The sequence below is a fragment of the Empidonax traillii genome, unplaced genomic scaffold, assembly GCF_003031625.1.
Source record: "Empidonax traillii isolate 1590-97213 ecotype Southwest subspecies unplaced genomic scaffold, ASM303162v1 scaffold433:size1479616, whole genome shotgun sequence".
Classification (NCBI taxonomy): Eukaryota; Metazoa; Chordata; class Aves; order Passeriformes; family Tyrannidae; genus Empidonax; species Empidonax traillii.
The window spans coordinates 34,496-106,584 of record NW_020955626.1 but is presented as its reverse complement, the minus strand read 5'-3'; the positions used below and the strand labels follow the sequence as shown (position 1 = coordinate 106,584).

Genomic DNA, 72,089 nt, shown 5'->3' with positions numbered 1-72,089 from the left:
ATCTCATCATCAGAGGTATTATTCTCCACTTTCTACCTCTTTTACCTCATAAGGATTGATTAAATCAGCATGATGGTAGTTGAGCAGTGTTTAGGACTCAGTGTGACCACATCTGATTTGTTCATAAAGAATTTTCCTTTCTCTGGATGCCAGAGGGGTGCAACTTGATGTTCACTTATTAGTGCCTTTTCTATTTAGAAAATCAGTTACTGAAATTGTTCCAGGTTAGTTTGTTTAATCAAAAGCACCAGATAAAATTAACACAATATTGACAGAAAGAGAACTTTAAACTCTGCAGCTGTGCCAGTATTAGGTGCTCACAGGTAATTCTTGCCGTCTCGTTGCAACTTGTGGCAAACTTGGGATAATAATACCTTAATAATAATAATACCTTAAATTTATATAGCAGTTGTTCTCCAGAGCTATCCAAAGGCCTTTTAGTGACTATATATAGTCATTACTTCACCTACCACCAAACTGTGGCTACCTTAGGGATAGAACAAAACACTCGCTTTCAGCTCTCTGAATCTTTTTAAGTGGGATTGGAAAGGCTAAAGAAATTCTCCATCGTTTCAGGTGAGCAGTTAAGTGCACAGGAGGCTGATCTCCAGGACACCATGCCCTGGTCCTGGTCAGTGTTTCCATACTTGGCTAGATGTCCCAAGTGCCAGGGATTATTGTGTTTTCTATGTACATAAAATACCAGTTGTCTCACTCTTAGTGATGTCTCAACCTGCAGCAAAAGCGTGAAGAGAGGATAGTACCCAGAGGACTAAATTATGCCTCAAACCCCTTAGAGTTAATGTCTTTTCCATCTTGTCAGTCCACAAAGCCATGCCTTCCCGATATTTGCAATTCCATATTTTCCGTGTGTTCAGTTATTTTCATGATAATTTGCACCAGAATTTGAGCCTTTCACCATGTGCTTGTCACTAACTGCCTTGCTGATAAAAGTGGGAAGATTTCATCTTGTTCCTAAGTCCCCGCTTGCAAAAATACCTCTTTTTCTGCATGCAAACAGCAGAATTTGTTGAGTGAGAAGCCTTATTTCTACATGTGCTCTCTCTCTCTCTCTTTCTCTCCCGCCCGCCACAGTCCCTACATGGCTACTCGGTTTCTTGGCTACAGCAGCCACCAGCAAGTTAACAACATGTCCCCCTACATGTTTGGCGAGGCTCCACGACGTATCTGCTGGCCCATTCTCTTGCTTGAGAAATGCTAAATAGCATTGCTGGCATTTACAAGCCTCCTTGCTGCGATGCCATCGGCCCAGACACTCCTTCCCCTCCCTTCCCTTCGGGTTCCCAAGTGGTGGCAGCAGCCAAGGAGGGTCGTGCCCCCCCTGTTCATGTGGTAATTCCAGCCTCTGGATTGAATGACCCTGCTTGCTGGAGGCCTGCTTCTGGATACAGTGATTTGCAGAGTAAGAAGGGTGGCCCGTGGTAGAGAGACCCCATGGCAAAAGTTTGGGATGCACCATGATTTACAGCACTTGCAGCTGGTGATCTGCCACAAGGAACCGCTTCAGCCATATGGTCTCTCTCCAGAAATAAACTCATTACACCAGCTAAATGCTGTTTCTGGTCATAGGGGAAACATTTATCCTCTCTGGAGAGATGCAACACACCCTGGGACACGGTAAGAAACCTGGGATCAGACCACCCAGCCGTTCCTACTGGGTGCCACGGTGTCACCCCAAGTTGGTCCTTGTAAAATCCCCAGTTCCTATTGTCTCATCACAAGGTCTTGCTGCCTAAGCCTTAATCCCATTTAGATGTGAGGCAACCAATGGAGCTGGAGCAAGGCTGTAATTTAGCCTTATATGGTGAGACTCAACCAGAGAACAGCATACTTAAGGCATCTTTCCCCACAATTGAGGCACATGCAATTAGATGACGGCAGCAACATTACAGCATTGGGAAAATGCTTGATCGTAGCTCTCCTACCTGTTGGAGCAAAGTCCCCATTAGATGTTTACAAATGGTTCATCAAAACAGGGCCCTAAGCATGTACATGGTACCCTTGGGAGACACTGCTGGCACCAGTTCAGGCGATGGCTGCATCTGTAATGTGCTGTGTTCACACTTCATGTGCTGTAGAGTGCAGGAGGTGGTACCAGACACTGCTGGCATTCGGTCCCATGGAGGTGCCATGAACATGTTGGGGCACCTGACGTTAGCAGTGAACTGTGAGTGTCACTGCAGGGCCAGCACTGCCTCTGAACAGAGAGAGAGCTGTATGATTAACTCTTAAAGGAAGGCTGCATTGTGCTCGAAGGTAATTTTACTCTGGCATTGATTTGAGGTGCAATTTGAAATTCATGACAATCTATGTAAATGTGCTTGTGACACTGAAGAGACACACAGTGCGGATTATGCGTGACATCTTAAGAGCACGCAGAATTTTTCATAAATACTTATACAGTGTCTGCCTTTTAGACATCCTGGACGTTCTCTGCTCTCAGGTTACATCCATCACATTTAAAATAAACCCCATGATTATATCAATACAAAAGAATTTAGTTTGGCTCCTAATTCTATCTGCAGATTTAATAGTCTTCTCCGTGCAAACGTAACAGAGAGTAAGATATTTAAGGGTCACAGGTACTGATCATCCATCTTTTAAAGTGGGAAATAGAGGAGGAAATGGAAATAGTGAGGAGGGGAAAGGAAACAAGAAAGGAGGAGAAAGCAGCACTCCCTCCTCAGCCTTAATATTCCCTCTGCATTGATGAGGTTGCCTGACCACAAACAGGACAGTGGTGATATTCTGCTGATCCTTGGCACAGCACAGCCTCCCAAATGTCAATAAAACATCCATGAAGGGGTAGGGACAGACACTGATGTCCTAAAGCAGACAGCATGCTGGCACTGTAGATAACCTTAAAGGGGTTAAATCTAAAACGAGTTACAGAAAGAGGTTCTTTCATGAGTGAGATAAACATGACTAACGCACTTTTACTAGAGACAGTTAAAAATAAAACCCTAAAGAAGAAGAAAAACCCGCATTCATTTTACACGACAGACACTATTATTTCTAGATATTTCAGATTCATTTGCAAGTTAGGAAAATTGCGGCTGGGGGAAAAAAAAATGTTAGCAATCCCATTTACAAGCAGAAATTCTACTGTGTTGAGTCATAAACTGCCCCCTTGCCTCAGCTATATTCCGCTCCGGAGTTAAATCTATCCCTGCGCTCTTTCCTCACCTCATTTAGCAGTGGGGATATCTTTTGGATTAATTAGAGCAATCCTCTCATTCAATAACAGCCAATTGTTTTCTGGTCAACCATTCTGCTTAATTGTTTTCTTTGATCCGTACAACCGCTGCTAATTTTTTTTTTATTTTTTATTTTTTACGCGTAATCACCGCACGGGTCCCCGGAGCGCTGCGCGGGGCGCGGAGCCCGTTCCCAGCCGCTCTGCACCGATCGGCGATGCCGGCAGAGGGCAGCCAAGCAGGAATAATCCCAGCCGAGCAGGGATGCTGGCTCCAGGTACTTCTCAGATCAAACAATTGGCCTCAAAACCTTTTTTTTTTTTTTTATTTCCTATCTTCCCCCCCTTCCCCCCTTCTCTTTTTTTCCCTCCCTCCCTCCTTCCCGACACGCGCATCCTCGGCAGGGCAGCTCGCTGCTTCCTTAACCAGCTCTCTACACCAGAAGAAGAAGAAGCACTGAACTGCCCGGATAATTAATGAGATATTTAAAAGAAAAATTTACTAGAGGGGAAAAAAACCTCCCACTAACACCCACCCTGAAAAAGAGACCTCTGGAGCAGTAACTGGTGTTTGCACAAGCTTCCAGTTCTACTGTGTGATGCCTTTCTAACGAGCGGCAGGAATGAAGTCTTGGGTTTTATCTTCAAATTATAACAGCAAACAAAGGGGGAATGTGTTTTTGCAGCGGAAGAACTGGTAGCTAAATCCCCTCAGGAGGGCTAAGAGCTAGGACTCAATCTTGAAAACACTCGTGCACAGAAAGATTGAGGCTTCTTTAGCCATCCTTCATGAAGTTACATATGGATATGGTTCTATAGATATTTATAAACAAACATACTTATAAACACATATATATACACATACAAAATTTGTTAATACTACTTAGTAAATAGAAATTTCTGATTCCTTAAAATTTGCGTGTGCATGTGTATAGTGGTAGAGATCCTTTTCAGGAATTTTTTTCCCTTTTTAAGGAAAAAACATATTTGAAACAGGATTTCAGCCATTCAGAAATTAACGTGATATACACAACAGCAAAAAAATACTAAAACATCACCTATATTAGGGGAAAACATTCAGAAAACTCGTAGGAAGTTACAGGGAAGAAGCTGAAAGGTTCTCCCAGTACAGATAGAAGGAGTTAGTGTGTGTTCCAACATATTTTACTTCAATAGGATGACTGCTTATGAAAGTTTCTTTTTCTCCTCTCCAGCTTCAAAATAAAAGAAGTAAAAAAAGAAAAAAAATCTTAGTCTGAGCCTCAGCAAACAACCTCCATCTATTCCCAAGATTTCTGCTCCCCAGGCTTCTGACCCTAGGGTTTTATCACGTAATTTTTTTATTTAGACAACCAAGCCCAGTCTTTGGCCCTATTTTGGCTGTCTTTAAACGCACTAAGGGTTTTTTGGGACCAAGATCTCACCTCTAACCCTGCTTTAAAGTGCCACCTATAGAGATGGGTACATTAAGCCAACCCACAACCTCCCTGGACAAAATGGGCACAAGGAGATACCCACACACACTCCTCCTGCATCTCACAAAGCAGAGACGGGCCATCATCACCCCTCAAGTGCCAGCCATGGATGCGCCCCTGATCTTGCAGCACCACAAAGTTATTGCAATATTTTGGCTAATTTTGTAGATAACGTCTTTTAGGTCATTTTACAAGTGCATCCCCCTATCAACTCAGAGAGGATGGTGATTGTTTTCTTTTTTTCACGGAAAGCTCTAAGCAACAGACAAAGCTACCGTCAAAAGAATGTTTTTACAGCAGTGGAAATAATCAGTGCAAGGCTAGTTTTGAAAACCTGCTCCTAAAGTGCTTGGAACATTAAACAATTATTTATGAACACTTGAAACATTAGCTGTTCCACTTGAAACCATTGGCAGGGCTTTAATAACAGCCCAAGCAATGCTCTGGAAGCAACACCAAGGACTCTCACTAGTCACAACCCCTTTATTTCATTCTTAAAGCCGCTGCTACTGTGCACCAAAATTAAAAGGTTTATCACTATGATTAAAACAAAATCTCATCACCAGCATGAGCATCTATTCCCTTCAATGCTGTGCTGTGACATTCCAGTCACTTTTTGACTGTTTGGCATGACTTTGCTTTTCTCTGCTTCTTCCTAAAACAAGTTATTCCTGTGGAAAGCTTGACTGGGGCACTGCCTGCCCTCTCTCCCAGGATTTGGGTGTATTTTCACATCAAGGAGGCACCAACTGACACCAGGTTAAATAGATTTCCTAATCAGGATTGCAAACTCTTTGACGATGCAAGTACCCTAAACTTTTATGAAAATAAAAATAAAAAACACTTCCTCCTGGTAAGAGAGGGAAAGGAGAATTCAATGACAGATTTCTCAGTAACAGGTAAGACCACTTTTACTGAAGTTTTCACATGTGCTTGTTCCTGCAGTCCACTTTGCCCAGCGGAACAAAAGCATTCAACCTTCTTAATTTATTAACATCAAGATGTTCCAACCCAAAGCAGAAGCCCATTACATGAGGTGCAGCACAGGCACAAGGCCCCATCCCCAGGAAGAGAAAGGAAAGGAAGAGATGTTCCCATTTTGCTGTGAGGAAAGAGAGGTACAGAGAGGCTGAGACCCAGGCTGGGAGGTGGGTGCCTGTCCCCTAGAAGGGAAACCCAATACTTCAGCAATGTATCTGTGCTCCTGGTCTGGTACTTCCAAGCAAAACACAATCCAAAATCCAGCATCCTAAACCTGCCCTACACAAAGACCCAAGGAGGGAGACATTTCCTGGCTTTAATTTAAACACACATTTTAGTTAAACAGTACTTGTCCAGGATGTGAGATATCTCTGGGCCTCCTCCTGGCTTGGGAGAACACAGCCTACATCACTCAGAGGCAGCCAATTACCAAGCAGGGCTCCTTTGTCATTTTTCATCTTGTGGTTATGATGCTGCTCACAATTAGATTTTGGGGTTTCTTTACACAGAGAGGGGTAGAGGCAGGCAGAGGGCGGAAAGGTGTTTCCCACTTCGACGATAAGTATGTTGGCTCTGCACTGAGGGAATCAAGCAGCAGTCACTTGACCATGCATGCTAAAACCAAGCCTAACCAAAAAGGCCACGTTTCACTGGATTTAGGGAAAAGCAGGCAGCACGGCGTTAAGAAATAACTGAGGCAGAAAAACAGCATAAAGAATCTGAAAGACATGAATGCCTGAGGAAATGCAGATTTTGGGGAATCTGTGAGTAAACAGGCATATGACTGACTGAGCCAAAATATATACAGGATTTCACAATATTTAAATCATGTATCTTTGTGTTCTTAAAAATAAATTAAAACTATACCAGTGCTTGCACATGGGGAACTGACGCGCGCTGGGTGCTGCTAAACCTGCAGCCGACGGCCTCATCCTGCAGCCTCCCCATCAGCAGGGCTGGGAGCCTGTGCACAGCCCCCAGGATCCTCACACCGACACCAGTGGGAGCAGGGGAAAACCAGTGGTGAGAGGCTTTAATCTCCCCCATGGAGAGCCCTCACAGCACCTGGGAATCACACAACAGAACGTGTGTTATCTGTGGTGGACCCCGTGCCCTCTTCTTAAGGTGGCTGTTAACTTGGGGAAGGTACTGTGGTGCCAGAGGAGCGGAAAAACGATTTGATCGTGTTCAGTGATATTGCTGAGAGCAACAGGGAAAGACATTTGAAAAAGTGGCTTGCAGTCATTTATATACCTCTTTCCACATGTTACCCATTTTTATTTTCAATAACCATGCATCAGCGCTCTTGCTGCATTACCTTATAACTCCTTCTCTTCTTTATGGTCCTTTGTGGACACATTTTCACCTACTTAAATCTCTGCATATCTACCAGGAAAAAAATGTGAGGCATAAACACAGGTACTCTGTCCTAAGTTATAAATATACTAGGGACATACAAATGTCATCATAGCCCTCAAATGCAGCTTCACCAGTTCCTGCTACAGAGACACATCGTTACTTGCTAGAAGTGCACCAGCCAGAATCTGGGAGGGTTCCTAGAACTGGTGCTCCTCTTTTACCCAGCTAATTTCTTACTGTGTGTTGATCTTATTAAATGAGCTTTTCTTCCCTTTACAGCTGTTTGCTGCTGTGCTAGTTTTCCCTAAAGAGGTATAGAAACTGCTTGGATCATATTGACAAACTGAGAGTAATTGTCTTGTCGCAACTCTGGAGTGGAAATCTTGGACTTACACGACTGCCAACAGTTTCTGAAAATTTACCAGAAGTTTGGCCCCCGAGATCAAAGGTGTTATTCTCATAAACCACAAATTTGCAAACAAAAGCTACCAATGTTTCCCTTCCTAGTTTGGATCCATTCACTCCTCTCTAAACCCCTCTGTCATCTCCTGGAGGTGTTGGACCCAACTCATCTTGCTCGTCCCTGACACAATTATATAAATAACAGGAGACTCTGCAAAACCTCTCAAGCTTCAAGTCAGCTGCCATTATTCTTGCTGACTTGGAAGAGATTTTGGATCCTTCCTGAATTATATTTCCTGAAAAGTGTTGACCCTTTCCTAGACACCTGTGGTCACCATGTGTAAGGAGGGCTCAGCATCTGGAAAGGTTGGTTCTTTGGGAGTCTGGCTGCAACTGCCACAGCTGGAGATGGCCTTGACTCTTGTGATAATCCCTACCCCAGCTTTAGACATGGAAAAGAAAATTGATAAATCTGAAATAGGTTTGGATTGAAAAGGCATCTTACAGCTGGTGTAGGACTCCTCTCAGGCACCTGTGAGCTTCCTGATACATAGAGCTCACACAGGGTACTTGTGAGTTAAAAGATACTCCATTTTCAAGATGTCTCTCTGGTCTCATTATCACATTGAGTAGAAACATTGCTTCACGTTTCAGCAGGACTTGAGGAAAACACACTGCAACAAAGGGCTAGATTCTTTACCATTTTTTGTGTCCTTTCTTATGCAATTCCTGCAAGCAGATGAAGCTGGGAAATCCTTGCACCTATGAGCAGTCCAGTAAGGAGAGCTGAGATTTTTGCAGATTGGTTGAAAATGCTGGGTAAATCATCTACACAGCAACCAGAACTACCTTCTGTCTATTCATATTCCACGTCCTTAACACTGCCTTCTGTAGGTTTTCCAAAAGGGATGGACTGAAAATGCAAAGGAGTGGCTGTGCAGCAAACAGATTTATCAATGATTTCATCTACAGTCCAGAAATACCAAAGAGCTTTGCAAATCAAAATGTTATCATACAATCTTAGACCCAGGGAACTTGCCACACAGAACTGATAGTATATGGTAAAGAAAAGGAATGAATAAGATGCTCAGGGTGAAGATGCATAGAATAAATTTAAATATTTCAGGACCCCAAGCTCTAGCTACGGTTCATCTCTTTCCCAGTTATTGATCAAGCTGTAACTTACTAGTTCTTTATGAAGGAGACAAGACTATTATATTACTATGTATGTTTGAGAAATGAAAATATCACCAACATATGAAGTAGTTGCATTTCCAGTTATGAAACAGGCGTTTGACTCCTAAGAATGCTGGAGGCTGAATAAAGGTTAAAAACTCAGAAATAATATTGTTCCTGCAACTTTTGCAAAAATCTTTGAGAGATGAATTTAGCAATATGTGGCTTTTAATGGTGTTACATTAAACAGCAGGATTTCCATATGGCGTGAATCTGCTGAATTGTATCGAAGATGGGGATTTTGTTCCAAATTTCTATGGCATTCTGTGATTGTGTCATTAGATACCCGCAAGCCTTTGCTACAATGAAGAGTACAGAATGTGCCAAGTAAAACAATCTTGAGTGTGCCTTCCAAGGGAAAATACTGAGACTAACGCTTAAAATTCCCTAGCCCCATTTTCTTTGAAAGGCAGCGAGTTCTCTTTGTTAGAGAAGGGTTAAATGGAAATGTGTCATTTTCATAATAATAATGTGTTTTATATTGAAATTTGTTCTTCGCGTCTTTTCTTTTCAGTATAAGTGTTGGTGTGTATGAGTGATATGAGGATAAGTTTGTGAGGGCAATTACCCATTATTGTTGAGTAGCTGAGTAGTCCCCTGAGCAAACTCATGCATAATTTGTTTGTTCATAAGATACTGTAGAGCTGAGGCTGCAGTATCTTGTATGCCCCAGCTTATGGGAAAATGGAAGCTTTTTCCCACTACTCTGCATTTCTTACCCTATTGTTTGAACTCTGATCATCCTTCCTGCCCCTCTATTATGGGCACCTTTGCTGAATAGGAATCTCATATCAAGTGGGTGAAGGTCAGAAATACATCATATGAAAGGGGAAACAGTGAATTCCTTTTACAAGATTCATTATGATAATCATGGCCAAATACATTATTAGTAGCTTTAAGGAAATCCTTTTCTAATTTATTTTTGTGCCTCTTACTATCTGCATATCCCTGTTATCTGGGAGAAACAGTGTGGTCTGCAAAGTTGAGGTTACAAACGTGCAGTGGTCTCGGGATAGACAGGACTGGCTTGAGATACAACTTCAGTGTTAAACAATTTCCTACATTTTAAAAAATTCTAATCTTTCCTTACATGGTTTTCCCCCCCTACAGATCTCTCTTCCCTTATCTGTGAGAGGACTTGCCCTTCTCCTCAGGTAGCAGCATCCCTATTACCTCTTTCCCTTGCACACACTAGAGCAGTGATTTCTTGCTTTACTGATCAGCTCTTGTGTAGCTTCACCCTGAAGAAGCCCCTCAATTTAAATGTTGCTGTTTGCAGCCCTTCTCCTCTAAAGAGCTGCACACATTTAACATCAGGCTGTCTGGGCAATGTATTTTGTTATTAAAATTGCTGTAATAGGAATGCGAGCATTTCAAAGCGATTCTTAGGTGCACTAAGACAACTCTATGCTTGGAATTGTAAGGGTTTTCCTCCCACCTTTTTTGTTTCCAAGTCTGTGCTGTACCAAAGGGAGGGAGGCAAGCTGATAAACAAGACATCTGCAGTAGGAGATACAGGTATTTGTATGGAGACATCACTTTCTTACATGGTCTAATATTTATTCTTATCCAGAAAATGCTTATATTTGCACAGGGGATCGCAATTTTTTTCTCAGTAGTCACTCAGAAGTTGGAGGCAGCACCAGAAGCAGCAACTGGGACATATCAAATTGTGTGCCCACTTGGCATTGCTGGCATGCCATATTTTGGGAACTTTTGGTTTAGGATACAGTCATTGAAAGGGTTTCTACCAATACTGCTAAGAGATGACATATAAGAACCATACCTACAATTCTTTGAGTACAAGGCACTAATTCTGCAACTGATTTCCAGTGAGATTTTCACAAGAGATTAGATTTACAAACCATCAGAAAACTTAACCCTCGTTTTATCTTTCTTTAGGATCAGGACTATGTTAATACAAAACACTGGACAATCCCAGTGTTACACTTTCCTAGTTGGACAAAGCATTGTCATCTACAATGCATTATATTTATGTTCCACCTATACCAAGCAAATCTTTTATCATGGCAAAATGCTTCTTTCTGAATGTAATGATACAAACCGGAGCACAAAACATTGATACTCAGATTTCAAAATTATATGCTTTCAATTTATTTTTTAATAAGACAAATGATTGTGGAAGATCCTTATTTCTTCTTTAAATGCTTTCCATATATTCTCTCCTACTGGTAAAGTAGATCAGAATTTAGTAGAAGCATGTCCATAGGATCCCTAATATAATTTGCATGAAGTCTTAATGCTTCAGTTTGGACCAACATGTGCATCTGTCCTTATGTAGCTCCCCTTGGGGAATTCCAGCATAAGGCATTTGTCAAAGCAGCTCACAAACTTACTCATACCTGCACAGAATGAGCTGAAAATTCAACAACATAGTTCTACATAAGAAAGAGTGAAAAAACCACACAAAGTGCCTGAATTCAGTTATCAGCCTCTGTTTGTAACTTCTGAGGATACACTAAGTATCTTGATTTCAGCTCCAGAGAAATAAAATACTCTGAGAAGTTCCAGTGTAGGACTCTCAGATTCACTTTTTCCTGGTGGAGTTTCAGAATAAATACATCAGGGTTCGAGGCTGATTTAAATGACAAAGTCAGTCATTAATTTTGGTACGAACTCTGGATGAGCCCTCCAAGACTTTATGACACCTTCCTTCACACATGGAACTCTGCCACCAGTGCTTTTATCTCCTCTTTTGCTCTGGCTGGTGTTACTAGTATCAGAAATGCTGTTTGGATGGAAAGAGGAAATGGAGGTATAGCTAATTTCTTAAAAGGTGGGGCCATTAATCCCTTCAGAGGAATATTTGGATCCCAAGGCAGTAGATACTCTCAAGCTGGTGGCTGTCAGTTATAAATGAGCCTGAACACATGGTCTCTGAAGCCAGTAGATCACTGCAAAGCCCTCAGTGCAAGGAGAAGGCACATCCAGTACTGCTGTAAGAGTAGCCTACACTGGAGAAGACTTTTATCACCAAAAATAATGAGGAAAGTGGTTAAGAAAGCAAGAGGATTGTAGGTGGTGATATATTTGAAGAAAGGTACCATTGGTAGTATGATCTCCTGGGGTCAGGACAGTCTGTCTGTGGCCCAGGAACTGCCCCTGCTTGAGGTGTCTGCATCAGCTGACCATGGACTGCCAATATCAAATGTAACTGTAGATATGGGTCAGAAAATACTTATAAAACATATTGTTTACTTATAATGAGGCAACTTCTGCCAAGAGCTAAGAGACTCATTGAGATTACAAGCACGGAATAGGGAAGGGGTGGGAAAAACAAGCCTTAAACAGATAATTAACTACTGAGAAAATATGCCCTTTCCCCCTCCAACATCTTCTGGTGACCCTAAAAATGATTTTGGGAAGGAACTGTTCTTCAAAAAAGAGTCAGCCTGAAAGAGCAGTGCTGCACTTTGTGTTTCCCATGTCCATGGCTCCAGGGCTCTGCATTACTCAGGACAGCCAAATTTAGTGATGGAAGAACAAACCCTGAGGTGCATGAGACCTTCTCTGCTGTTCTCTGTCCTGTCAGTTTTTCTTTTCACTCTCATCCAGCTGTGATTTAAACAAATTAAATACTCAACAGCATGAAAACAAACATGGTACTATTTATGATAGTCCTGTGGTCTCTGTAGATGATTTATACAGATCCCTCACTATGCAAATGGCAAAACAAGGGAGAGAACCCCTATTTTCAACATCCTTAGCTAGTATTTCAATGACACATCTTAGCCCTAAATCATTGTTAGTTACTTAATTTTTTAGTGTATTTAAGTATATTAGTATATCTTTACCACCATGAGTCTCAAAGAGAGAAAGGCACCTGCTCCAAAAGATGTAGCAGGAAGAACTGCCACAGGGGAAGAGAAATGACATCATTCAAAGCTTTATCTAAAGACTAGAAATTTCTGTGTAATGGCTATATGGGCAAAGCAGCAACAGGAACACCCTGACGTGTAAGATGTACTATCTCAAAACTTGAAAGTAGTTCTTGATGTCTAAGACAGGTCTATTCCTCTGAAAGAACTCCTAAGAGCTGAGAAAACACTGGGGAATCACTTGGAAAATATGACTTGCAGTTAAGCCCTTGATCAATCAGTGTAGTGAAAGTAGCAGTATCACTCTTCGGAAGTTAATTAGACACTAAGAGTAATACTCGAGAAAGCTTTGAGAGCTTTGAGATTGTGTAAAGACAGTTCCCCATATAAATCATTACTATACCTCAAGTCTGAATTTCCATTAATTATTAAAGCTTTCTAGGCAAGCTAAGCAGATATCTCAAGATCCATATTTCAGAAATTTCCACATGTTAAAAATTAAGTACTGTCAAACAGGCTGGGCCAGGCAATGAGAGCCTTTGGAGCCTCCCCATGGCGATGTCCTCACGTCAGTCACCACCACCTCCAGGGGCTGGGTCAGGCTCAGCACAGCCCTGGACCTGGTCAGGTCCTGGCTGTGCATGTCACTGCCACATTCAAACAAGGGGTTTGGGTCTCTTTTCCCTGTATTTGGGACAGACTTGGTACTACAGGTGTATCTGAAGATGTTCAGAAGTGCTCCTGGGTTCTCCTGTACTCTGGGTCAGCTAAGTTTTAGACTAAAGGAGATGGAGGTGTGAAATAAAGGATTAGGCACAGTGAGCCTACGGGGACAGCTTGTCTGAAGAGCCAAGGTCTGGCTAGAGGCAGGAATGAGACCCTTCCCCTCACTCTTCAAGTTTGCCTGTGACATTTTCCTTGGTTTTGGGATCAGATCTGGAAACCAAAGACGTAGTTTGAATGAACCCTCCTGGCATTCTCAGATGTTGAGAGAATTGTGCTGATCTATGGCTTTGTTTGGGATTTTAAGCAGAAACAAAATTCCATTAAAGTGCTCTCATTTGGGATGACAGCATTAAGTCCTCTCTAGAGTCCAAATTCCAAATAAAGTACTTGGAGCAGGGGTCCTGTTGCTGTTTTTACTTAGGTTTCCAGTATTTCCAGCTAAGACTAAAAGAAGTACAGCTTAAAATATTCTGAAATAGATCTGCATCCTACGGATGTATCTCTTGTACTCCTGCAGTTAAATAAAAGCAGAAAATAAAGGGATTTTTAGTAGTTGTGAACTTGTGGGAAGACAACCACCCCATTCTATTTGGTGGGTGATTTTTTTTTTTCATTTAATACAGGAGTTGTTAACTTTATTTGAAAATAACAGGTAGGCTTGTCATTTTTGTTGGAACAGACAGTTTGCAAGAAGATCAGCAATGAAAATATTCCAAGGAAATGGAGGGAATGGCAGAGTTTGGATTTGCATGCAAAGCTTCCAGTGTGATGAAATGTACCCAAATAAAGTGTTGCAATTTTCGATTATTCAAATCAAGATACTGCAATATTTTTGGACACTCAAGGCCTTGAGCTGTTTATTTATTCATTTTCTTTCTTTACTGCCTTTTTCCCCTGAGAAACCTAACAACTGAAATATAGCAACAGTGCAGAATATTTATTGGAGAATACAAGCACTTAACAGGATTGCAAAATTCCAAGTTCTCAAGAAGGAAAAGCAATAGGCATTAAAACAAAAGCTGCTGATACTGTACAACTTTTCACTGTTACAGATAAAAGAGATATCTTTTTGCTTTCAAGAAGAAAACCAAGCACAGTTTTAGAGTGCTTTGTCATCCAAATTGCACAGCAGAAGGACACCTTTGCAAAGATACATAAATCCAGTGTGTTTTACTACCTAGGTAATATTTGAAAATAGAGTCACTGTTGGATTAGCTTACAACTAGTGACTATTGAGGTAGCAAACCAGTTGTGGAAATAGAACAACCATGGTGAGTGGTTTGAAACCCCGCAGGCAATGACATCATCAACAGTATTTTCAGTTGCAGTTTCAGCAGGGATAGATGGTGCTTTTTCAACAGACCCAAGGTAAAGAGCTGACTGCTCCCCAGAAGTCAGTGGGTACCTGTCTGGTCAGAAAGATTCTGCCTAATGTGAGAAGCACAGCTAAAAGACGTGGGGCCGTGGGTACAGAATGACCCTTGAGAGGGCAGGAGAGAAGAGGGTGAAGTAATGTGCCCCAAGAAGGCAAAGGATCTCCCTGCTGGGACCTCACAGACAAGCAGTTTTCATCAAATGAGCTTTCACTCACATTTGACAGACTTTTTTTTTTTTTCCAGAATGGCCACATACCTCCTGCACCTCACACTTTCAGCAAAGCATGTAAAGTACTTGAAAAACTCTGAGGCCCTATCCTCAGATTTTCAACGGCAGGACAAGCTGCCTTGTACAAAACTTTGTCTGAACCCAAGATATGGCCTGAAATATATAAAAATTAGTAGCTTCAGTCGTATGATCACTTAATATGTTAATGAATGAGGGAGTAGAAATAAGGTTGCCTGAGCAACCTCAGTGCTGGCATTGCTTAATATCAGAGTATTTGGCTAAGCAACAGGAATAATTCTCTTTTACTACTGAGTGGGTTTCTTGGACAAATCTAGAGAGCACATTGCCTACTTACGCTGCAGGAGGAAGGATTCAAACACACTCATCTTACTTCCACTGCCAGCAGACATGGAAAGGATCATCCCAGCCTGGGGTCTGAGGTTGTCCACAGAGCAAAGCAACACATTCAAAGTGGTGCCTGAACTTGCACTGGGTCGAGTTGTTCCCCAAAATAGTCCCAAACTCCCTTTCCACTGTGCTCTGCCCTTCCCTGGTTTGTCTCACCAGGAGCTGACTGAATCTCAGAGAGAATCAGAACAGCCTTGGCCTAAGAGAAAAGTTTAAACTGCAGGGTAAATTTTAGTCTCCTCTGTGTCACTGTTAGGACTGATGACAATTTATTATCAGGTCTAGGGTTGATTGCAGATATAATTTTGCTCCATTCTCATCTGCATACTTTCTATATTTAGCACTAATTTTTTTTTTCTTTTGCCTTCCAGCAACTTTAACAAATTCTTTTCAAGCTCAGGATGGAAAGAAATGCTGCACACAGAACAAAACAGGGAAAAAAGGAGCCTGTTCAAAATAAAAACATGCACTTGATACTATTTCACCTGTGGCACACCTTTCCCCACATCCTACAGCCTCTTACATACAGGAAATATTTTGATACTTAAAAATACAATGAATACATACAAATAACTTAAGTCTACAATTGGTTTTGAAGTATCATTGTACACTGAATCAGACAATTCTCCTCTTTCATCTACAGTCCAGAAAACTGCACTTTTTTGTTGAAATTCTATAGGATTTGAAAAGAAACCGTCCCAGTTCAGAGTGACAGTGCTCCAAACAGTTCTTGTGTTTTCCATTAATTTTCAGTTGTATTGGTATTCTGTTCCAATTAGCCTCTGTTAGTGCTTCAAAGCTCTATCTTATCTGCAGATAACATCAAAGATGAGAGCTTCCAGTTTTAAATTTGGTTTGTAGTTATTTTAAAGATACAAAGGCATCATTTGTGAATAGCTGATCAAATAGAATAAATACTTCTTTGTTTTGGCTCCAAAAGGGCCAGAAAACTACTTTTCTTTTTGAAGTTCAATTTCATTTAGACATCAGGCCTTATTTTCAGGGCACTGAACTCCCAGATCTCACGTTTTCTTCGGTTGCAGTTGCATGTGCTCACGGGGGAAACACATTCCCTCTCACACAATACTTTGACACTTCACAATTTTTCTCATTTCATACAATCATAGAATGATGTGGGTCAGAAGGAACCTTAAAGGTCATCTGGTTCCAACTCCTCTTCCACAACCAGGGACAACCTTCCACTGAGTTGCTCAGAACACCATCCAAACAGGTCTTGAACACTCCCAGACCAACATTTCACCAGTCCAAATCACAGATTTTCACACAGTATCTCATAGAAGCATTAGTAGGAAAATCCCAGGTAACCCCCATGACCATCAACCTATTGGTTCCTTTAGGACAAGTTTTTAATCTCCCCTGTCAAACCTGTTTTGATCCAGCTAGAAGGAAACAGTCATGCAGAAGGAGCTTGACCTAAGGTTTATTATACCCTAAAGTATAAACCTGAACCCAAGAATTCACAAAGTTGCTGATTTCTCATTGCTGTTGCCTTCTATCTGGCCTGATCAGGATTTAAACAAAACAAACTTAGCAAAAAAAAAGCCAAGAAACTCATTTCAGTAGTGGTTAGCTGAGAAATAACAGTGCTGACTTCAAGACAGCTACAAGTTCCTTTGACAGCTTCCTGAAATAAGGTAGAGATCTAATTTTGTCTTTTTCTTGTAAGACTAATTTAGACAAAAACTCCTCCTTCTCCGCTCTACTCAGCACCTCCGAGAAGCAACCACATTTCAACCACTGTTGGGAATCAGCTTATTTAAAAGCATGAGGGGAAAACACTTAAGTCGGTTTTCTCTCTGTTTAAAAAGCACAGTGATTTCACTGACATCCAGGGTAGTGCTGTTTAGGGAGGTGCTGTCAAGCTTTGCCAGTCAGCAAAGGAGTCCATAAGTGCTCAGCTTCCTCTTCATTAGAAAATACTTGCCATTGGCTTGTTACATATGATGCAAGATGTAATAATTCACTCTTTTTCCTGCCTGGCCCTCAAATAATGTTCAAGACAGCGTGATCTGGCTGTCAGGATCCCAGTATGCGCTTGCTGGAAACACAAGGGATTTTTCTCTGTGGCCCAACATGTGTCCTACTGGTACTCAAGAAGCTGCCTCTGTAGTTTATCAGACAATGAAGGGTCAGAGAATAAGAGATATTCCTGGATTTCTGTAAGGGAATAAATTGTGGGGGCACACGATCCATCCATCGAAGTGCTGTTTGGGAAACATAAAGCTTCATTTCTGACCTACTCCAAGGACATATATTGCAGAGGCAAGTAATTTCCACTGGAATTCTGCAAGCATCCAGCAGCCTGATGGTGGACCACAATAGGTCAGGGCTAACAAGCACTCTAAAGGACAGCATGAGAGTTCAAAGTGGTCCTCACATACCAATAAAACAGCATGGAGAAGGTTAGGGTAAAATTTAGGATTGTTGCAAAGGGAAAGGAAACTCAGCTTTGCACAGGCATAACAGAAAGGATGAGAATTAAGGGGTTGAATCTAGAGTGAAGGAAGAGTTAGGTTAGACATCATGATACTTTTATGTGTTTGTTATCAGGATCCAAAAGTGATGGACTGCCTAGAAAGGGCATGTACCTGTGTGTCTTCATGGGACTTCAAGAACAGATGGTCTGAGCATTGGTGGGGAGACACAAATCAATCCTGCACTGAGCTAAAGAAGAAGGTCATTGTCTTTAAAAATCCTGTAAAAATACTCAGCCAGGAACCTTGCAGTAATCCAAGATAGCCAATTCCTAGACAGTAGTAATGAACTGTTGCAACGAAAATGTAACCTTCAGTTTTTGCACCTGTTACACCTGACATGAAGGTCTCCTGACTTCTGTTGGTTACCCCCATCTGCCAAAGGATACCATGCCTCCATGAGATGGTCATGCTCCTGTCTCCCTTATAACAGTATACATTGTGCTATAGCAGCAATTACTCAGCTTTTTTCCATCTCATCAAGTCTTTCTCAATTTTTGCTGTAATGCCCAAGAGACTTTTAAATATTTGTCCAGAAAAGTCTCCTGTAGCAGGGATGGATCCTGCCAGGAAGCCAAGGGACACTGAGGAGCTGTTTCACCTGCCTCTCCAAACGCACCAGACCGAGCCTTTAAAAGGTCAAATAATCCCATAAAACACTATAAAACAGTATCAGTGTTTTGAAAATCTCTTGAGTTTAAGATACTTTCTACTCAAATCACAGGGCAATGCAGAACAGCACATGTAGAGGTCATGGAGAACATGGCCTGCGATGCACAAAACATGACACAGCGTGGGAGGATTTTCTGCTTAAGGACAGGATATACAGAGGCACACATAGCTTGTATGTTATAAACTCTGGGCTTTAATTTCTTTGGGGCTTCTGATAGGAGAGAAAACGGCTAAGCTGTTTCACTGCTGCATTCAGAGACCCTTTCCCAACTTGGACAGGCCTTTCATGGCTCCAGGGTCTTTCTGTCTTCCCCATCCCAGTTCCACACTATCCTCCTCTCAACTTTATTTCACACTTGACCTTCATCCTCTTCTCCCAGCAGTGTCCCCATCATCACTTTTTCACATGGACACCAGGTAACCTCCCTCCTGCCCTCTTGGACAATGAAAGACGTGCAGTCTCTTTCTTTTCTTTACTGTTCAGTAAAGCATTCTCAATCTCACGGGTTTGGGCTTTCTCCATGTTATTGGTGACCTCTATGTTAACCTGCCTTTGCAATCCTTTTCAAGCTTTTATTCCATCCTCCAGTCTAAACATATTCCCAGACTTTCACTGACCTACAGTGGCACTGAGCGAAAAAGTGAAATAAAACCCTGTGTCTCCTCTTGTAGGACACAGAATTATTGAAAAATTATCTGGAGTGTCTACAGGGCAGAGTGATGGGGAGTAAAATCCCGTCTTTGTACTGCTCTGAGCCTCTGCAGCGTATAGATCATTTGTCAGTGCCAGTTTGAGGTAGTCTCTATAAACAGCCTGCTTTGCATTTGAAGCACTCACAGGACATGATGGTTCGGCTAAAAAAACCATGCATTTTACATGTAATCACCAGGATAATTTGGCTGTATCTCGTGTTTCCACAACTTAATATTCTACCTACAGATGCGTGATCAAGAAGAGATTCCTTAACTTTGACAGGGCACATCACATTATACTCACTTTATTATTGGAAATGATCACCTCAGGGTGCAAAAGGGAGCAAAGACATAGTTTTACTATACTTTTTTTTTTTTTTAAATAAACTGCATTTACTACAGTGTGGGTACAGTGTGGGATATTCCGAAGCTACAGAGCGCCACTTGCCCGTGGACAAGTGGCTACATTTTACATGGATTTTGCAAGAAAAAAGTAACTGCTTAATTTCATGCTAGGCTGTGTAAAATTCACCTGGAAAAGTCAGCTTTAAGGCACACAGTTCATATCCTACAGTAAAAAGTCAAAGGTAGTGAAATTAAATATTGGAAATGCTGTACCCATGGATGTAACCAAAAGCTCTCCTGACTATGGATACAAATCCTCCCTTGGACTCAGGACAGGATCCAGCACCAAACTCCTGACCTAACATTAAGGAAACTAAGAGTTTTGGTGCTTGCTAGGACCAACAATGAGTTTTTTCCTCTGCTTTGATGGTTATTACAACCTATTAAAGTTTCCTATTCTCCAACTCTGCAAAGACTTGATTGCACTCCCAGTTGAGCAGACCAGAAAAATATACTCCTAAATCTCAACAAGCACTTGATACAGTACATTTATCTGGGAACCGATTGATATCACATCTATTTTGGCATTATGATTTTTATTTTTAATCCTCCATTTAAATGCCCTATTTCACAATCTGAAAGGAAAAGGAACAAGGGATGGCCCATAGATATTTAGTAGCTATAAAAGAAAGCCTATAAAATGAAAGTGAAATGAATTATCAAACCATAAACTAAAGTTCAGTGTTTAAAATGGGTCAGGGCTTTAAAAATTCAATTACAGCTTTAACAGAAACAAGTTTACTCAATATTTTAATAACCTTCTCTCATAATGTTTTTTTCTTCCTTTGCAAAACCTGGCATTACTGAGGATGCATGGCAAGCTTGCCTTTCTTCTAACTACTTTAAGATTGATTAGGAAACAGAAATATTGATGCATTTATCCAGAATAACTTAATTAAATAAAGCCAAAAATAGCGCACAGGAACATGTCTCAGTAGAAAACTGGAGTTGACCAAGATGAAGAAAGGCTGCATTTAATACTCCTGGATTGAAAACATTAGGACCATTAACTGAATGTCAGTAAGGGACAATACTCAGAACAGGAAAGTTATTCAACTTTTTCTTAACTCAGTGGTGGGATATTTCCCGATGTTCAGGTTCAGCAGCTTCTGTAGATTTGTACCCCTCCAACATTCAGGGGTCCTACAGGGCACCTCAGCTGAGGACAGCAGGTGAAGAGAACATCTCAGAGCGCTAATCTGCATCACCTTTGTTGAAGCTCAAAACCAGGTGCAAGGCCAGATACTAAGATATAAGACCTGATTTGAAGTCAGGTTTGTGTTTGCTTGGTTTTGTCAAACTGGTCTTGTCATGCTGTGGAGGATACATTTAGCAATGGGCTGCCCTGGAGCAGCGGAGCACTCTGGCTTGTTGTACGCTGGGAGGCTGAGCCTGGGCTCAGTCCCAGCTCCTGCGAGTTTCAAGGAGAGCTTAAGAGAGAAAAACCCGTAAGGACAAGATTTCAGGGGCTGTTACATCAAGCAACAGCAGCTTTCAGTGCTGTGGTTTTGGAGGGGCTTTTTCTCATCTGTTTTACTTTCTTTGGGAGGCGTGAGGATTTTGACAAAACCTCTAGAAAACCTCAGTGAGGGCATGCCAGATGAACTACAGAATTTTCTCTCTAGTTTATTTTGGAAACAACCCATATCTTCATTTTAAACAGCACTTCTGAAATGCACAGTAGCATCAAGCCCAAGCTGCAATCAGAGAGGTCTAGACTGCTCTGTATGGAGCCCAGCTGATTTTATTACGACCCATCAGGAGCTCCATAGACTGCCCTGACAAATCCAGCTGAAGAACCAGCACCACTGATAAATTTAAAGCATTGCAGATGCAACAACATAGAAAAACAGGCAAGTGTTTCGGGGAGAGAGAGAGACTGCAATTGAAAATACATAATTCTCAAAGCTGCTTCCAAGGGGAATGGAACAAAGATCTTAAAATATTACCCCTAGATGTTTCCCCCCCTGTGGTTGCAATTATTTCCAAAGTACCCTGCTTAAAATAGGTTTTCAAACCATGCAAGACTAATCATTTCAATTTGGAGAGGTAAGTAGGCACTTACCATGCAATTCACAATTAGCTAAAGATGGTAGAAGAATCTCAGTCATGTTGGCACAGGAGATTTAAAAAAAAAAAAAAAAAGAAAAAAAAAGAAAACATTTTTTTTTCTTGCAAGAATGACATGTGATGGGAGAGTAGAGGAAGATAATTGTCATAACAAAGGGAATATGTTATTATTTATTGGCCACACTTAAGCACTGGGATCCTGGATTATAGTATCTGGTGACAAATGCTGCTTGAAATTTTGTAAATATTGCTTAAAAAGTAAGATAACTGAGTAATTCTGCATCTACTCCAAAACCAACATTTTCAAAATTCAGTTCTGGGAAGCAGAGTGACCTTTTTTTTTTTTTTGTCCTATATGAAAAAATTAAACATCTGAGCACCCTAAAATCTTGTTGTTCTCTTTAGGCTTCACCCTACTCCTTCTGCCATTAGAGCAATATTGCTGGTAATTAAGTCAAGAGAATTTTTAAAGCCAACTAAGAACCTTAACTTTGTAGTGCCTTCAAGGTATGGGGCAGTCCAGGCTGTTCCCTGCCCTGTGCTATTCCCAACAGGGGCCACCCAGCCCTGTGGCAGTGGAGGTGAGGGCTGACCTTCCAACTGGGATGAGGATGGATTTCACCCTCCTGAGCTGGGCAGGGTCACAGTACCCAGATCCCCACCAGCTTAGACCATTTCTTTGCCAAAGTGACAACTGTAAATAGACTTTCAGCATCTAATTTCTACATCCTTCAGTATCTTGATTTATATTTAGCCAAAAAACCTGACACGTTTATCTGATTTGTCACTATTAATTTCCTGGTTCCCTTTCTATTTTCCTCTTCCTCTAGTAGATTCACTGGGTTATGAACTGCAGTAACAACATTTCCAAACCAATTCCAAAACCTTTTTGAAAAGCTTTTGATATTTTATTATCACTCCACTAGTGCTGGGGTGCTGATTAGCCCCCTCCTTCCCTACCCTACCCAGCTCTAGAAGTGCACGCAAACAAAAAGCCGAGGTGTATGTGTGTGTGGTGGGGGGGTGAGTGTCGCGGTGAAACAAAACAAAAACAAACCCTCAGCAATAAGTTGACTGATTCTGGCAGCAAGACAAATCTGGCACCACACAGCAGGCAGGCAGGGAGTTGCACTGCTCATCCTTTCGGTTTGCCGGTGTGCGGGAATGCTGGACATCCACACGCAGAGAGGGATTCGGCCGAAAGCGCAGATCCTCAGCGACTGAGCCCTCTGCTCCCCCCCACACCCCGTCTTGGAAGATACAGGTAAAAATAGAGAAATGCTTTACCTAACTGGAGTCAGTGAAAATATAAAGCAGCCAGGAGAAGCCTGGACAGCCTAATCTTATTCCTAGCAGGCAGGGGAAGTAAACCACAGCGCTCAGGCTGAGAGCTCCTGTGCACACAATGCCCTCAGGTACCGTGATCGTTCGTGTTGCAGCAAAGAAATTGTTGCAAGAGCAGTAAAGATTTTTTTTTTTTTTGAGGGGGGGTACACTTTGTTCAAGTTGCCTTTATAAATGTTTATTGCTATTTATATAATTATACCTCTCAGACAGCAGGCTTTACAGCAACTTTGAACCAGAACAAACGGGCAGCCTGGGTGCCTCCTTTTTAGCTAGACTGTATCTACTCCGTGTTACATGTTTATCTATTACCACCGTGCTATGAGCTTATAATTTATTTCATAATGTAATTTATAGTTACATTACAGAAGCATCCCTCTACAAACAGCGTCTATGTAATATTGATAAAGCATTTAGAAACAGAACATAAATTTAATGGCTCGGATATTGTGAAGTATCGATAATCTGCAGGAAAAAAAGTGTCTGTGTAAGTAAGCACAATTTATTATGGCAGGAACCTAAATAGAGAACATCTTTCTCTGTCAAACTTCCGTTAAGAGAACTTGACATTCCAAAATTCTTTTCTCCCCCACAGATGTCAGAAGACAAGACAGACAAGGTAAAAATCAAGCAAGCAGAAAGTTTTGACCATGAGAAGCAAAATATTTCCTGGCTGAAGAAAGGTAAGTTTCACTGAGTTTTTAGTTACTGGTTTGTGTTCAAAGAGATTTCTCAGCCATTGATTTATTTTTTGAAAGAAAAATGCACAAAAATACCCTGTAGTCTTAAATATGACCAGAAATTTCTACCATTCAAATTCCATCACTTGACTTCTACGTAACACGAACATACAATTTCTTACGCTGCAGAAAGGCCTAAACTACAAAATTTTAAAGTAACCTGAAAGCTCATTTTACTAATATTCTAGCATTCCTGGGAAAGTTTTATCTGACCTGAACTATAAGCCACTAAGAAGTATGGCTCGTCATCTTAATTCTGATGAAAAGTTTATATTAACTTTAACTGTTACTGAATTAGATTAATATTAATTTGATTTTCTCAAATACAAGTAAAGGTTAAGCCTGAATGTTTGGATTTGGAAGTGTGTTATCTGAGAATAAAGTACCATCAGTTTTCAGCGGTTAATATATATAGAAATATGGAGTCTCAAAAGTGGAGGAGTCATGAAAGACAAGTATGGGGACTTTTCCAGTTTTAAAGGCTGAAAAATAGCAGGAATTAAGTCACTCCTCTGCAACAAATACCAGTATTTCAAGTACTGTATTTTGTTTGTAAAACTACTTTAGAAGGAAAAACATAAAATTATAAAGATTTTCATATTGCATATTCCTGTGCACATAAAGAGGGAAGTTTCTTAGGATATTTTCTTGCTGAAAAAATAGATTTGCCAAATTAGGACCTAGCTTATGTGTTTATGTATGTTTGTTGGTCACAGAAGAATCACTTTATTGTATGTCATACAGACAAGTAAAACTCAAATTAAATAGACTTTCAAAGCAAACACTTTCAAGATGCCCAAGATAGAAATTAAATACCCACGGTTAGGTGCAAATTATGATTTTTAATGAGAACAGTTATATTCTAATCCTAACAAAAGTACTTCAGAAAGACTCAACAAGTGACCTCATATTTTGAAACATTAACTGTGGTGATATCAGGGAAAAGGCTCATTTTTAGCCACTGTTATGTCATCTGTGAAATGTGCCATCACTATTTTAAACTCTTACAATTAATTGTTCATTAGATCTCTTAGCTCCAAAAGAGTTTGCAATACAGTAGGCCTGAAATAATGTCCCTGCCTTGCAGCTTTCCTTGTTTATGCAGCATTTCTGCAGAAATTAAGCAGAGCTGACTGACCAAGATGCAGTTTTGCTTGGCTGGACACCCAAAATCCTCTGCTTGCAAGGGTTCAGATAACTTCAATAAAAACTCTGCAAGCATAAGCTTTGTAGTTTGAGCATCAGAGAGAGAGATACAGCTGAGTGGGGTCGGGGTCTGAACCTACAAGGTAGCACTGGACTCTACCCTGCAAACAGCAAATACGTAACTGAATTGAGGTTTTATTCCACCACAGGAGAGAACACAAGATATTTGCTGCTTTACAAAGGGGTAAAAAGGTAGAGAGGACCTTGACTCGTCCACATCTCTTAACAGGGGCTCTCAGAGTCCCATATTATTATTTATCCTCTGTTCCAGACCTGCTCCATGAGCCAGGTGCCATCCCTCACACCTGCACATTCCTGAGATCATTTCACTAAGTGTCACTAGTTCACAATAGTTTATTTCTCCATTTCCTGAGGAGGGACACCATCCATAGTTTCTAGATCATTACTAACCTTTTGATTGTTCTGTACTTGGAAGAGTTATAATCTTTCAGAAGCACCCAAGTGTTGACTATTGGCACATCTTTCCATAGTGCCACAGAGAGAACTGGGCCTTGAGGGTCTTGTACAGCAGCTCAGTCAATAAATAACTGAACTTGTCTCATGAGGAAAGCAAATTTTCCCTGAGATGAGAATATGGAGATTATTTTATCTAATATTGAAGTTTGCATTTAAAAATTTTTGTTGTTGTTTCTTTGCTTCAAGCACTTCTGTGGTATGCACTGGGTTTTTAGACTATGGTAAAACAAATTGTCTGGAGCAGAAGCTTAACTTCTATGTTTAAATGTTTTAAAAATACCTCATGTATAGATTTCAGGCATTCCAATAAACAACGAATTGTGGAGAACAGACTTGTACTGTTTCCATCAGGCACAGTAAGAAGACTATATGTTCTTTTAGCATCCAGTGTTAAAGAAAAGTTATTTTTATTCATGGCTTTGTATTGATTATTTGTTCCTTCTAAAAGAAACAATCATCATGAACCACATAGTATCAGAAATAAACAAAAAGTAGAGACTAGGCTGTGGCTTTAGTGTCTTTCTTAGACTTCATTTTTTTTCCCTAATGTTTTGCAAAGTAAAAGCTTATGAACTGGTAGTACAGTGGGTCAACATCAAAATAAGGTACTTATCACTTTTTTTTGTTGTCTTTCAACATTAGAAACTGCTTAATCAGGGTAGGGTGGGATTTTAGTCTGGCTGCCAGTTATTTGTCTTCTCCTTTTTCTTGGATGAAGATAGTTTACTTCTGTCTTGGAGCATCTAAAAGCCGAAATCAAAACCTCATTCTGAGGGAAAACTTCTTCCGCAAAGCAAAAGAGAAACCAAACCAGCCTTGTGAAAAGTATCATACATAAATAGTAGTTTGGGCACGTGGGATTGTACTAATCAAAATGTACCTGGAGGAGTAGACTGATAAATGTGCACTCTACCTTTGCTTAGAGTTTAAGAAAGTCCTAGAACATCTTTGTACCTCTTGAGGCACTTAGCACTTAAGTCTACATGTGAATAACATGAGACACTCCCTGGCTTGAAAGTAAGAACAAGGACAGCAAAATGGTCACAGTTCTATACTAAGATGTCTCGGGGTAAAGAAAAAAAAATATATATACACACCAGCAGTGTTTTCTGATAGTATGTAATATTCTTCAGACTGTTATGTCTAAAGGTGAGAAACCCTGTGTTTGGAGGTTATGCATCAGACCATCACATGCAAATCCATCAGAATCAGTATGAACGAGCACTGAGAAAAGGCAATTCTGCTCGTCTGACCTTAACACTGACTGATGAGAACCAACCCAAGGAAAGCCCGGGACACAGGAGGAAAAACAGACAGTGACTCCTATTTTGTGCAGGAGTGGAGGCAGTTATGTCTGCTTGCTCCCTCCCGTGGGGGAGAGCTCATTGCTGGAGATGGGAGGCAGTTCTGGACAGAGATACAGAGTTCCCCATGCCAGTACCTACAAAATCTCTGAGCAGAGGGAAACACAAGTTCCCTTGCAAAGAAGCAGTTGACAAGTTATCTGCCATGAAAAGCTGGAGCAGGAATCCTCAGTGCAAATATTGTCCTTAGTTTTTCATGCTTTGTCCTGAAATGCACAAAATAACATAAATGACAGTGTATAGACAATGAATATACATGGATAAGAAAAGAAAAGCCAATGTAACTTGAAGGTAATATTAGAAAAGTGTCCTCTGGAGGGGCTTGTGTCTTCCCTGCTTCATGTCCCTACAAGACCACACAGGCAGATGGTGACAGGACAAGTGGAAAGAGTTTTAAACTAAGAGAGGAGAGATTTAGATTAGATATTAGGAAGAAATTATTCCCTGTGAGGGTGGTAAGGCCCTGGCACAGGTTGCCAAGAGAAGCTGTGGCTGCCCCATCCCTTGGAGCAACTTGGTCTGGTGGAAAGTGTCCCTGCCCACGGGCAGGGGACTGGAACCAAAAAGACCTCAGAGGACCCTTTGAACCCAAACCACTCTGACTCTGTGATTAGATGTGCAACAAGCAGATCATCACACCCCAAACAAGAGCACAGGCTCCTAATCAGGCACAGTTATTAGAGGGCCCTGTAAAATCTGGAAGCCATGCAAGATATGCCCTTCAGTAGGGTCGTACTCAAGAATGAGCAACACTCCCAAAGGCTGACTCAGGAGTGGTCCCACTTTGCACAACACAGCCACAGCCTCTTCCACGTGGACCAGGGGCTCTTTCCACCATGGCAGTGATTTAGTGCCAGATTAGCAGCCATCTGGTGGAAAAGGAGGGAGGTCAAAGCAGAGCTAAATTCACACCAGCCTCAGCATGTGGCTTTTGGAGTTCTTTACAAACAAATCTCTTGGTATCACTTGATGATTACAGCCATATGGATACGTGGGAGCAGGCAGGAGCTTATCTACTGACACAAAGCTATAAAAGGTGACACTGATTTTGTACAGGGACCGCAGTGGTCTGTTCACTGTTTCTGCATCCATTGCAAATGCAAAGGAAAACGTGTGAGGGCCTCACACTGCCCTCCCATGGCTTCATCCAAAACTGGCCACGGCAGCCCAGGAACGCGGATCCAAGTCATACAGAAATGAAATTTCATTTCAGGATATTTTCACACAAAGCCCTCCTGTTTTATGCTGCCCAGCTGTGTACACAAATGCCCTCCATATATAACTTCCAGTGAAAAGTTAATGAAATGGCTTCCTTGCTCTCCTGCCAAAAATATAGCTGAAATTCTAATCTCAAGACTTTCTCCAAAATAGCCCCTTTCTGCACTAAAATTCTCGTAAATCAGAAACATTTTTGTCTAAAATAAGCCTGTTTTCATTGTCTTGCAAATAGTAAAAAGTCTAGCCCCAATTTCTCTAATCCACTGCTCTAGCCAGCAGATTTTCGCTGTAGGGTGAAATTCAGCCCTGTACTGAGGGTCAGTGCAAGGTCAACACTTAAACCATAAAATAGGGCTTAAGTGGTAAATAGAGTCTCTGTTCAGGATTATATTTCACCCCTTAAAAGGACTACATTTCACATGAAAAGGGAGATTTACTCATATCATAGACCTGGCTGTAGTGACATTATTCAAATAATACTTTATTCCAGTATTAATCCCATTGGGTGAGATTGGGCCACATTTCTAATAGGGGTACATCCCAGCGGAATATTCCTGGCTGTACCACACCTAAACATCCCACAGCCTGGCCCTGGGGTTGTATTCTCAGGGGTAAAAGCAAAAGCTTTCTACATGGCAGCACTCAAAAATACCTTTTTTTCCCAGAACACTCCTCTCTATTACCCAGAGGCTTTGAGAGACTTTCACAAGCAGCGATAAAGCGGGAAGGACATAATGCCATGAGACTGGTTTTGCAGAAGGAGAGTTGTCCTGGAGACACTCAGGGATTTTCCCAGTTCTTTCATCATCTTCCAGTTTTATACCTGGTTTGCAGGGGCTGGAATAAAAGTACAAGGCTTGTACCTTTGCTGAGACTATTCTCAGCAGAGTGTTTTGATCTGACTTTCATCCCTGTGTTTAGGGAGCTAAATGACATTTTTGGAATTTCTTTTTAAAGTCTCAGAAGTCAGTGAATGCAATTTTACATACACGCTTGGACACTTGTTTCCTGAATCTTGCTGACTTGGGTCCAGAAGCTTTTTTCACTCTCTCCTTTCAGCCTGAATTAAGTCATTGCATTGAAAAGCTTTATAGGAGACTGATAGCAAAGAAAGACTTCTCAGTTTCATGTAACAGAAAATGCCAAATGCTTCTAAAATGAATGCTGTAATCCAAGCAGACTGTTTCCAGATAAGAACACCACACACACACACAAGAAAAAGCACATTTAAAAAGTGATGACAAGGATCCCAGGGGGCTCAAATTCCTGGAAGATGCCTTGTCAGCTTCAGGACTATGACCAAATGAATTAATGAAGACAACCCTTCCTTTAAGTTGTAAACCAGCAGATTTAAAGACTCTTCCAATGGCAAGGGAGTATATGAAATCTGCAATGGTCCCAGCTCACCGCTTCTAATTACAGTGTTATAAACTGAGGGGTCCTTGATCTTTGAGCTGGCAGATCCTTGGAGATGTAAGACTTTGGACGTACAGTAAAGACAGAGCTGCTCCTCTGGGTGATAGGGTTAAGTTTAAAGTCACACTCCTATGCTGTATATTGATTGTAAAAATGTAAGTGAAGGTTTATTTAGGTTTGATTGCCTCAAGTAAGTTTGTTCAGCAAAGGAAAATTCTATTTCATTCAACTGCCAATTCTGGGGAAGACCTGAAGATATTGTTTCATTCACTGCTGGAAGTTTTCCAGACCAATTCTATTCTTTGCTGTACTTGGGCAAAATATTCAGAATTTTGCCCTCAGTTGTGTAAGTAGAGCAAAACATAAAAAACAATACAGACACTCCTTAGTTGTTGAGTTTCTCAGCAACATACACATTAAAGCACATATCCAAGGGCTTCCATAGCACTTCCTATTTAAGATGGCAAATTGGTGCATGGAAAATCTTAGCCTAAGGGTCAGTGTCAAAGCAATGAGTAATTCCATTAAAGCAACAGAGCTGCACTGGCTTGCAAAAGATCTCATTTGTCCCAGTATGTTTAAGACAGATCCCTCTAATCATCTTAGAACATCATTGCAGCTGGAGGAATGAAACCATTTTACCACTTGAAGTCATGGAGGGAAGGGTCAAATGCCACCCTGGTCTCCTAGAACTAAGGCAGTACAACCCAGAAAGATGCCTGTGCTAAACAGAATTTAGTAACCTGCTGAAGAAAATACAGAACTAATAAAAGCACTAAGTTTTTCAGAAGCTTCATAATTTATAGCATCTGTTTGTATAACTGCTCCCTGTCAGGAATGTACCACCTCCACAAGAGTGGGTTGCTTCTCTTCCAGGTAAAAGTGAAGACCGATGTTGTGTTATTCGGTCAAGTTTTTTCTTCCTGAAAGCTCAAAAATTAACTATTATTCGTATTCCTTCTCATCTGGAACAGTAACACAAATGAACTTGGGGTTATTACCATTTTCCCTTGGAGGGAGACAATAAGACATTTGAATCTAAGTGAGTTTTTGATGTTTAAATGCTATGAAAAGTAGATATTGCAAACTTATTAATGAGCATTTAGTTATAGAGATTAATTCCTTGATAGAAATCCCATAAAAACAGCAACTATTCAGGCCTGATTTACTTTTACCCTGAGCTTAAAGGCAGGGTAATCATGGATATAAGCAGCTCAGAGCCAGTTTTCAGAAGGTCTACAAGATTATACACTGGTATTTAGAGCTAGACTGACAGTTGATAGAGGTGTAGCAAAATCATTATTATTGGAGGGGTTCAATAAAATATTTTGATTAAATATAATTAGAATATTAAAAAAATAGACCTCCCCAGACCTCACTAAAGATTTGCAGTCATTCTCTGAAATACAACTGCCTTCCAGTGCTCAAAACAAAATGCAGTGGATGGGGTAAATCCTGGTCAGGCTGGTGATCTCTTGCTTATGAAAGATATTATGGGAAAAGTTGGAGAAAGACAAAAAGTGGAATTAGTTTAAATATTTATTGTTAGCTGAGATTCAGCAGAATTTTTCTTCCACCTGTTTTTTAAAAAAATATTTGGAACTACATCCAAATGGAAAGAGACACTAAAGGTGACCTCTCTCAATGACCAATAATAAAATACTGGACATAAAGTCCTTCTCAGAACAGCTTGGTGATTAGTTCTGTGACTTCAGATCTGGGCTGAGAGCACATGAATGTATGAAAGTACTCACATTCACACCTCCAAGAGGAAAACTCTCATCCCCAGTTTTCAGATACTCTATGTAAGATCATGGCTTGGAGATGTGGCCACGAAAGGCTGGTCCTTTTCTCCATTCCCTTCAGTGCTTTTCCTACTTTAACTCCTTGTTTCCTTTCCCATCAGCTTAGTGCTCCCAGTTACCTGATCCTCTGCATGTGCTGTGCAGAAATTGAATCTGTGAGTCTGGTGCCTGCTGGGCAGAAGGGCATATACAAAAATTAGCTGGTGAAGCCCTCAGTGCCAGCTGAGTTTCTTAATAACTCTTACTACTACTGAGATTCATCTCTTCAAAGAGAATTGCACAAGGCCTCTTTACCACCTAAGTGATATTTAAGTGCTACAGAGATCTTTGTTATCCCCCTAAACTAAATTAATTTTTATTTTATAGGAGTCAAACAGTCTCTTAGGGTCTCTTGATTATATAGTCTCATTCTAATTTCAGTCTTTAATCTGAATAAACACGTTAGAAAAACACAGACACAATTAACTTAATCATAAATTCAGATGGATTGTTTATTATCTGTCTACTTAATGTGCTTATGATTGCAGCAGTTAAACATGATAATGTTTTCTTCTCTCACACATAAATGAATATACACAGCACAGAAATATGCACAGGAAGAAAAAACTTGTGCCTGAATATGTCAGTAGGTTCCAGAGATAGAGAAATAGATGCACCTCTCACTCTGTGCTCTACAGAAAAACAAACATTGCCACAATAGTGTTGAGACATCCAAGAACTGATTACTGTCAGATTATGTTCTTCTTGCTGAAATATGTCTACAAACAGTTTCAAAAGAAAGAAGATGCTATTGCAGCAGAGATGCAGGTGGGAACATTATCTGGCTATACCATGACACCTGGAATTTAAAAGGAGTGTAGATTTGGGGTAAATAAGACCACTTGAGTTCTTCAGAGTAAAATACAGGTCAAATCAGTATCTTTCAACAGAAGAAAACTCAGATATCAGACTTAAGGAAGATTTTTTTTTTTCCTGTGTGATCCTTGTCAGGATAGTTGTCTTAAAAAAGAAGTCAAACCTTTTTAGCACCAAGTTGTTGTGTTACACACCCATGACAACTAACACACGTGCCAAACTGCTACCACGTATCCACAAATACTTAGATGCCAAAATAAAGTTGGAATATGATTCTTCCTGTTCCCACAGCATATTGAATGTGAGTAATTATTTCAAGTATGCATTCAAGTTAAATTAGTGATTATGACTAGGATAGACTTTTCTCTATCATTAGACTAATTTTTTAATGGTCACACAGTATATCATGATAAAGTTTTATTTGACTTTAGAATATTCAAGTTTTAACTAAGTTTAAAACACACTACGCTTCCTTTCCAAACAAGAACCACTGGAAAGTGTCTATTGTGAAATTACATGGGCAAAGGGAAAAAAGAGGAAGATAAAAGAACAGAAACTGAAAAGTCAATTCAGACATCTTCAGTTTCACTTTTTCAACTATTTCCCTTATTTATAAACACTAAGAAAAACATAAAATTCTATTTTAAACTTTTTTTCTCAATTAAAAGAAAAAATTGTATGTTACTGGAATTTTAAGTCTCTGAAATCTAGGCTTATATTCGAAGAGTAGGCAAAACAATAGAAGAGGTGGTGAGAAGCAGGGGAAGAAAGCCAAAAGAATCATAGGAAAAAGCAATTATGGCACCTGGTAGTCATTCTGGCTGGATGACGTAGTTACCAAATTTATTGTCAGCAGATATTTTAAGTGCTTACTATTTAAAAAAATACTACTGCTATTATAAAACAAGCCATATAAAAACCTAGCATAAAGAATTTGAAATATATCCAATTCAGCTTCCAGCTAAGCAATGTTTTTTTTTTTCCTTCTTGATTTAAATAAATAAACAGCCTATGAGCTTCAGCAAGGTATTCACTCACACTCTTGGTTCCTAACTTTATGATCAGCCCCGTTCCATCAGAGGTGGTAATCACCAAGCAGAGAAATTCCAAACAGCAGTGGAAGCCTCCCCAGCTCTGACTTGGAGGGAATCACCAAGAGTTGTAGAAGGATGGTACAGTCCCCATGCCTTAAAATTTTTTCATGAAAAATAAATAAAATGTAAAACTAAGCAGTGGTTTTTACAGTATGACACAGCAGTATTACTTGCATTAGGCCAATTTACCACTTATGATAGCAGTAATAGCACTAAAAGCCAATAAAAGCGGTCTGTTCGTTCAGAGATTGGCTTTTATGGCTTATTCTAAATATTATCAAGTGAATCAAAAGCTGTCATTATAGTGTCTAAAAAGCCTTCCTACCTTGTAAGCAAACAGTGTGACTTTGACAAATAATCATTAATATGCCTGTGTGAGACCAGGGCTAGAAGGGAAAGAAAAAGGAAAACCCAGTATTTCACTTTACATAAATCACTAAGATCATTTCAGTTAAATTTCACAAAAAATAAAACAGATTTATATGTAAAATGCCATAGTTTTCCAAGTTAATTGTTTTTTGTTTGTTTCATATAAAAAGACTTTTCAATGCAATGTCAGCAAGACTAGGACATGCAACCATGGCAAGAGCCTGGGACAAGCTAAGCACTCTGAGGCAGGACTGGTCCCCTGACAAGCGACCTTCGACTCCAAGCCTTGGGCAGTTGGCTTGGGCATTCCTGCTCCCCCAGCTTGTGCTGTGTCTCCAGGAGTTTCTTTGCCCATTCTATTTGCAGTTTTGGAGGCCCCCCTGGAATGGCAGGCCAGCACTGACCACGTTATGTGATATGTTGTACAGCTGCATGGAGTGCATGGACCAGCAGGAACATGTGGTGCTGCACTGCCAGGGGAATTATCCCCCCCCTTTTAAGGGCCACGTGTGTTTAGCAGGCAATTTATGTGAGCAGAAAACCAACAGACCTCCTCCTCCTCCTCCAAGCTTGTGATTTCTTTGGCTGCTCTTTTTCCCCAGCTAAAGAAACACTACACTAACAGTGAGGTAGGAAGACCCCAGGTAAAAACTGGTACACCAGGTTTTGCCTAAGGTACCCTGAAGCAGGGCAGGAAACCTGTTAGGATTTACTACGTGCTTGTGTTTTTCCAAGAAATGGTGCAGTCAGTTCTCTAAGCCTACACCAAGTAGAGCTGCTTCCCTTAAAATACTCCCATTGAGTTGTGTGTTTGATTATTTCAGCCTCAGGAAGGAAAGAGTAGGTGAGAGCTGTTTATCTACTTAGAATCATAGATTGCTTTGGGATGGCAGGAACTTGAAATGATCATCTTGTTCCAACCCTCTGCCATGGGCAGTGACACCTCTCATTACACCAGGTTGCTCCATCCAAACTTACAAGAAAAAAAGGACTTTGGTCCACTTGAATCTCCTCCTTCAGGCAGAGTCCAGCAACTACAAAGGTCCCTCCCAGATCCAGAACACAAATTGAACATCTGCACAGACCTAGCTGGTTCAACAGGTAGACCGACCATCAAGACCTAGAGAACACAAGCTGCTCACTGAAATTAATAATGTCATTGTTCCCTTCCCCCCAAAAGTATTTTGCAGTGCTGACTTCAGTCCCCAGCTTTCCTATAAAGTGGTAAAAAAAGGCTTTGTCACTCAAAGACTTGAGTGGTTTGGTCTGTTTGATTCTCAGGTGGTGGGTCTGCAATGTATGTATTCATCACATACAGTTTTCCTGTGTTATTTTTCCTCAAACATTCAATCCCCCCATATTTTAGCCCCACCTTCATCTCTGTTAGACTCAAGTTTTATTTTTTTTATTGCTGAAGAAAATTAGAGCACGGGACTCTCTAGGTTGTTGTGCAACCTGAAACAGCCTATGGAAATGCTGTCCTAAAGCAAACGTTAGATATGATTCTTTAGACCAAGATTTCAAGAGCAAAGTCTCTAGGATTACTCATATGCCTGAAGTTCCTAGGCTTGTTCTTAGGCCTGTTGCTGAACCTGCTTCTGACAGAAGAGGAAGATGAAGAATTAGAGGCCATATCTTGGCTATAGTGTTGCCCTGTTTCTAATTGCTGCTGTAGCCAAGAAACTGGATCCTTCCTTCCACTTGAGACCACCTGGAGAAATACATTCCTCCCCCCAAACTTTTCCCAAAAGCCCAAAACTTGGCTTTAATTTAATACATATTTTCCATTTTTCCCCCTCTAATGAGATGCATTGATATTTTCACCTGCACGTTCTGTATTTTGTTAATGGGAAATGTTTCAAACAATGTGTGGTAATGGGATATGGGATTATATATTTATTAATCTCAAGAGCACTGTGCAAACCATACCAGTAAGTTACAAGCAAACTGGCAGCACAGGGCTTGAGTTCTGGCAGGAGATCTCTTCCAAACCTGCCTGTTAGGTTGCATTTGGCTCTGCTTTAAAACTGTATGCTAAGCTATAGCTGCTTGGGTCAACTGTGCTACAAAAACTGTACTGAGTACTCTGTGTCCAAAACACAGTGACCTGGTGGTGGCCAAGGAGATGCACTTGGAGCAGTTGACCATTGTGGCCTCTTGCATAATATAGAAAATCTTGTTAGAGCCAAAGATAACAGGAAAAAAAAAAAAAAAAAAAAAAAAAAAAAAAAAAAAAAAAAAAAAAAAAAAAAAAAAAAAAAAAAAAAAAAAAAAGGTGTTAGTCATGGTATGCTTCCATCAACAGGAAAAAAAGCTCTTTCCGCTCATGGAAATTGTATTTATATTTAGTGATATCTAGGTCTACCTGTATGTGAATTTACCCCAGTAAGCTGCAGTCAAATACACCCTCACCTGCTCTTCTGCCACAGTAGGTCAGCCCAGAGCTTCCCATGTGGTGGCTTTTACTGAAATGAAAGGCATTGTTTGCACAACTGAAGGACTGTCACTGGAAGATGAAAAAGCCTGCTTTACCCCCCCGCCCCGAGGGAAAGTTGGAGAAGGCTTCATGGATTTGCCCTTTGTAATATTCAGGTTTGTCTGCAGCAAGAAGAAGAAATAAAAACTAATGGAAAGAGACATTTCTTCCTGGATCAAAGCTGAATTCTTCCAAGAATACATTCCCAGACTGTACTCAGGAAAAACAGTTGTGAGGTCAAATGATTCACAGTGTCCAGCTCCACTCAGGCACTGCATTTCTCCTTATTGGGTAAAAAACAACTGACAAATTTTTACTTTTCATTTGAGGGTCCCAATTCCTTTTCAGCCATTAACCACTAACACTGTTTGCTCCATGAAGGTGATTAATAGGAGTGGAGGTGAACCAATTACTTAGAAGTGTGATTACTTCAGGTATACGTAATACTTAGATATACTAAATATCCCATTTTATGGGTAGCCGAGACCCCTGACTGCAGTTGCCAGTACCCAGCACTTCTTAATAAAGATGAGCCCTGCATATTTCCAAGAAAAACAGAAATAACTCTAGCACCCAAAATTAATTGCTGTAGATGAGGTAAAAACCACAGAGGACTGACATTGCTTTTACTGAAAGAAAGGAGCCCTTAATAAAAATACCAGTACTGAGTTGTTAGAATATGGCATTCCCTGATTTTCAGTTTCATTTTCTAATATTTATCACTTTTTTTTTTTTTTTTTTGGAAGAGTGGCAACACCTACTTTTCTGGCCTGCGATAACCTAGGTTGTGCAATACCACCCTGTCCCAAATTTTTTGAGTTGATTTTTTAAGCTCTGAACTGGAGCCATAGAATTTATTTTAAAACTAAGCTTTCCCTCCAGAATAGAAATATTTTTGAGATAGCAGAGGTTACCAGCTTTGTACATAAGTTTTAAGAGGTCTCTCTCCAGGACTGGTCACCGTGACCTCCTTTTTCCATCGCTGTTCCACTGGAATGTAGGTTGTGTGTAAAATTAGAAAGATAGACTAGTCATTCATTATCCAGGTACAACACTGGAGCTGACAAGGATTGTGCCTTGGAATGCATGTAAATTTACCCTAAAGTTACTCAGGTATCGATTTTCAACTCTTTTCTTTATCTACTTTGTCCATACTGTACATCACAAAATCCTTATTTTCTCTATGATGAAGACTACCCAAACTACAGCTGGATAGAGAGTCTATTTGCTTTGTCTAAACAGTGCAAGCTCTCCCATATTCAATGACTACTGGAATTATTATGTGATCTTTTCAGCTTCTAATGCATATTAATTTGTAATATACAAAACCATTCAATAAATAATTGTGCAGACTGAATAAAAAAGCAATTTAAACTTTTCCCCCCCTAACTGGAGACACTTTTTACAAATAGTTCTTTTAAGTAGTCTTAATAGTATCTCTTTAATATTGCCATTAAAATTCACCAGAGTTCAAGAGCAGAGCAAATTTACATCTGTTAAAATAATGGAATTGACATTGATATTACATCATTGCTATTTTAAATAATCATTCTTCATAATTCAAACCTACTTGCTTTAAGTTGCAAATAAAGGGCTTGTTCCTACTTTCAAAGTCAATGGCAGAACTCTCTTTGGCTTTCAGGGAGCAGCACCCAGATTTAGACACAGGGGTCTCTGGTGAAATGTGTGGGGTGTGACTGTGCTCATTAATGCAGCAAAGCTAAATCCCTCTGAAAGAAAAGTTACTGAGGGTGGTTCTATGAGCCCCAGTCAGAGAGGATAACTGTACTGGGCTAGCCTGTTCCCAAAAATCACAAAACTCTACAGATTACTCGGAATTCCAAGGCAGTTACAGTTCCTTTGCTTATTTTCACAAGAAAGCAACATTTTTCTATAGGTATTTTTTTGCCATTTTAGGGCAATTTTGTGGTTTTCCTTCCTTAATGTTTTGGGAGAGATTGTTTGAAAAGAAGCATAATGACAACCCTCACAAATTCACCTTCTCTTGGGAGAACATTAGAACTTTCACTGAAATTACGTAAGTGTTCTATGAACAATTCAAACTGAGTCTAAAGGAATTAAAAATATACGCCATACACATCTGGAAAGCCACCTAGAAGGTGAATCAACGTGGCCCTCTTCCTGATGACAGTAGAAAATGAAACAAGAATTTTTAAAAAAATAGAGAGGATAAAGGTTATAACCAAGACTATTTAAAACTGGAGAAAAATATGCTTTTCATTATCCATTTAGCACTCAAGTGAGCACAGTTTTGTACCTGACTGTTCCCTAGGTTGCTTATTGTGTTCTTCAGAAAAAAAATAAATCAGGGTCCACACTGTAGCTTATCATCTCAAGTTTTCAGGGACAGAAACATTTCACCTGTATCTGCACTGAGCATTTAGTTTGACAGATTCCTGGCCATGGCAGAAATCACCAGTCACTACAGTAACTATGTACTAATGCACTACTGAAATATGTTGAACATTTACTGGACAATAACCACCAGCTGAGTCTTAACCATAATTTTGCACTGCATTTGTGGGCCTGTTACATGTTATCTGGGAACCAGAGAACTTTATTAGCACTGTCATAAAAGCTAAAGCAGAATCAACCCCTTGTTCTAGCATCACTGACACTTGCCCAGTATAAATAAAATTTCCATTGAGCCTTAGCATATTTAGATCCTAACTGAAATGGCAATTGCCTTGGGTGTCCTTAAGAGTAATTCAATTTAAAAGAAAACCACACAAGAGAACAAATTGTGACCCTTTACTGTGAAGAAAAGCATAAATAAGCAGCTCCACCAAGACCAGGAGGAAATAGATTATTGCAGAAATGTCAAGTTTTGAAGAACCTGCAGTGCTGACTACTTTATTCCACTTGGAATTACTTACCCCCTTATAAAACTTTCCACTTTCACAATGGGACACCTGCCTTTATGCTGATTTGTGGAAGGAATAACACATAGCTTGAATGGTAGAGAAATATTTTCCAAGCAAGGATGATTAAGCAATGCTCTGCCTCAGGAAGTGTTTCAGGCACTGTCACTTGGTGATGTTTAAGGAGAAATGAGAGGGAAAACACCTCAGGGTTTAGCCTGCAGAGATTTTAATGTCATGCAGACTGGGACTGCTGAACTAGGAGGTCCTTTGCAGATGAGTAACCCCTAATTCTTTCTGGCAGAATTTCTCAGCTTTAAAATATACCATCTTCCCCCATCCCAGGGGCTCTAACACAACGTGATGTCTGGTGCAACCCAGCCTTTAGGATAGTCCTGAATAACACAGAAAACCAGTGAAGTGCAAATTAAATAAGTTAAAAATATGGGGTTTGTAAGAAATTTACTTTCCTGTGGCTTTCTGACCACACTAATGGGAGGAAACAACATACACCTGACATGGAGGACCAGTGGTCTCCACAGCTGCTCATCACTGTGGGAAGGAGGAATATTCTAATATGTCTATCTTTATCTAATTAAGCATGTATTACAGAGACTTTTTATATTATAAATGTGCAGTCTATATTTCTCATTCCATCACTATTCTTTTCTCTTCCAACACTAAAAACTGCTTATCTGACGACTCTGCGTAGCTGCAAGGAGTTTTCATTGGAAGGAATATGTTCTCATGTCGTCTATTTTTGGCTTTCCATGCCGTGACAACAGAGGCTGGCCCGGTGTTTCTATATATGAACACTTCTCAGGTAGCAGAAGAGCTGCCGCAGATTGCCTGGCACCTGCTTGAGGATGAGGTGAACAGAAAGCAAAGCAAAAGTATTTTTATTTCATCAAGAACATTTTGGCCAAGCCATATTTGCAGAAGATAAAAACCCGAGGAAAGCGTAAACCGATGGGGAATGCAATCTTTTAATATTTTGGGAGCACGAAACAGTGAAATCAGAGTTCTGAACTAGAACAGGTTTAAGAGGGAGTGGAGCAAACACAGCAGGTGCTGGGGGGAAATATTCTTTTCAGGATAAGTATTTTCAAGACCTGGTAGTTACATTTGGTTACTTCTAATCTTCTTTTGAAAAAATAACTTCTGAAAAGGGAAGATAAAATATATGGAACATGAATGTCAATAGAAACATATTGCAAGTATGACACATCACCAACAAGCCTATGGCTGCTGAGTTAGGAAAAAACCTGATGTATTTAGAAGTATTGTCTTTTGCTTTCTAATATAATTTTGAAAGATCTGATTTTTTTTTTAATAGAGCAGCTATTAAGAGAAACTAATTATGATTTTATTTTTAAGGGCTTGGATTTTCTCTTACATGTATCATTCTAACTCAGGAGTAAGGCCATTCAAGCAAATGAGATGAGGTTGGTGTGAACGAGTTTAAATGATCAGACAAAGGCCTCAAGATATTTATGGATGGAATGAGTCATTCCTGTTCTGGTTGGATGATTATATCAGTGGAGAATTAGTCTATCATCATGCAGAGCCTGAGCCTTCTTTCTCTTACATCAGCATCCATCAGGATATATTGTGTGGTATTTCAGTAGCCTAAAACCACAAAGATGGTAGAACTGAGCCCACAGCCCCACAGTTCTGCCCCATTTAAATCGATAGATTGTCTGGTCTTTTTTCCTTAGTCTGTTTACCTAAACTAACTTACATGAAAGTTTCAGTAAGACCTATTTAAGGTGTGAAGTAACTGCGGTCAAAGAACACATTCTTTTTCTGGCATCACATTTAAAAAAGTAACTTTTCTTCCATCAAGCTCCAATGACATGTCTGCAGGAATGGCAAGGAGACATTAAATAGATAACATAAATTTAACTGCTCTGATTCCCTCTACACCAAATGCAGACCCATAAGAATTCTTCAGCAATCCAAGTCTTGGAGTATTTTGCAATGATTTCTGCGTCAAAGTAAAACAACTGTGCCAGAACTGACAGGATTATTGCGATTTTAGGCACACACCAGGTTTGGTGGTGCTAGAACAACATGTGATCCATCCATCTTATCTCTAAGAATAGGCAATACCAGCCATTCAAGCAGCCAGCTCAGGAAGTGTTGTGGTGGGCTGCTGTGACTATCTAGAATAGATTATGAGAGAAAGAAATGGCTGGAATGTCTCCAGCAACCGTTGGAGTTCCCAAGAAGGTTTTTTCCTCATGGCAATGACTTTAAGGCTAATTAGAGGCAGAAAACCAAAATGGCAACCTACAAATTCCCCAGACACCAGGTGTTTACCAGAAAAATCTGTTCCCCAGCCAGACACTCTCCCTGTTCTCAATGGATTCCACGAGCCTCTCCCTACCAGACAGGAGGCAGTTTGCCTTCCCAGTGTCTGTGCACTTCTCACTTCTGAGGATTGGGGAGGATTAAAAAACACCTTCAAAGGGGAGGAAAGCAAGTATGGATGCTTCTTGGATCCATCTCAGCAACCCCAGAAGCTGTCTGAGAGCCACAGTGACATTTCTCACCGGGTTCTTCATGCTTCTGACAATCACAGAGCAGCATGTTTTCCTGCCATCCCGCCCCTCTCCAGCCAGCTGCCCACTACAAACACTAACATGGAGAACACTGGATTTTAATCATTCCCAGTGCAGTTTTGGTCCCTACCATTACACCTTTTTCTCAGGATGTTTAAGCACCAAGCATTGCAGCTATCATGGTTTCATATTCACATTATACTTTGCTAATACCAGGTAGAGTTTCTCTGCAATAAATGGTGGGGTTTTAATCTTTCCCACAAATAAGAGATCTCTGCACCATAATGTATCCTACAGGCAGCTCTATTCATATCTAAACCCAAGGATTTTTTTGGGGGGAAAAAAATTATGTATTTATTCAGAAATTAAATGAGATTAGTAACTTTGAAAGCAATTTACAAATAGCAATCAGCCACTGCAATGAAGGTCAAAATAAAAAGGACACATTAACAATTGAATATCTTCCCTCCCTTTAAAGTTTTAATACTGCATACCTGTTAATAATGGAAAATACCCCTCTTCAAGAGTAGCATTTTCAAAAATTGGTAGGATCCTTTGCTAATTCTAATCTTCTTTTAATAAAATAATTTGTTAAAAAGGATTATAAAAAAGCATGAAAATGGAATGCCAATAGATATGTACTGCCTATACAATAAATAGTTAATGTATTTTCTAAATGAATGATTTAAAATAGCTATTAAAGTAAAGAGAATGAGCTTATGTTTCTAGTAATGACTTCTCTGCCTCAGAATGAAATCTGTAAATCCCTGATTGCAATTTCACATCCCAAAAGAACAAGCAGTCCTGGGACTGATGCTTATTGCCTTTATCATTAACACTAACATAGCACATATGTGATTTTTATATCACTGGTTTGAATATTTAGATTTATACTTGTGTATGCTTTATATTTTAAATCTCACACAGCTATTCTGTCACAAAAATAAAGCTCTCCTTCAACAAGGCTTTTTTGTACCTACATGCATACATGTATACACAGACTTCCAGTATAACTACAATTTTATTCATAAGAGCACATAATGATTCAGGCTGTGATTGTTAATAAAAATGCATTTCTAACCATCAAATTTGAGTCTATTATTCTAAGTTAATTGCATTTGCCCTAAAGAGACTTGCGACTGGCTGTCAGCCTATTTGTGTCAGTTCCATTTTATTCATCAGTCAATCTTGTCTCCTCTTTTTTCACATCCCATATATTGATCAAATAGATTTGTTAGCATGCCTCTGCAGCTTTAAAAAACTTTTTGTTATTTGTCAGGTTTATTTGATTACTATATTAGTTTGAGTGTTATCTTAATTGTTATTTCAATAGAAAATAAATGCCCTTTGGTAGTCCCACAAGATTCCCATTAAATATAATCCATATAACAAGTTAGTGGATAGAGTGAATGTGGTAAGAAAATAAACACATTAAGCCTATTTTAAAAGGTGGTATTAATCTGCAGCTGTATTGTACTTGATCCAAAAGACAGAAATAGAAATAAGTACAGTGTAAAACAATTTTGATAAACATCAGTGCCGTATCATTGCATATTATGCTATGTATAAAATACTTTAAGAAAAAGATGTGTGATATAAAATAAACTGAGGTCGTATCTGGAAGAGTGGGGTTTGTGGTTAAATTTGAAATTGAATGATATTAAATATGGCTTTAGACACTAAAAATTAGGCTAGAGAAGCAGTAAGCAAAAGCAGGTGGAAACACAGTGTTATATGGGGCAAGTTTTTGGTAGGGAGCTTTTAGGAAGGCATTTCTTGCAGTAAAAGATAAGCACCTATGCATGGAGCTTCTTCCTCCATAAAGCTATGATACGCTGCTTAGTGAAATAAGAGTTAAGCTAGAGTTAAAAAAAAAAAAAATTGAAAAAGCATCCTATGCACATTAGTCACTGAGTTTTGGTAATGAATTCCAAACCCAAAGTTTTTACCTCAGTCTTCTCAAAGAGGAAGGTGACACAACTGGCTTTCCCATATGAATGTCTCAGAGACCTATCTCTGATACCTTCATTATCACAAGACTACATAACCCTGGCTCCTTGCCTAACCTTGAATCTGGGATCTGCCCAGCTGGTACCTGAACTTAAACGTTGTCAGAAATACACCCTCCTATTTAAAAAAAAAAAAAAAGGTCATATGTTTTAAGATAACTACTCAAGACATTGAAGCACTGATTTAATAAAAATTCCAGGAAGCAAAATCTTGTGCTTTACCTGTACTGAAGTACACTGACTGACCCCATTGCTTTCTGAAAGTGAGATGTGAAATTACCAAATTTCTTGTGAAAAGCTAAGTTCTTTAATTTCTTTGTCCAAGGTTAGTCTTTCTACCATCTAGTTGAGGAGTTGGGTTTCTGGTCTGCATAATCACCTGTAACCAGCTGGAGGAGAGCAGGGTGATAACAAAACCAGACTTCCAAAATGCAATTTTTTTCCTGGCTTGAACTCTTCAGTCAAGGTGGGATGACTTACCTGCAGGATGGGCTTGTGTTTCATTGATTTTTGTAGACATTTAGGCCAGACTGAACACCTACTATACCTGCCAGGTACAGCTGCTACCGTGACCAGCACCCTAAGGGGGACCTATCTCATTATAGCCAGAGCATTTTTATTTGCCTGTATCTAGCTGTGGATGCTTCAAAAGTCCAGCTCACAGAATGTTTTTCATCTGGAACCTTTTTATCAGTCTTTCAGACTAAACTACCATGCTAAAAACTTCAGATGCCCTAAAAAGAGCTCAGATTTGCAGTTCTCCTAGAGCAGTTAGCAACACTCCTGCGATTCAGAAGCACACAGTGTGGTGATAGTTTCAAGCTAAACTGTTATGACCAGCTAGTATGGAATATAAACAGGAACAGATGAGAAGAATACAGCCTCAACATTTGAGACAACAAAGGAAGAGTGAAATGATTGCTACATAAAAGACATTTCAAAGACCTCCCAGAAAAGCAGGCATAAAAATCCCCAATAAAAAGGCTCAGCAAGAAAACTGTCACACCCCCTAATCCTCAGCAGACTCTAACAAGATGTTCGCATGAGCCAGAGATTGTCTCCTTCCCCAGAAGACAAAAGGCACAGAAATCAATACTGTCTAGCATAGGATTAGGAGGCAAGAGATAGATAAAAAGGATTCCTTAACCTTACAATTAGAAACCCCAACTCTCCAGCCAAAAGGATAATCAGAAACAGACTGCAAACCTGTGTCACAATAATTGCTGCATCTTTCTTTACTCTTTGAAAACTGATACATTTTCTGAAGGTTTTTTTTATAATTTATTGCCACCCCAAGAAAGGTTTTGATGGCCACTTAGCTACAAACAACTGCTGCTACCAAACCACAATTCAGCACACATGGCAATAGCCTTATTTCCCATTCTTTATGGTTCATCCACCTCCAACCAAGCAAAAATTATATCACCAGTGTTCATACCAACCTCCCAGGAAACTGTACAACTAAAACCAAAATTATATGTAATGCAGTAGTCTTCTAACAAATGATCAGCTTACTGTGCCCTGAACCAGACACTTACACAGATTCTTCATGCCAAACCTGGCATCAGCATGTGCTCTGATTAAAATGGAAACAACTTAGTTGTTATAACGAGAATCTTTAGCTTTATTTGGTATTACTAATGCTTTTAAACAGAAGGCAGGGTACTGGCAAGAGTAGAAAACAGACTTGAAGGGGGAGGAAACCTGCAGGCTGGAAAGAAGCTACAGTCTCCAAGTCTGACCCTCCTGCTGTAGCTAACTAGTGACCATAAGCTCTGAGAGCTGGAGAAGTTTGCTGCATAGAAATTCAAGACTCTTTCTCAAGCTCAGCAAGGCAACCACAAGACACTGACAATTACATTTACAAAGCCTATATATTAACTTACAGTAATGACTTCAGCGCCCAACCATACATGCTTAGGAACTTTACACGTTCCCACTTTACAGAGGGTTAAACCACACAAGAATTAAATAGTATAAGCATTCATTAAGTGACAGAATTTAAGCAATTGCCACATCCAATTTCACCAGCCTTTCCCAGTTTTTCTGTTACCACCAGGAGAGGAAAATTCAAATTTCAGCCCCCCCACCCCCAGGTGCGGCACACTTGCAAACCATCACTCCATGGTCTTGTGATCCTACTGTCTACTGAACTTTAAATTTCCTGCCTTAAATTAATGTTCCCTGGTATTGTTCTGTGCAAGCTAGACACTACCTCAGAGCTGCCTCAGATTGTGCGGCAGATGAAATAATCCCTCTAAGTAAACTACTTGAAACCACTTAGGAAAAGGTTGGCAGAGATGCAGCTTGAACCATTGTCATTTGTTACAGAAAGACAAACAGAAGAATCATGGCTTGAAATAAATGCATGGAAAAAAAATGCACACGTTTCTGTTCTCTCTTAGTAAAGCTCAAAGACTGCATAAAGCTCAGCTTACACATTCTTGTAGAATGAAAGGGAGAAATGTTATCTACAGATTTCTAAGTAAACTTTCTAGATCTCAGTCCAGATGAGAGCAAGGAATTCACTCTGTCCCCAAAGCCTGCAGCTAGCAGTGTACCAGACAGGGCAACACAGGATGTGAATCATCAGGGAATGGGAGCAGAGGGTAGTGAGGTCTGCATGGTGCACAGGCAAAATAATCTCCTCACAGACACACAGTTCCCAAGGGACTCCAGGTCTTGCTTGGGGTGCAATGTCAGAGACTCACAAGCCTTCACCTACAAACACACTTGCCCCCATGCCATAGGCAGCTTCACTCTTCTCCTGAGGAAAGGCCAGCTATGCTTCCATCAAGAACCCAGGGAATAGGATCATGGTAGCCTGTCTGTTGTCTGAAAATTACTTCCAAATCATATTTTCCTCTTTTTTTTTAAGCAAGACATCTTCTGCTTGCCACTATTACAAGCACAACTTGTAAGTCTCAAGGTAGACTAGTATTTTCCACAACTTGTATTCAGATCCAGATTTACCAAAGAAACTGCAAAACATTATTTCAAGTGACCCCCATGTGGCACAAAATCCCACATCCAGTGGGATTAGAATGACACCCAAGTATTCAGTCATAGATAAGATCTACGTCTTCCCTCCAAGCAGAGGAGAAATGCAGAGTGCTACAGACATCATCAAGTTCTCTGTTTTGCCATTGTTACTGATGTTGAGACACGATTTGAGATCAGATACCATGTTGGTGAAAGCCAGTGCAAAACCCTAATATACCTAAAAAAAGTAGGAAGCATCACTATGATGACATAGAAAAATGAAGGTTGGTGAGGTAAACTTGAACCTTCAACATAACCTAAAACCACAGGGCAGAGAACTAGACTAGTATTATGTTTAATAACTTAAGCTGTTGGCTTCCACACCTGCAGGTCCAGCACCTTTATCTGTACCACTGGTAGGAGAGGGGATGTGATGAATCCTAACATGATGAGGTCTGTAATTCAGGCTCACTACCAGTCTTTGCCTCATTTGTGATCGTTTCACTGCAGATTTTACCCAGTTAAGATTGTCATTGTCATAAAAAACGGGTACAACACCTGACACAGCATACCCTGCAGCCAAACGTGTCCATCACCTTTAATGAGCATTAATTAGGATGGTCCCTCATGGCTCGAGGCAGAGCCATTTCACTGGCCAGGTGCATGAAGACAATTCAGACATAAGCCACCAAAAATACAGCAAAACCCAAACTTTACTCACTCAGAAGCTGAGGGTTGAATGCTGCATCACTGAGCCAGGATCCTCCAGCAGTCTCTGTTCCCTTGGCTGGGACAAGTGTTGACTGTATGAAAACTCCCTGTGTCCCCTGTGGAAAATACAGAATTACAGAATCATTTAGGTTGGAAAACACCGCCAAGATCATCTCAGTGAGAGACCAGAGGACACTAGATTCTTTAAAGGAAAGAGTGTCTCCAATTTCTATTAAGAACTGATTTTTTCCATACTTGTGAAGTCATCTAGGGGACTAAGCCTTCAGCCCCAATAGCTTGACTTTTCTCTGTTAACAATATAGTTTGGAAGTGTTTACAAAACACATATGTGGGATAACAAAGGCACAGCATCAGCTGAGGAGTTTTTCCTGCTTAGTGAAGCCTATCTTTCCCATTCGTGTTTTCTCAAACTGGGCAGCCCCTTAAAAACTCCAGTATGGCCTTCAACTTCCCAGCTCCTTCTCCTCACAGCACATAAGGCATGGCACCATATCACTTCAACTACTGAAGTGGCACATTCCATGCAAAAAGATTAGTTCAATTAGTCTAATTTCCTTGGAGGATGTAAGCAACACTGTTTACTTAATACTTACTGTTCACCAGTTTCAGCCCATCTTTAAAGTGAGAATATTTTTTGTATTAATGTTTTCTAAAGAAACATTTTAAGGTTTACTCAAAGTAGGAGAACAAGCACAGAAGTGCTGTACAGGGAGCTAAACCCATAAGCTCTGGAGTGGGAGAACAAACTCTTCACCATCATCTTCTCATGAAAACTGAGAAGGAACCCCACCAAGGTCAGCCCAGGAGCCACACAAGACCCGCTTGTTTCCAGTTCTAAGACCTCAGTGGGTTACTTTAGCGTCAGGCAACCCCCAAACCGCTCCCTTTCCAGAGCTGCTCATTCTGGACCTTACCTGAAGAACTGCCATGCCACCAGTCCTTCTCTCCCCCTTTCCTTCTATTAATCTGCTAAATAAGGAGCAAGGCCCATGACCCCCTCCCTTCCCAGCTGAGGATGTTTTCCTAAGTGAGTGTTCTCATGCCAATTCATACCACCTGAAAGCCTTTAGAAAGAGGAGAGATGCCAATTTATCTGCTTTCTACCCTCCCATTGGAGAGTCCCAGCTGGGTCCAATGTGGGACACCTCTCAGATTTTGGCAGTGACCTTTGACAGTCCTCACCAGTTTGGACAGGGCTCTGAGCAACCTGGGATAGTGGAAGGTGTCCCTGCCCATGGTAGGGGGGTTGAAACAAGATGATCTTTAAGGTCCCTTCCAACCCAAACCTTTCTATGGATCTATTTGTACTGTGCAAACACACATGATGCAAACTTTCTCTGCTAGTTAGAGGACACTGCTGGCCTTTGGTAGGCAAGGTCAAGACAATATTAATCTGCTCTGATAAAGCATGAGGAGGTAAATCATCCTCAGAAGTCATTCAGATGGTACTTTTGGCATTTCTCCCCCCCTGCTTTTGTTCTGTCAGTCTGAAGAGAACAGCTCGTGTGATGTAATTTAGAATGGAGCTTTTTTAAAGCTTTCACTCAGGAGAAGCTTTGGGAGCTCTGGGGGTATAGCTTAGCTCCGAGAAACAGAAAGAAAGCAAGTTTGCATTGACAGCTTGATCCCAGAGAGAGGTGGCTGCCTGCTTGTCTAACAGGTCCTCTGGGTCTGGATGAGGCAGAGACAGAGGAGCAGTCATATTAAGTGAACGCGCGCTGCCAATGTTAAAGGAACAATTACCATTATTCTGCATAGTTCACTGTTTGCTACTGCTATTTCCTTCAATAAAACCTCTTTTCACTTGCCAATTGGAGCTTGTCATGTAACAATATTTCTTATGCACAATACACATACTAAAATGCCCCTGTGTTTTTGATACATTTATAGTTGTTAACAATAGTGGTATAGTGACAGAAAAAAAAAAAAACCCGCACTTGCTTTGAATACAGAACAGGTTGAAAAAAGAACAAACCAGCGGCCCTGCTCTGAAGGATTAATGGGGGTTAGATTTTGCTAATCTGTGTTAAAGCAGTGATACTTCTTCCATTTCACTGATACCCATTTCTTCCTCTCAGGGCCTGGGCTGTGACCTCCTTGCTTGAAAGGGGTTGTACACCTGAGTCTCATACCAAAGCTTCAGTGATGGTTTCAGTGTGAGAGAGCTTAGAGGAGAGGGTTGGGCAGTCCTGAGAGGGACAGACAAGGGGTGTCACTCCTGGGGCTTTGGCAATCCTTGTGTGTTGAAAGTTGCCCAACAACCCTTTGATCCTTGTGCACGGTTCACAGGTTGGTGGGAGTGTGGTGCCCTGCCATCTACCAACACCTGAAACCTCTGGTGTTCACTGCTCACATCAGACTCCAACAAAACTCCTTGGCAGCACAGTTCCTGGTGAAGCAGGATAAACAGCCGGCCCTGGGGAGACACTGACATTTCACTGGAGCTGTGAAGTTCTACACTCCTCCTCCAAAAGCTTGGACAATGAAGGCATTGTGCTAGTTCTGTGCTTGCCAACATCACAAGGCCAGGTGGAAATGACCACAGTGAAGGTGCCACAGTGAGAAGAAATTACGTGTTTGCACTTCTGAGCAGGCTGAACCTAATATTTCATGCACCCAAAGGAACAGGCAGCTGTTCGGAAACCTTTGTAACACAGTCATGAGGAAAACTTTCTTCTGCTGTAAGATTCATGTTTTCTAAGAACACTATTTTCCTCTGAACAAGTTAATATACACAGGAAAAGACATCTTGAGTGTTCCTGACTCTCCTACACTATCCAGGAATAGTGATAGACTGCGAGTTTAAACACATTCTTCCACTGCACAGCGAGAGAAGTGTGTGTGAGAGAATGCTGTGAGCAGAACAGTTACCATGTTTGCCTTTGCCAGAGCAGGCAAGACTACGCTGTTTTAAGAGTACTTATTACATACATAAGTAACAGTGGATGTCATCTGTCTGCCCCCAGAATAGATGTTCTGCATCTTCGGGGCAGGCCAAAAAGTGATTTGTGAAAAGATGCACAGCATGAGACATCTTCTGCTTCAGATATCACTAATTGCTTTGTCTATGACTTTTCCTGAGGAAAAGAGCAAAGAAACCCAGACAAGGCTACCATACTGGAGCCTGATCCGTTGAGTTCCTCGGAATTTTTTCATTGACATCTGATGATACCGGATCAAGCCCTGGGGAAGATAAATAAGTCGTTTTCCTGTGCAGTCCAGCACAGACTGTTCTGCAACACCTGGGAAGGTTCTCAGTTGCCAATAAGATCAGTAATGTTTGTTGTATTGGACAATTCCAGCTTCCAGTTGTGTTCCAGCATGCCCTGCAGATTAGAGAGAAACAAATGGAAGCGTTTGCAGGGAGAGTCTCTAGAAGACATAAGACTCTCAAAGATTGACACTCACCATTGGGTTCAAATCAAAGAAAAGCTTTTATAACATGTTAGAAGACATGGGGTTTGTAGTCATATATTAGCATGTGCCAATTCACCACAAGTAGAGCTTTAAGGATTATCTGTGAGAAATGCTGCATCTTCTGTGATTTGCAGCTCTATTTCATGGTGTTTAAAGTGTTTGGGTATATTTTAAGAATATGTAAGGGTTTGATAGTGTTAATATACATGCTTTTAATGGTGTGTCCTCCCACCAAATCAAAATGCTGACAACCTCAAAGCTCCTCTGGCATGAGTGATGAGCAGGGATATCTTTGTGTCCATAATCGTGTGTAATACCTGCTTTGGGAATAAACTCTTGACTCAAAACTTCAGTGTCATACAGAAAGCAGCACAATTGACAAAGACCACGGGACATGAAAGGAAGACACTGTGCTGTCTTTTCATTGGAAAGTTCACAAGTTCTGCCTAGAGATCCCTCTGATATTTTCACTTCTCAGTAGATGCTGCTTACCAAAAATAAAACTGAGCATTTTAAGAGCTTTACAAATGTAATGACACAGGGATTTACACATAAATTTATTTTTTATGTGTAATAAACTCAGAATTTTCTGTTTTACAATATCTATAAATTTCCCAAACTGAACAGTGAACAATTACACAAGGATATCCACGGGTGAGACCTACCTTTAGTTATTCTGCCAGTGTATTAAACCCTGTCCACTTCTGGCTACTCTGCTCTGGTTAGGATTTTGTTTTGAAATTTGATCGTATTGGCAGACAATCTTAACCTCACTGTGTGGTGAGTGATTAACCATGAGAGGAGGGAAGGAAGAATTAATGCAGCAGTGCTGTCAAGGCAAGGACAATAATAATAATAACAATGATAATAATGTTTGTTTTTTCTTTACTTTGAAAACAAGATCACTTCCTATAAGACAATACATTAAAACCTCCAGTTCCACATTCTGCAGTGAAGAATAAGGAGAATTTGAGAGGTTTGAGTTAATCCTGCAAAATAAGCACTTGCCCATGAGGTCTGGGAAGGACTTGCCCCAGAACCCAGGGCAGGGTGGCCTTGCAGCCTCCAGGGCTCTGTGTGGTGCTGTGCTTCCCAAATCCCTGCAGCTCCAGGAGGGAACAAGCACTGGCATGACCCTGTGGTGTCTGGGGTAACCCATTGGCATTAATAAGAACAAACAGATTGCTAAGCCCTCCACTTGAAGGGGGAAGGACAGGGCAGGTTCAGTTTGAGACTTACTTGCTCTGAGATTTTTTATTATCCCCACCACACCACCTAAAAGATCCTCCCCATCCCTGGAAGTGTTCAAGGGCCAGGTTGGATGGGGCTTGGAGCAAACTGATCTAGTGGAAGGTCTTCCTGCCCATGGTGGGTGGTTGGACTTAAATGGTCTTTCAGGTCCCTTCAACCCCAAACTACTCTGTCATTCCATAAGATCAAAAAAATCCAAGCTGGAGTTTAAAGAAAACTTCAAGAATAACCACTCCATCTCAGAGGCTCCCAGAAAGTAGGATCTCTTTCAAGAGCTGCTGGAATAACAGCAGAGTGCCAAGATGTTCTGATCATAAAATTCAAAACAGGCAAAAGAAAAAAAAAATTACGTGACAGCAAACAGCATGTGAAATACCACCAGATCCTGCTGCTCTCTGGACTAACCCCAATTCCTTCAATGGATTTATTTCATAGAAGCCATTTCATACAGTCTCAGTGGTCAGGAGAGGGATACAGACCTAAAGAAAAACATGATAGGGAAAGAAAACAGTGGCTGGAGGAGAATTTGGGAGATCCAATCTAGAAACAAGGCCTGGGGTCCCCAGCGTGGCTCTCCTGGAGGATGCTCAGCTGTATCCTGCACCCACAGATTTCAGGGGTTGCCTTGCCTGTTGCCCAGACAAGGTTATATTTCTGCTGCAGTTAACACTTGATACCAAAGCTGTGAGGTCCCTGTGAAAATTCCATGATTTATCTTGGTGGTTATCAGGCAGGGGCTCCTGAGGACCTGATGCCAGGCTCTGACAGGGAGCAATGGAGAGTGCAGGGCTCTGGGCAGGCACCGGTAAACCATCCAGGGAACACACTGCAAAACCAGTTGTGACTTTTGCTCTTGTGTTCATTTAGAGGGTGAATTATGTCCAGTGTTCAATGTGGATGATGATGTCTGATGCAACAGGGACTTCTGAATTAGCACATAAAACCTTTTCCATAAAGTGTTCGGTCCCCCTTCTTGCAAAGTCGTTATAACCCTAAGGTGTAAGAGAACAGCATAAAATTCACACTGATCCCTTCAATTCTTTTTTAAGCATCCTTAAAATCAGCCTTTTTTTTTTTCCCTGCTATACATCTTACTTTTTATAGTTAAAAGTAATTTTAAAGCAAAAAGAACATAAACAATATACACTGACTCTTGACACTCCATTGCTTTTTTAAACTAGAATAATAAAAATTTGCAAATGAACAAAAGAGTGGGAGGAAGATATCTGATTTACAATGTTTTTGAGATAAAGAACACTATAAAAAAAGATCAATGTGAATAATAAAGCATTGTTAACTGAGTCATGACATTTCTATTCTCAGTGAAGATTTGAACAGTAGAGCTCTGCAAATGAGCACCTTGTGCCATTTTCAAAGTGGGAGGAAGACATATAATTATAATTTTTAAAGTGAAGAGAATTTAAAAAAAAAACTCTGTGAAAAAGTTTATTGAAAAACATATCGACATATCAATATGACATAAATTACTTTAATTTTTATTAAACTAGGAGGGGAGAAAACCTCTTTTTGAAGACTGGCTGCAGAAAGCATTCCTTGAAAAGAATTTTCTTTATTAAAAACTCTTTTGCTAAGATGAAACAGCACCGAATGTCAGCACTACCGTATATTTATTCTGTAACTCTTCCAACAGCTGAGATCTATAAAAGAAACATATTTTCAAAACAGTTTTAACCTCCATTGTCTTGATCATTCATATTAACATTTTTCGTGTCACTTATTGAAATCCCTTAAAGGAGCCTTTTATTCAGTCAAAATTAATGAAGCCGTTTTCTTAAACAGCCTCCAAAAACTAAAAAGGACGTAATGTTGTGCATTTTATTTGACATACGTTTTCTGCCATTTCACTTAGTTGTGTGATGAGAGCAATACTTCATATTTATGCTATCAAATCTGCAGAGAAAAGTGATTTTGAGAGAGAAGAAAACTAACTCTGCTCTTGCTGTGTGTGCAATTTAAATCCACAGCAAAAATACAGCATTGATCAGATTACTCCAATTGAGTCATTTAGTGCTTTGGCATTCCTGAAGTTAGGGCCCAGCTGTGAAATCATAGTTGGGGCCAAACATTGCTGTTAGGTGAGTGCACATGGCTCCCATTTTCTTCAAAGGGAATGACACACATGGCCAATATTTAACTTTCACCTCTTCCATTCTTCAACTAGCAAAGCCAGAACCAACGGAGTATATGCAGGCAATTTAATAGAATTAAGAATATAATCAAGATTTTCCAAGACTTACTGGTGATTTGGGATATATAATTCAATACACCTCAAAACGCAGATGCTCAGCATATTCTGAAAATCAGGCCATCTCGAATGCCTTACTTTAGGCAGGTAAAATCATAAATTACTCTGAGTATTTTGGCCGTTGGATCCTAACAAACTGGGTGTAGGATACCTTTTCAAAGTCATAAACTCCAATTTCTGGTTTGGCTGGGGTACCTGGGAGACTTATGACATCCCAACCCATTTTGGGTCCTGTTTGCACATACTTCTCCCCTGCCATTACCATTATGAAACCTGAACACAGTGCAGGTGCCTTTCTGCAACTGACCCCTTGAAAAAATTCAAGTCCTGGCTCTGCAGGTCCCCTGGGATGGACTGGGCTGCTGGGATGGCCCAAAAATCTTTGCAGCGTTAAGTGCCACAGAGAGAAAACAGGATGCATCCCAAAAATCTAGCTGTCCCAAGCTGTATGCAGATCTTCATCTCAACTCAAGGTCAAGTGGAAAACTTTCCTACCATCCTTGCTGACTCTCCTCTCCACTTTTCCCCAACTCCATCTGTTCCTCACCCATCTCCTTCGTTCCGCACTCGCCTCCCTCTTCTTCCTGTGTCCATCTGTTCCCTCCTTCCTCGACACAAGTTGGGGAAGGGAAGTAAATTCAGTCATTCACTGAACAGATTTCAAGATGAACCCCCTCCCTCTCCAGTTCTAACTTCATTCATCATGGTAAAAATTATAATGAATAGAAATGTTGAAGGTGAAAATTTATTAGGGATTGTGTTGCTTTCTTATATGAAAAGCAGTTAAAGCTGCATATAAACATTGGCTTCATTCATTTTTTCTTAATATATGGTATAATTAGCGAGAAATATTAGTGGAAGTGCTTGCTATGCAGTCCATCAACACATGCCTGTCAGAGCTTAGGATCTGGGCCAAAAGTTTTTGCCAGTCCTGTGATAGATTTATAATAGGCCTATAGAAGGCTTTACAGTTAGCTGGGTCACTAATTCATGAAGTTAAAACGTATGCAATGAGGTCAAAAATTCACTATTGATAAAATACCCCCTCCCGGGATTGCACCATTAGCTTTGTTACTGCAACAGCAAAATAAAGTAAACCCAAAGCTCCTGTGAATTACCAGTCCATCATCGTAAATCAGAAGCGAAGCACTCGTACGAGTTCATGATGTCATATGAAGCCCGAGGTATATTTATAGCCTTGTGTACTATTTCCTGTTTCCTTACGACAAAAATAAACAGTCTCTAAATCCCCTGCATCCTTATGCCTGAGCTCAGCAAAATGTAATGGGCACGAAACTATGAAAGCACCCGTGATATATTGGTCTGGAGCAGCTCTCTGCTGGCCGGCTGTGGCGCCCGCTCTCCCTCTGGCCTCTCCCACGTGGATGAGAGCAGTTCCCATGGAGTTTGCTCCATCTGCTGCACTCACAGTAGGGATGGTTCCACACCCCCTCCTGCTTTGCCTCCCTGACACTTGGAGAGAGAAGGAGAGAAGGTTTAAGCCTCCAGGCCCTGGGCATGGAGTGCGTGGTGTGGCAAGAGCAGCCAAGGTGGGAGGAGCTCGGCACCCACATGGGGACCTGGGCTTGCCACCACAGGGACCTTGGGTATCTTGTCCACCAAGACTGCTAAGCCATGGAGGTTGGAGCATGGACTGGAATTTCCTCTCTCCTCATTTGCTGGTGGTTTTGGAATCTCATCTAAGGCTTCTCTGGTGTCTGGGTGTGGATGATTCCCCACATTTCATTGCATACCTCCCAGTGCTCAAATTTTCTATTCCTACCTGAACTGTTGTATTTGCTGGTGATCCTCTTCATCTCTTCCCAAATGAAACTTTCTCTCTTGGCAATTTGTTTTAATTTGGCTTCCTTTCCAGAAATGACACAGAGGGTGACACAAACAGCGCACCGTCCCATGTGATCTGCCCCTGCAAGGAAGCACACTTGCTTCTGTCTGACTTCAAAGCACCACCTCCCAAAGTCAATGACTGTTGCTAAGTGGCTGAGGTTGATAGCTGTGCCAAAACACACATTTAATTACATCTATCCCTCTACAATCTTGTTTTTTTTTCTCCCACCAAGACAACCGTACCAGCTCCCTGCCTCTCCTGGCACTCCCTGGGGTGATGCCGAGCAGCGAGGACCATCCAGGTAAGCTGCTGGCCCCATATCATGTTGTGCAGAGATACCCCTGGCATTCCCTCCCATTGCTGCTGGAAGACAATTATGTCCTTTAAACTAGCAAGAAAATACATCTTGTTTCTCTTTTTACTCTTTCTTTTTCTTTAAACATGCCCATTGAAACCTGAGGTTTAGGTTTCATCTTACTATGAGTCTTTTCAAACCAGCTGAGTTCAGATCAAGCCATTATACTTACAAGTTATTATCCATCAGGTCTGATGTAGCTCTGCCTGCTTCCTCTCGGGGCTAAATGGACATGGCACACAGCTCTTCCAGTGGTGACCATGTGGTATATTAAACAGACAGGCAGTGACAGCAGTCCATGGGATAACAAATGGCAGGGGGAGTAACCAGGAATTCCTTTGGTTCTTTTGCCGCACTGATACACCAAAATACCTCATGGTGAAATTAAAAATTGACACGTCCTAAACTGCTGGAGTTTTCCACACAGTTTAGAATTAACCCTTGGGACTCCTTGCCACAGGGGTGGGAGGCAAAAGGGCTACTGCCAGGATGGATTGGGAACAAATGCCACTGGCAGCCACTGCCACAGACTCCCTTGTCCTTTGCTTGTAAGATGTGGAGGAGCCCCACAATGGTGATAGATCAATTCTCCTTCTCTTTCATCTCCCCCTAACCAGTTGCTCCAAGAGCTATTTGGATTAGACGCATTGCTACAGTCCCTGTCCAGCAGAACAGAGCACTCCTTATTCCCCCTGTCCCTTATCAAAACCACACTTAGACTCTTTATATATACCTCTATAGAAAAACAAATTTCAAAAGCATGCCAGGAAACCCCAGCCTCCTGTTCTCCAGGACTGCAAGACACTGGTTTGTGTCTAAAGCCAATGAAGAGAAATAGAAGTCAGGGGACCTACTGCAAAAGCCAGTCTTGGTATCACTGCTCCTCCCTGATAACCAAAGGGATCTGGGACTGGCTTCAGTGGAAAATAAGTGATTTACTTTGTGCTTTCAGAATTTAGACACTGGTGAGTATTGAGACTATATCTTCAATACAAACAGGGGTGAACAATCCCAGTCTTCTGCTGCAACAGCCAAGGCAAGTCCCAGCTTCCCCATATGAGGAAGAAAGTTGCTACTTCATGATACTATTTAAAAATGGCACATTGTGGGGGTGTACCTTTAGATGCCTCTGCCTAACAGTCTAACACTGAATAGTCTGAGATTTCTTCATCGTGATGCATTAATTTTTCTTTTTAAATTCACTTCAGTTGACGATTTCTACATGTTAAAAACACAGAAATTTGCAGACAGCTGAAGCTGAACACAAGCTCACAAAGGAAGTAGCAAAGCTTGACCCTCTGCCTATCTTTTATTTTAATTTAATTTTTTTATATTCTCAACAGTAATCAGATATTAAAATAACATCAGTTGTATATATTTTTAAAGTTTATTTGTCTGCACTTATTTGTTCCAAGCTCCCAACCTACTACTGTTCCATTCAGCAACAAACTATAATAGAAAAAAAAAAAGTGCTAACCACCTTTTTTTTTTTTTTTTTTTATGCTGGTCTAGCATAATCTTTATTTCTTCAGACACTTTGTGCAAACATTAAATTGATAAAAGACATAATGTAGATGGACCCACAGCTGAACTGAAGGTAATTGCACACAAATGAAATGGAGACCTATAATTGTACACTGCTTTAGCCTCTCCCCCAGTGTTTTCTGGAAGCAAGGATCTCACTTGTCATAGCAAGTTGCTTGTTACGGTGATTGCATGAAGACTTGATCTAGCTGTACAAGACAAGTATAACATTACTGAAAGGGAGCTTTTCAAACTAAGAGTCTGACACTAAAATGTACTGTATTTTCCAAGATGTAGTATGCTTTAACAAACAGAAGAGTCCTTGAGTGACAGCTTTTGTTATCCTTTTGTTTGACGGTGCTGTATTGAAAAATTCAGGTTATGTCTATGCCTTTCTATTTCTGGTTTTGATTTCTCTTCAACAGCACTTCAAGAATAAAAACTGACTCAAAGTATGAATAGTAGAAGTCAGTGGATACAGTAAATGTTAGTCTGGCATTTACTGATTACCTCTGTCTGATTTTTTTTTCAGTCTCGCTTGTTGAATGCTTAAATGCATTCCATGGGCCATTGTATTGTTGTAGAACTGGGGAAGTCAATAGATATATTATGAAGTAAAACATATCTAGTTTGGATTTTGGGGCCAATTATGAAAGTGGAAAATTATAGTTCTTCTTGCCTAAGCTTCTGGATCTGATCCGTGTGTGCTCAGTGGCTCAGCTCTCAGTCTGGACAAACAGGATCCATATGTAAGATTGGCACCTGAATAACAGGTAGGGCATGTGTTTTTAGGACTAACAAATCAATTATTATCCAATAAACCCAATGCAAAATGGGACATTGCTTCCTCTAGAGCTCTGCTGCTTCAATTAGCACAACTTTTCCTGGAAATAGTTTGTTATTGAATGAAAGTGCAGGAAAACTTGTGGTATGTCATTGATTTATAAACACTGTAAAACAGTGATTACTCCACATTTAAGTACATCCAAATGCATGAGTTTTCACATTTTGGATTGGAGAGGCTGGCCAAGAAGCCAGAGAGGGAAAAAGGAGAGCTATATTTACTTATTCTGGTGGGAAAACCATCAACAAATCATCACAGATGGGCAAAGCCAGATATGCACAGCCCGGCATGCTGGTTTCCTATGACTAAGAGTACAACTTGCAGGGGAGAACTGCTGTGCTTTGCACTGCTGGGTCACACCCAGTGGAGCCACCACCTCTCCTGCCCTTCCCAAGTCTTGCCTGTGGCTTTCCTTCATCATAATGCTCACAAAACCTGACAGTTACAGGTTTCTGAGACTCCTCTCTGTGCCACTGCTCTCTTACTGTCTCTTTTCTTCTACTTCTCTCCATCTCATCATTCTATCCCTGCCTGAGGCCAATCTGTAAACTCTCCAGGACAGGGAAATTCCACATTTCATTCATAGTAGACTTTGTCATTATTGCAAGTTCAAAATCAAGCCAATACATCTGCCAACATACAATTTTAAAGCAGTGATTTAAATATAAAATTAAAATTAAGATGATAGTTTGGTATTTCTGCATATCCTCTCCCAAGGTCCTACTCTACTAACCTTTACCTTTCTACATATTTCACCATGTAAAAATGACCTAAAATGGCACAAAATTTACAATGAGACAATGAGCATAAATTTAGATGAATTGCTCAGTCATTCTATATATAAATAGAATTATAGAAATCACAGAAGAATGAGCTCAGAAGGGACTCCAAGAAGTCAGCTCGTCTCCTTGTTCCACAAACCAGTGTTAGCTGCAGTAAGAACAGGTTGCTGGGGTCCATGTCCAGCTCTACATACTTCCCTACCCTTGCTGGGGACTGCCCTGGGGACCTCCCACGATGAGGAATTTGTTTCCTGTGCAATCCTAATTGCTTCTCCATTACTCTGGCTGTGAAGTAGAACACAGCATCCTGCATCGTTCTTTGCCTTCTCTCATTCAGGGCAACAAAGCCCAGCTCTCTCAGCCTTTGCTCGTACAGAAGCTCTTCCAGACCCTTCACATCTTCAGTGGCCTTCACAGGACTTGCTCCAGACAGTACTTAGACCTCAAATCCTTGCTTGTCCCCACTTCAAACCTTGTGGACCCAGTGGTTTTTCACTTACCTTGTAATTCATCCATTCCACCCACATTTCCTCCGCTTGGCTGCAAGGATGGAACAACTGTAGTCTCATCAAGGTTTCACTCTCTGCCAGCCTTTCCTTGGCTTTTCTTTGATATATATCAGAGGTCAAAGGTACCTGAAAAACAAGAGATATGCAGGGTCTCTTTTCTGGGTCCTTTGCAGCCAAGTGCAAATTAACCACTTTAGAGCACTTGCTGTCTTTCCTCTCAGAAAGCAGTATTTGCAAAACTGAGTTGTTTGTAAAGATTGATTTTCTGTATGTAGCTCAAGAGCAAGCATATCACAAGATTTAAGTAAGATAAAAAGTGAGGCTGTGCTTGATGTGAGGTGCAGGAGTTAATCAGCTGTAGATAAGAACTGATGAGGTTTTATCATCCCCGCCACAGAGAGAATGACTGTGTTTCTTGGCCTCTTGATCACTTCAGAGAGTGAGTGAAACTATATATCAACCCATGTTTATCTGTGCCTGAGAAGTTCTTCAAGAATAAATTGAACTCAGAACTCTTCTTAACCTTTCCCCTAGTTGGGGCTTAAAATTAAGCTCTCCCTCTGGTTTTTGAGCTGCCTCTCTGGCACGCTGACAGCATGTGAAGTATCCCATCTCCTCGCTGACTTCCAGGCCAACAACACAAGTGGGGATGAAGTTATGAAATAAGGAATCTGGATGTTAAACAGAGACCATCTGGCTTTCTTTGCTACAAGATTATGAACCATGGTGAGCTGGCACATCTGCATCAAGGTACCCCCTACGTGTACATTGTTGGCTGTAAATTTAGGGAAAAAATAGAGTTGCTGTTGAAAAATAACAAGTTAATTGTTTTACCTTCTTTTATATCACAAGTTGAAGCTAGGATAACATACTCAAAATAGATATTAACTGAAGCAATAGTTCTGTTCTCTCTCAAAACCTGATCCCACCCAGTGGAAGTAAATTATTACTTAGCCTTTAAGTCCACTGGGTTTAAGACAAAACCTTAGAAGGCAAGTTCACAAATACCTATACTATGAATGAACCTCTGTAAAGAGACTGAAATCATTAGGTAAGAAGGGTTAGGCCTTGAAAGTAAACAACTGTAGGTTTGGAAATTCTGCATATGTTATTCTTTCAGATCTCTGTCTTGATATCACAGTCTTTTTCTTTTTTTTTCCCCTAAACCCACCAGACAACCAGCTTACAAATGAAAAACACACAGATGAAAAGCCTATGAAAGGTATTGTTATGAGTTCTGTCGCAGAATTCAGCATCACAGACGCTTCATCAAAGGGCACCAAAAATGAGAAGAAATTGTCAGATGCGAGCAGATCATCCATTGCTTCCCTGGAGAAATGCAGAGAATTCACTTACATTGAAGATGACGCATCAGTACATCAGAGGGACAGTGACGGTACGTTTTATAACACAGATCACATTGGAGCTGGTTTCTAAATAATGCCCATTGCAAAAGAACTCTGTGTATCCAACTCGAAATTACATGTTGAACAGGAGGTTCAAGAACATCGCCAAAAGCAATGTTAAGTTGCCCTGCAGACATTTGTGTGGTAGATGAGATTCTCTAGAAGATGATCTTAAATTGGCAGTGATATTAAAGTCATGCAAGAGGAGCGTAGGGCTTATTGTGCCACAGAGCATTTGTACTTCAGTAATGAGTGTTTGCACAGAGGTACCAGAGTCAGGATCAAATAAATGCTATTCCTGATTATTCCAGTGGATGTGAAAAAAGGCTCTGTGAAGTGTTTTAGAAGTTTCTTATGTGTGCCTTTTGCAATAATGGATTAGTGTGTTACATCCAGTGGAGCTGGGATCTATTGTGTACATCATTTAACAGTTCCCAAATAAGAATGTCTAAATATAGCACAATTAAGTGCCATGCTATCCAGGAACCAGTAACATCTCTATTTTATCACTGATCCTGTATAAAAGGGATGTATCTGATACATCTATTAGAATGTACTTAATTTCAGTGAAGGATCTGAAGTATTTATTTTATTTAGAGGACTTGTTCTCTAGTCCAGACACTCCCTATTTTCTGAGTTTGCTGACTATCTCAACCATTACTGGCACACAGGTGTGTACCATGTGATGCAAATAACAGATTTCATACTCCTTAAGAAAGCTAAAAGTGAAGGAAATTAACAACAAAAAAAACCCCCAATCTGTGCTCAATTAATAATGTTAAGGGCTGGATGGAAGCCAAGGAAACCAAAGGAAGCCAGATTTGTGGCTGTCACTGCATACTCAGCTCACTCTACTCTGACAACTTACTGCTTATTCTACATACGTGAGGCCAAATCCTGTTTTCTGGTGCATGGAGAACCCCTGAAAGCAGAGAAATAGATGAGGAAATTGATGGTTATTTTGTTCTGTGCACTCAGAGAGGAGCAGACCCACATAAGTCTCACTAAACGTGGCCAGTGTGGCTTAAGTGAGCACTGGACCATGGTTGTTCGGAGAATCATCCCTATAAGCAGATGCCACCAAACAAGAGCAGGAAAATTTAGAGATGAGGCATGCTAGAAAAATTATTAGAAATTCTTCTTTTGTGCTAATTAATCTACTAATGTAGAGAATGAGAGCTGAGGTCATTGTTCTCACTGAGATAAACGCAGTAACACTGTTTGGCAAACAGCAGGGAAAACAGAGGGGAAAACAGGAGATTGCATCTTCTTTTATGCATTTTGTGGCTAATTTATTTTCAAATATATAAATGAATGCATAGGAATGGATGTTTAATTGCTAATATCTATTATTTATATACATTACCCCACTTAAAACAGGACCAAAAAGCCTCACACATGCAGATTTTTCGAAATGTGTTACATCCATTATCACAGTTCATGGTGTGTGCTCTGATGGGAATTTAAAAGCATCTTTACTGCACATCACAGAGTCTGTGCTGAAACATTACTTTATTATTAAAATTTTGTGCTTTTTGTGTGCTCTCTTTCCTGGATGAAGCCCCAAGAATTATATCTATTCTCTCCAGATTACATAAGCACCATTATGGTTAACACATTCAAGGGAAAAAAACCTGTTATTAGAAAACAGATCTTTGGAGAGGGAAAAAAAATTGAAAAATACTTAATTAATACATAATTTTGAATTCTGTCTCTCACATCTATGTATAGGAAGGAAATTTCATAAACATAAAGATCTAAAAAGAATAGTCTTAATTACACCAAGGACTGCTGAATAAAATGATTACATTTTCTACAGTGTAAATTTCATACAATTAAATGCAGCAGTGTCATCTTATTAAATGTTTCAATTTTATAATTATTTCAGTTCATTTAGTTAGAAAAAAAATATAAGCATGAATTTACTAAGTATCACCGAAATCTAGTCATTCTTATTCGACAGAACTGACTTAGAAGTTAGTTGTGCTTGTCTGAACATAAATAGATCTTGACATATTTAAATAAGTATTAAAATTGATAACATTGGTGATGATATGACACTTAGAAAGAAGTTCAATCATATGCTATTTATTCTTGCTACCTGCCTTAACTGCTTATTTTTTTAAATAAAGAAGCTGGATTTTTTTAGATTTTGTTTTTCAGCAAGAAAGCTTTTTTTTTTAAAAAAAAAAAAGAAAGAAAAAAAAAAAAGAGGAGCATAATTCCGGAAACTTCCTGGCAGTGAACTTAATGTTACGTGAGATAGAAAATGCCACAACAGAACCAAAGCAGTTGAATGAGTTCACAGTTAGTCATCCTAGGGCAAGAAATGTGGTTATAACCATATGCTTTCCCGAAAGAACCAATGAAAAGACATTCATGTTGTTGAAGGCATTTTTCCCTTCCAAAAACAAGAAGGAGGGGGGGGAAAAAAAAAAAAAAAAAAAAAGGAAAGGTCTGGGTCTTTGTGCTCCAAGTGGATTCACACAGTCGGATTGTCACACCTGCTGCACTCGAGCAGCCTCCCCAGATGCTGGGGGAGGCTGAGCAGTGGGGAGTCAATTAGTTGACTTTTGAAGGGAACAAACATAACGAGAAGTTTTTACTCGTGGTGACCAAGTTTTCAGGAATATTCACCGCCTACAGACACACAACCTAGATGACCTAGTTTCCAAATTTCTCCTCCTTTGAAAAATTAACATTTGTGACTGTAAATGGTGAGAACCTCATTTCGGTGGGGAGGTAGAAGGACCCTGGGCTGAGACTTGACGAGCACAGTGCTCTCTGTGAACGTTCTTCTCCAGACCTGCTCTACCTCCCTGTCCTCGGCTAGTCATTAAGCATTTTTAGTGCAAATTCTTGTGAAAATTAAAACAAACTCCAGTGTCACACGTGCTGGTGTCATGGTTTAATCCCAGGCTGCAACTCAGCCCCACGCAGCCTCTCATTCACTGCCCTGCTGCAGAATGGGGCAATCAGGAGGGTGCAAGTGAGAGAACTCATGATACAGTTTAATGGGACAGAAAAGGAAGACGACAAATAATAACAATCATGATAAAATAATTAGAATATGCAAAGCAAGTGATACACATTGTACTTGCTCACCACTCGCTGACCAATGTCCAACCAGTTCCTGAGCAGCAACTCCTGGTCCGTTTCTCCCTAATTTATGTACTGAGCATGATGCCATTTGGACTGGAACATCCCTCTGGCCAGCTGGGCTCAGCTGTCCCAGCTGTGTCCCCTTCCAGCTTCTTGTGCCTCTCCAGCCTCCTTGCTGCCTGGGTACGAGAAGGTGAAAACTCCTTGACTTGGTATAAACTCTGCTTAGCAACAACTAAAATATCAGTGTGCTATATCAACATTATTCTCATCCTAAATCCAAAGCACAGCACTGTACCAGCTAAAATTAACTCCATCCCAGCTGAAACCAGGACAGCTGGTCAGGCAGAACATGTGGCATCTCAAACCAGCAGCATTTCCAAACCCTGCAAGGCTGCAAACCCCCGCTCAGAGCATCCCTAGTGCCTGAAGCTTACAATGCAAACACTTTAGGAGTATAGAATCATGGAATAATTTACGTTGAAAATGACCTTTAAGATCATCCAGTCCAACCATAAATTTGGTTCAAAGTGCTTATCCCTCCAAACTTCACTGCCACAGAATATTTCCATTCAAATTATTTATACAGAGATATTGTTTTTCCAGACACAAATATCATAGAAAAGAAACTTTTCATTTGTCTTTATAGAAGTAGTTATCATCAATGTATTTTTAGCCCACCCTGTGTGCTCCTTTGCATCTCGTCTCTGTGTAGCCACTCAAGCCTAAACCTGGGTAATCCAGCACGTCCTTGTTCTCATATCTCCCTGCTTTTCCTCTCTCTTAGATGAATGTGCAACTCTTATCCTGGCCTGCTTGTTCTGCCAATTTTGGGACTTTCTTATAATGCTGCCTGATACCTGTGAACATTGGCTGACAGATACCTGTTGTCCATCCAATAGATATTACCAGACCTCTGACGAAGACCACGGCAACAACGACTGCAACTGTGACTGTGACATTGATTGCAGCCTTTTTGAGTCCTGCCACGAGACTGGAGAATGCCTGGAACTTGCCATGGAAATTTCTGAAGTCTGCTATCGCTAATAGGAAAACAATTGACAAAATTCCTCAAAGCTACCTGAAAGTGAACTGGCAAATTACAAAGGAGATTTTTTTTTTTTTAAGATATTAATAGTAACCAGAGATTTTACCAGTGAGGACTGTGTGCATCTTGCTGCTCCCTCCTTGGAGGTCTGTATATCTGTACCGTTCTGGTTCTGTGAATTCACAAGCTGCTGAAACCAATAAAGGACAAAAAAGGGTCTTCTCCTTTGCCATAGATGACAACAGAATTCCTAAGTGCCAAGCATGCCACATGCTACATCCACTGTCAATCCAAGGCTTTTATAAACCTATAATCCCTTTAAACACAGATTTCCCCATTCATAAACACAGGACAAATTAGGACATTATTTTAGGACTGATATATACATTAGTTTATCTTCTTAATGGATTAATACCTAAACATGTACTACACATTGTTGATTATTATAAATAATTTATGATATAGCGTCATTTTATAATTAAAAATTTATTTATTCAATCTCTTAGAACACACTTATATGCTCAGTTTAGGTAGAACAGAAAATTAAATGAATTAGAAACCATGCTAGTGGTAATTACAGCAAATGTTGCTAAAATCTCTGGTGAGTTTTGTGGAGGAAGCATTTTCACAGGGTAGTGCCATTCGACAGTGTATTAATGTGTGTGCCTATGGTTATGTAATAACAGGTTATGCCTATTGTTCATTAGTTATAGGAAAGGGCTCCTTAAGTGTAATTAGCCTAAATGGGAATTGACTGCACGCTTCCAGAGGAGAATTACACTGTGGATAGTCAGTAAACTCCTTTGCTTTATTTTCATTTGTAAGATTTCTGCAAGCAGCAGAATATTGTCACCTATTTTAGTGCAAACAGGCATCTCCACCTGTGCACAAAAGATTACAAAATGACAGTATCTATCCTGGCTGTGCTTTCAAACTCCCTCTATCTCTTTCCTGATGGCAGGTCTGATTAATAAAAAGGAAATACATATTGCACATTACACATATGACAACAAAAGCACGTAAATTCAGCTGCCTGAGGGTGCAGAACACAGGTATTAAGCACAGAGGAAAACACAGAGTTGCTTGCTCATATTAGATATTTATAGACTAACACCAGAGACAGTGTTTGCTTTGTACAGGCACTAAAATTTCTCCCTAAAACCCCACTGATCCCAGTGCAGAAGTGCCTGGGGAATCCCAAAGCAAGATCCTGAGCAAGATGCTGGGATGCTGAGCTTGGCTGAAATCATTGAAGCCTCTTGTTTATTAACCAGAGTAATCCTGATAGACAAATATTTAATGGGAAAAAAAAATTCTTGTGAATTACCTTTTTTTTGCCTCTACTTCTGGAAAATTTCTGTCTTCAAACCACCAAAAAGTAATAATTAGAATCACTAACAATCTTTGTATAGGTGTCTTAGTGACCAGAGGACAACAAACCTCAGCAATGCATGGAGCAGCCCAGCACACCTTGTGTCTGTGCTCCTCCCAGGACACTGGTGGGGAGCAGAAGAGTTTTGTTTATTTTGTGACCTCACATCATGAGTTGCAGCCACTTGAAGGGACAAGATCATTAGTCCTTCACTGCCACACCGGTGCCAGCCTGCTGGCTGGGTCTGGATCCAAACCCCAAAGAACTACCCACTGTCATTCAGGAGGCACTGGTTTGGGACACCCACCCTGGGCTGGGCAATGCCAAGTTTTAATGGTCCAGTTTCCATTCTCCCACAGATTTTTGATCTGAAATTTTCCAGTACTGAGCCTCACAACTAAACTCTCAGTGCAAGATATCAGGCCACAGAGCCTTGGATCATTCTATACCCTCTATCAGGGGTTATCCCTGGCAAAGTGGCATGTGGGTGTGTATGAATAAAAATACCGAGCCAAGGCACTTAAGGGTCAGAAAAAAGGAAAATCTGGTCCACATACCATTTCTTAGAGAAGTGTCAATAGAGATGCACGTTGGCAGTCCTTGCTCTTGTTACCTCTGGTAACAAGGGGAGATTTCATGTGCAATGGCTGGAAGGAGCCCAGGAGATGAAACCAGAGGGTGGCATATCCCAGAATGTTGACAGTGAGGACCAAGAGACGGAGAGCTTGTCCTGCAAGCCAGGATGTCTTGTTTCAGTTTTGAGCCCGCGAGGTAACACGCATTGACCTCACTGGCATTACCCGTAGCAAGTGAGGTCTCCACTCAGCTGTGGAGCTGAATTAAGGACTACTGGAACAAATGTGGAGTTTTTTTCAACTGTTTTCCTAGGAATTATTCTTCCAAAGATCTTTTTTTATCATGTTGCAACCCATAGGTTGGGATATTGAGGTCATGTCTGCTATAGGGCATGGGTAAGGTCAAAGACAGAATTACAGCGGTCATGGCCATAGCCATGGCTAGACAGGATGTCCCAACAATATGACTGGAATCACACTGTGGGATATATTGAGGTCTGCTGTTGTGGTGAAGGGTGGTATTTTAAATAATGCAGCAGTATCTCCTTGCCTAAAATGCGCAATGGCACATTCCTCAGTTTCCTGCTTTAGGAAGTAGATTTTGAGAGACCTTCTGTATGAATGACGAAACCTTGAAAAACGTGTTATTTCACACAATGCAGCAGAAGCAGCAGCTTATGATGACTTTCTTTTCTGTCATAAAATCGTTAATTGCAACATTGTGTTTTCATGACATATAGAAACATATTTATGTATTGACACCAGAGAAAGTCAGTCAGACTTTTCCATTAATTATTCCAGAACCTGGGTTTCCTCTTTGAAAAGTCAGCCTATTCCCACACTAAGCTGACTTCCTAGGGCAGAAAAATACCCATTTATCAGATTTGAACATGGGTAGACATTCCAGTGAAACAGAAACTTTTGGAACAATTCAAGGCTGTCTCTGTATTCTCTGTTTACTGGGAAGGAAGGTCTGGGCGCCTGAGTAGGAGGCGTTTGGGTGGATGGCTGTTGGGAACATGTTGGACTCAGCTGTGCTCCCAGGAGATGTCAGTGTGTGAAACCAGCTCCTCAGAACAACAAATAGAAGTTACCGTTTTGCAAACGGGAACATCGCTCCGACACGACGCCTCTCCCTCCTCAGCACCAGGAATGCGCCGACAGATTGGCTGGGGGAAGAGAGAGACAGAGATAATAATGAAGAGCTGTGTTCCTACCTTCTACAGGAGGGGCCCATGGGATGCTCTCTAAGGATCTCCTCTTGGAAATGACCCAGGAATCTCACCCTTGAGGAGAACATGTCTTTTCACCTCCTTTCCCCGCGTTCTCAGAACATAATACAGATTGGGATGTAAACTTTAGGGAAATTAAAGTTTGCTAAATATGGGAAAGGCCTCAGGGAGCTTCCAAAAGATAAAAGATGAGTTATTCCCTAAGGAAATTAAATTCTCTGACTGACCATGAGCCCTTGTCTCGTGTCGTTCTGGTGCCTTACTCTTCATGCACGCTAAATGGGGGGCTGAAAAAAAATTATCCTGTGTACACCCCCAAATATAGGGATGGAGCATAATATATTACCTCATTTAACTTTCCTCTGCTTTCTAAAGCATTTTGATGATCCATACTCTCTCAAGCAATCATCAGCTAGAACAACCAACATCTTCCTAATTTCAAGACAATGCACAGCCCTGCCTTAACTCCAGCGCTGCTTAGGGATTCAGGCTGAGTGCTACAGATGAGCTCTAGAAGACTTTGGTTCTCAGGAAGAAAGCAAAATACAAGAACAATCAATATGTTTGCAATTGTATTTCTCCTACTATGCTTGTACAGTATCAAAAAAAGTTCAATAATGTTGGACTAAGAATGTATGTATCTATTAAATTTCTCTTTTAATTACATGAAATGGGTGGTTCCATTGCTTTCATCTTCATCTATTTGGGTTCTCTTAAATGCAAGGTAAGTTTTCTATTATGCAAGAAAATGAGTTTACCAAGCAGACTGGGATTTCCAGGCACTGCTCCACTATAATTCACTGTAACTGAGTATTAATCATGATTAATAATCTATCATTCCTGTGGCTTTAAAAAAAAAAAAAAAAAAAAAAAAAGGAGGGAATTATTGAGAAACTGAACTTTCTCTTAGCATAGTTCATATAATTGCACAATGGAACAATTCTATGGGATTCATTATTCTGCTGGTAATGATCTAGGTTTCCTTAACATTGCACACAAATGGGAATCATTGCCATCTGATGGATGTTCCATGGCCTGTGCAAAATGAGTTGGTGGGTGCAAGCCAATTCATAATGGATGTGTGCCCATATCACAAAAAACACCATTATAATTGGTACCCTTAGGAAAAATGCCAAGGTCTGAGCGTAAACAGAGCACTTGCTGTCCCAAGAGCTCACTCTTCTGTGGTCAGAGTTGAAGCACAACATAAAGAGCAATGCTGAACTGCATCTGCTGCCTCTGTAAAGGGCTTCACTCTCCTGAGGTAGGAGTTGGCATCTTAGATCCTCTGTATAAACAAGGAGAAAATTCACTCTAAGGCTCACACTTACACCTCCTCCCCGCAGATTAATTAGTCATCATGGAGGTTCTGGAACAGAGATGGTCATTGTTACAGTACATAATTTGTCCTCTAAGTGTATCCAGAAAAAAATATGTTGTCACTAAAAGAATTCTCATTTGAAATCCGAGAAATCTACAAATCAGAAAATGCTGCAGGTCACTGACTTACCATCTCCCAGTGCTTTCCAGTGGTAAGACACTGTTCCCCTTGTATGGAACAGGGACTTCCAACAGACCAGTTCACAAGTCACTGGACAATCTTGCTTATAAAAAGAAAAGAGAAAGATGAAGTTATCTCATGGACATTCTGTTGATGGCCTTCCTGAGCAAAGAAGTTTAAGTAACAAATATTGGAAAAGTCTCATTAGAGAATCTTATAAATCAAAGTCATTCACATGCTCATGCCACAGCATATTGAAATGACCATGGTACAAAGAGAGGAAAAAACCCTGCTTTATACAAGTACCCAAGAAAATCAACATCAATATCACTAAAATGCAGACTCAATTTATATTGCCAGTTTTGCCATGATTTCTACAAAGTAAAAAATAATGCCAGAGAGCAGTGAAGAAAATATTATTAGATCAACTGTATAAAGAGCATGAATGATTCCATTAAAGAGCACAGCTGAGAAAAGACAGGATTTAAATCAAAACTAAATATGATAGGACTTTACAGCCAAACTGACATGTCCATTTTAGAAAACATACAGAAGAAGCAAAACAAAAGCAGAATTTTGGTTTTATGCTGTAATACACCTTACATATTAATAGCATTTAAAAACCTGGTGGAAGTGTCCTGTCAGCTCCTCAATTTTATATTGTACTTGTTCTAGGTAAGTCACAGATGTGCAGATAATTTAGAACAACACCCTTTTTTTCATGTCTATTGCAGTATATTTGCATCATTCTTCCCCTCAGAGAGTCAATGCGCTGTATCACTTGATGCAGTAATCACAAACTCTTTACTGAAGCAGCAAAGCTGCCCACAGAACCACAATTCCACCTCCTAAAAAGCTTTGGGGTGTTGTACATGTCTTTGCAGGGAGGGTGAAGCAAAATGTACCAAAGGCTGGTGTTAAATGGGACAGTCAGTCATGTAAAATAAAAGGATCAGGTTTTCTAATCTGCCCTCTTTTGGAACAGGAGAGCTCAGCCTCCACTTCGTGAGACTTTTCATCAAAAATATAGCTGGAAAAATCTTTCTCCAAGAAGTACTTTTTGGATAGTACCATGCCTAACTAGGTCTACTGAATATATATATATACAGAGAGAGAGAGAGAGAGAGAGAGAGAGAGAGAGAGAGAAAGGTAAAGGATTAAGAAGCAGAAAGAGGAGAGGTAGTGTAACTGATGGCAATAGTTCCTAAGTTGTCATCTCTGATTGTTCAGAGGAACAGTTTTCTCCTGTCAGAGTAATTTTTGTGATTTCTCCTGCACCAGAGGCAAATGAACCATGGGATAAAAGCAAGATGAGCCATTGCCCCAGATCCTGGAGATTTCTGCTTCCTCACGCACTGCCCACTCCTGTCCTCGTTTGCATCCAGATGGTCTCTCTGGTAGAAGTTTCATTTGTAAGGGATTTCACCACAGTTCAAAATCAGGAGCAGAGAAGGATGCACATCAGTATTCAACTTCTCAAAGATATAATCAAATATTAATCCATTTTAAACCCCTTGATTTTACCATGCATTTCAATTTTTCCTGCAACCTATAACCCATACACACCATAAAGTCATCACTGAGAGGGGAAGCTGGAAAAATCGAGCCACCTTTCCAAATGGAACTCAGAATATATATTTTTAGCTACATTAAGCCAACTGCATGCAGCTCTGCACACTTATGTAATTCCAACATAAAAATAATCCATAATATTCCAGAGGAACAAATCCAATTCTTAGTCATATAAATTTTCATATAAGTCCATCAAAACCTATTCCAAAAATGTCTCAGTCTCTCTGAGTGCTAAAGTTGGAACAAAAGAGCGAGTCCTTTAAAATGCCTTTGGAGCTTCCAGGGATGTTAAATCTAATTGCCCTTAGCATAGCACTGATCCACAAAGGTTTAAGTCATGGAAAATGTATTTTACCTTTATACAAGAT

General features: G+C 40.4%; 1 protein-coding gene across 1 annotated transcript; it reads left to right on the top strand.

Moving 5' to 3' along the window:
- The first annotated feature begins 23,522 nt into the window (after positions 1-23,522).
- Positions 23,523-65,835, top strand: MDFIC2 (MyoD family inhibitor domain containing 2). Its single transcript, XM_027894537.1, has 4 exons — positions 23,523-23,610; positions 56,132-56,200; positions 61,088-61,309; positions 65,209-65,835. The coding sequence occupies exons 1-4, from the start codon at positions 23,523-23,525 to the stop codon at positions 65,466-65,468; spliced, it is 639 nt and encodes a 212-aa protein (XP_027750338.1). The 3' UTR covers positions 65,469-65,835.
- The last annotated feature ends 6,254 nt before the right edge of the window (positions 65,836-72,089 follow it).

Excerpts from the sequence above, each read along its gene's own strand:
- MDFIC2 (XM_027894537.1), top strand. The coding sequence starts at position 23,523 with ATGTCAGAAGACAAGACAGACAAGGTAAAAATCAAGCAAGCAGAAAGT. Across the intron at positions 56,201-61,087 it reads GAGCAGCGAGGACCATCCAG|ACAACCAGCTTACAAATGAA; the intron begins GTAAGCTGCTGG and ends TAAACCCACCAG. Across the intron at positions 61,310-65,208 it reads ACATCAGAGGGACAGTGACG|ATGAATGTGCAACTCTTATC; the intron begins GTACGTTTTATA and ends CCTCTCTCTTAG.